Genomic DNA, 70328 nt, shown 5'->3' on the forward strand with positions numbered 1-70328 from the left:
TAAAAACTCACAGATGTCTGGCTGGGGGGGAGGAGAAGTGTACAGTGATCGCTCTGTGCAGCGAGGACGTGTTGCAGTCACACTTTTGTTGTTAATTAAACGTGGCAAGCGTACGCCGCATTCCCAAATCTCCCCTCTTCCATGGCGGATCTCAAGTGTCTTGTATGGGATGTCGATGTCTTCCCACTAATGCCGGATTCATGCTAAGTGGCCAGGCAGCCATCTAGTTTGTAAGTGTGCTCCGATGGTCTATTCATAGAAGCGTTGTCATTGGACCTTGCCGAGAGTTGCCTGCTCTTCCGGCAACTGATCGATCGTCTGCAAAGGCGATGCACATTGACGCCTTTGATTTGGATCAGTCTTCAAATTAGAAGATGATACCACGAGATTTTTAAACATCCTCCAACCACATTTTATATGTTTAAAAGCAAACAATATTAGCTCTGGTGGTCTTAACGCTTAATAAAATGGAATGAAAAAAGCTTGAAGGAGCTGGGTTGCCAAAAAAAAACTTACCAGGCCAAAAAATAAAGGCTATAAACAGAAAACCAAAAAATGTGCCACGTCTGACAGGGCGGCCTTATACCCTTCTCTCGCCCAGTATCGACCTCTCACTTGCTCCTTCAGAGCCACTGGACCGGCTGACTGCTTCTGCTGAATTTTCGGCTGTTCGTCATGTCCATCGAGTGATTTTGATGAATTGCTGTCATTAATCTATGACGTACGCAACTACCAAAGGAAATGCCATCATCATCAAAAGCAGCCCAGCCAGCAGCCGGGATCTGGAACCCAGAGCTGAAGGGGGAGCCCGCAGGGAAGCGTCGGGGTTCAGAGTCCGGATGAGGGACTACGACTGGGACTGGGAACCGGAGTCGTCAGGGCACTCGGAAAACAATGAGCAGGGCAAGGGCAATGAGCAAAAGGCAGGCGATGGAAACCCAATCCGGGATGCTCGAATTTTTTTTGGCCTGAGCTGGTCTGATTCTGAAAAAAAATGTTTCATTTGGGAATTGGCTGAATTTCGCTTTCATTTTCAAAAATTCAAATAGAATTGTAGAGACTTTAAATTTGAATATTTACGAATGGAACGAATCAATTACTGAAAGCATGCTGTGACGATTTTTAAGGAAAAGAAAAGAACAGTACTGACAATTGTTATAATACTATACTATTTGTTAATGCAGGTTTTGTGGATAAATAACCCTTCTTAAATAATCCATTTGGCCTTACGCAATGGCCCCCAATCGGAGTGGGTCTCTCAACTGAGACCGTCGTGTCAAACCATTTTTTATTCGCAGCAACTTTGCATCCCCTCTTGGAACATGAAAAAGTGCAGCGCCAGCGGCGCGCGTAACAAGGGGGATCTCTGTATTTTGCGCTGATATTTCTTACAGTTCTACATAAACGCATTTCATGTTTACATTTTTCCAGTGACAAGTGTCTGAATCACCGAACACTGCAGCGGGGATGACATATGGAGGCAGGGAGAGCCAGCGACACGCAGCCGACAATCGATTAATCAGCGAAAAATAATAAGAAACACGCTCGGCCCGCCCCCACCCCGGAATTCACGCCCCCTCGCGAGCCCCAGGCATCCACCCAGCCAGCCAGCCAGCCCCAAGATGCAACTGCAGGCGAGTCGGAATCTCTGAATGCGGAACTGATGTCGCTCGAGGCACTCAAAAAAAATGGGCGACTTCAACATTTCGGGCAGTCGAATAAATAAGGAACAAACAGCATCCGAGGCGTCCCAGAATGTGGCGTTATGACGGCGATTCTAAGTTGAATAAAACTTTGTGTTTGAATTTTTTTTTATGAAATTTTTTTATTTGGGGACTGGGATAAGAAAATCGTTGACAAAGCCGCGTCCCTCGAAATGAAGACAACAAAGCCAAATGAACGAAAATGTCAAAGCCAAATGACTGACCAAACTCATTACAACGAAACTTCAAATTACCCAAATTAATCTAATTTTGTGAGAGTTTGTTTTCCTTAGCCGTTGTTGTTTTCAATGTCAGTCAGTGAGTTGAGTGGCTTGTCAGTGGACAAAGTTTTGATTCTTTCTCAGCCGAGTCGACCGTTCGACGGCTATTTGTTTGGGGCCTTCCCGTTTGTTAGTTTATTTCTCTGTTAACACATTTCCCACATAATGGGGAATTATGTTTTGTCATTTGTTTGGCATTCGTTGGGGGGGCCCACTTTGAATATTGAAAACAAATTTCACATCCATTTGTTTCTCCTCGCCGATTTTTGCGTGCATATATTCCGAGTTAATTATATCTTAAATGGTTGCCACGGGTTCCACTTCAAAGCCTCTGCCAGAACGATCTGTCACTCAAACAAGCCAATGGCAAGAGGCTGACGTGGATTCTTTGATGTTGGGGGAGCTGCATTGGGATCCGTGCCACATGTGGCAGCGTGACACTAAAGGTATTTTTAAAAAAATATTTAAATTTAGAGGGAAAAACATTTATTAAGTTAAGAAACTAAGGGCTTTAAAAAGTTTGACAATATAGACTTGCCATTTTAACTTCCTATTTAAAAATGGCCCAAAAGATATTTTAACAAATGGAGTTCCATTGTAAGGAAGCTGAGGCATTTTGGGCAAAATCCTCTGAAAGCTTATTATGCAAATTAATTTATTTTATTAGAATATATTAGGAATGAAATAGTTTTTACTTGAATCTTATGCCCATATCACGAGCTCATCTCAATCTTAGGATCGGCTGCCCATCCAACTGCATTCAGATATATAGCTATATAGCCTCGTCGCGCCGACGACTCTGTTGGCGTCGTTATTAATTTGTGCCTCATATATGGGAGCGGGAGTGGCAACGGGGAGCATAAGTTTTCAAAATGAATTTTCATGCGCCTCGGCCTGTGCATCGCAGCAGCTTCTGCATCTCTCATTTTGTTTTATTTTTTTTTTTTATTTTAGACTTTTTTTTTTGCATCACGTGGCTGCCACTCCCGCTGTCTATGCCCCGCTCCGGTGCCGCTGTTATATTTGACATATTGCCGACATTGATAGTATGAGACGTTGCAATGAAATTTGTTGTGCTCGTCAACGGGAGTTGCGGCCATTATTCAACAGCCGACAGAGTCACGCATTCAAATGGCAAAAGATCTCGTTGGCTTCTGCCCCCCGTAACCCCAAGGTGTATTCAATTTAGACAGATGTCTGGGGCTTGGATGCGGGGGCGTGTGAGTCAATTGGAAGTTTACTTGGCTAAAAGCGATGGGTAAAGACAATGATTCTAGTAACTGCAGATCTGTATCGCATTTAATAGGACTCTAACTTTCATTCATTCCATTTAACGCAGCCATTTTGTTGCACTGCATCGAATGTCTGCAATTAGTTTTTCCCAAACGCATTTCCCTCTCCGATATAATTTCCTTGTTGAGGCACCCAGCCACGCATGAAATGCAATTTTTCACTTTCCCTTTTCCCTTTGGCCTTTTCATTCACCTGATCGAACACTAATTACGGAGCAACATCAAAATAATTATGGCCACTTTGGTTATAATAACCAAAGAACAAGCGCCGGTTGCCCATATATGTACGGCGGCTCTTTCGTTTGAGTTGGCTTGCTGGATGGGATTTGCTAAAATTGCTTTCACATTAAAAACACTCTCACCCACCACAATGTCCTGCCGGCCTACCTGGAGGCATGGATGCCTGGACGCCTGGGATGGCAATTAATACCTTTCACTCTGGCACGTTTGATGTGCCCTGTCATTCCGACTGCCGTTGCCACTGCCAGTGCCACATCCACTGCCGGTTGGCCATTTGTTTGTGTCAACGCTGGGTCAGAGCCGCCTCTGATGCTGCCACGGATTAGAAAGTAATCACAGCCGATAAGGAGCGTCCACCGGCGAGCGTCTCCAGGGAGCCTCAAGGTGGGCAGTGGTCAGAAGAGCTGCGTCTCGTCCAGCCTGGCAATTTAAATTACACTCGAAAGCACCACCCAACTGCCAACTCTTCTAAAGCACTGAGAGAAACCAGAACCAAGCTTCCAAGTGATCCAGTTTTAAATAAAAACTGCAAAATGATTAAATGTTTTAATATCTCTCTCTTTTTTTCCAATAATTGATAAATTATTAGATCATTTTTTGGAATATTTCTTTAAGTGCATCTACCGCCCACACAAGAGTCTCCATTCGGTTACAAATGTCCATTGGGACTCTGCTAATCTGTCATTCGCCATGACGATGTGCTCCCGAAGGCGGCCTTTTGGATCAGTTCGGCTTGGTTTGGTTTGGTCTGGTTTGGCTTGGAGTTTGGAAGTTCCACACATGTGCCCAGACAGAGATAGCAAAAATATCCAGAGCGGGATAGGAAGATAAAAATCGGGAGCTGGGGAGCAAAAAGGACACACCAACTGGCAATGAAAAAGGACGAGTGTTCATATAAATGACCAAAATGCCACGCACTGACCCAACGCATCGTCTACCCACACCTACCACCGCCTTTTGGCTTCCACCCACTACAGCAACCACCCACCATCTGCCATCCACCATCCACCAGCCCATCATCCCTCCTTCCGTTGGACTGCGCCCATTGGCATCGACGACATGGCAGATAAAATGTTTCAATGTCCAATCGAGCCATTTGTCAAAATACTCGCCAATGGACATGGCTATTTTGTTTTTTGTCGGTCCGGGACAGACAAAATGTTTGCTTTTTCTGCTTATATGTGGAGTGGGAATTTGTTTAATATTGTTTGGAGCATCAGGCATCCTTTAAGATTTTTCATATTAAAGGGAATATGTTAAAAAATATAAACTCCTTTTTAAAAATACTTGGGAGGTAAATATAGTAATAGAAAACGCATCGAAAGCTGACTAATTTAATGGCTTTATTCCGACTTGGGTCTGACATGAGGTAAGGTGTCAATGAAGCATATCAAATTCAATTCTAGCCAGTTACTCAACAGCCACGACTGCACACGCCGACTCATGTTGCCATTGTTGGTGGCGTTGTGGGCGCCAGGAGCTGATTAATTAGCTCCAATTAGTCAGCATAATATCCACTAGATGATTTTGCATTGGCATTTGAAGGGACTGCACATGCACCATCCGGACTATCTCCAGAGTAAACAGGAAAAAGTAACTAAGCTAAAATAGAGACGGAGTTAGTAGATATGTGCAATAAGATACTAAGAGTATACAATTAAAATAAAATTATTTCAAATAATTAAATATATCTTGAAGTTTAAAGACTTTTAGAAAGTATTTCTCCCAGTGCATTAAGGTTAGTTCCACAAAACGGCAAACGTTGCGAAACTATTAAGTGAATATTGAAATGCATGATATTGAAATGAGAATGGGAATCCGGTGCGGCAGTTGGCCAAGCTGTTTTGTTGTTTTCTGATGCTCCTGCTCGCATCCTGGACGCATTCTGGCTTCCCGCTCCAGCTCCTGCTCCTGATCCGCTCCCTGCCCCGTCCCCTCTCTTCGCATTCATTAACTTCGGTGCGCTGCGGACGCCGTTGCTGCTTTGTAACAGTCTGATTTTGACATTGACGAATTCCCTGACATTTATCATGCACTACGCCCCTGAAGGGAGGCCGGAGTCAGTGAAGGAAGCGAAAAGGATACTCTCGGACTCTCTCGGACCGTGTGAGCTGTGTGCGTGTGTCTGTGTCCGTGCCTGTGTATGTGTATGTGCCGGGCTTAAATGCCTACCATCTTGGTGGATGACTGCGATGACGACTGGCCCAAAAACGGCCAAACTCTGGCAGCATTCCGTCAGAGGTAAGGAGCCCTCAATGGCGTTGAAGTTTTCATTATACATATTTGATCCCCGGAACGTTGCGTGAAGCAAATCCATATCAGTCAGCCCGCCTGGAATCCCGCCAAGCGATGCGTGTAATTAAAATGTTTTAATCTATGAGATACATTCGGCCAACTGGAGGAATGCAATTATCTAATTGGGTTCTGTACATATATATTTCTTGACTGGCCAACTCTGGGGTGTTTAATTTCATGGAATGGAGAGCCTTACTAATTTTATTAAAATAGAAGTTTAAAGATGTAAATAATGATAATTTGAATTTAATTGAAATATGGATGAACTATTCATGTATACCTTTTAAGGCATATATCCACCAATACTGATCTCCCCGCTAGATCTTAAAGTTTCAAGAGTAATTTGAGGACAGAATTGAAATATCCACACCTAACTGATTGAAATCGATACGGTTTTGGGGTCTCTGGCAAGACAAACTCCTCTTCGGCAGCACTACGAGGACGGAGAAACCTGTAGAACCTGTAATGTGTTCCGAGTATTCTGGGGCCCGACATGCAAACGAGCCAAATATTAATTGGGATGTCAATTTTAATTTTTCCCTTTCGTTTCTCCGAGACTTACATTTAACAGCTCAATTAATTGCGGGGACTCATGTGACCAGGGCCTGGGCCTGGGCCAGTACCAGGACGAGGGCCTGGATCAGATTTGAGTTATGCGGTCCATTGGCATTATCTGAGGCCCGACTTGCGGCAACTGATTCATTCGACGATCGGAGGGATCGGAGCCGATAAAGATCTCAAAAGGATCTTGCTGACTGCTCTCTCTCTCTCTCTCCCTTTCACTCTTTCTTCGGCGTAGCCCTGTCTCTTTCCCTGTCGCTCGCTGGGGGAATTAATGGGCGCCATTATAATGCGACAACTCTTAGTTGTGGTGAAAACGACTTTAAGTCAGTTTTAAATTGAATAATATTAATTCGCGAGATAAGGCGTGTGATCGCGGCCATTAATCAATTAATTAGTTTACCTTTTGTATCTTTGTATCTCGGCAACGAAACGTTTGGGACTGCAGCACCGAGAGAAGCCCACCGAGAGAATCTCAATCTAACAGAACTATAATTGCCCAAGAAAAGCCCTGAACTTCGAACAAAACAAACCCAAACAAAACCAAGTTATAATTGCCTTTTGTCGCTTAAACAAAAACCAAAAAATAAACGAAAAAGAAACGCTGCCTTGCGGCACTTTTATTACATTTGTTCTCTCGTTCTCAGGTTGCTGTTGCTTTTAATGACCGGCGAGCAAATAAAAGAAAAATGTCGTTCTGATTGACGAATTGCGTGCGTATAATTGTATCTTCCAGATATTTTTGTTTACTTGCGCCATATTTGCTCGGCCTCTCGCTTTGTGCCTGTGTTCCGAGGGGGAACTTGAATCGAATCAAAAAGCAGGGAAAGGGGAGCCCACGTCCGCTATACAAAAGTTTAATTGAGGAACAACTGTAGAGAGGCGCCATACAAAACTTTTGCCGGTTCACGCTCACGACTCACGCAAGACGAAACAAAAATGTCGGATATCTTTGAAGTTCCGTCGAATGACACACGTTCATATATCTCGTATTTGGGGTATTTTCCCCATATGCACTGCGTATTGTTTGGGGCCGTGGAAACTCATTCGTGGTCTGCAATTAGGAGAACAAAGTAGAGAAGCAGATAACTTTTTTCGATTACCAAGAACAATAGTGCAAGGCAATTCCTGTAAATGGTTTTGTGTCTGGCCCTTAAGAAGGAAATAGGTCAAATTCGGTAAAATAAAAGCATAAATACTAAATCTGTATCTCTTATTTTTATTTTTAAAAATTATGTCAATTTAGTTCCTCTTAAGGATATTTTTTGTAGTTTTCAGCAATATTGCTTGCAGATTCTTCCGTATCCTCAAAAGTGTTGCGCAACATGAGAGCAGCAACATTCTTGGCTCAAGCAGTTCTTGCAAGCAGTATCCAGCGGTTGTGATCTTGGCTATTTGTGCGAATGTAAGATGCTAGGATACTTAAAAAAAACTACATAAAAGCCTAAATATTATTTTGTTTTATATTAAAATGTTTTTTACATAAAAAGTGTGATTCAATTTTATAAAATTTCCTTAAAAATCGATGTCAAGTGTCTCAGTTTAACTTGATTTAGGATGTAGATAACGTACCCCTTTTGACAGGCTCATGTAGATATCTCAGCATTAACATCATATTTTCGAAAATATCTAGTTGGAAAATTAAAAAAAAATTACTTCCAATGAGAAATTAATTTAAGATTTTTCCAGGGAAAACGCTAGAGGGCGTTAGCTAATAGATTCAGGATATATAAAAGTACAGTTTGGATGATGATATATTTATTTTGCCTTTTGTTTGTGTTTCCATATATTACATTTTTTTTTGTTATTTTATAAACAGTTTTGCTAGAAACTGGCGCCTTGAAATCCAGCACCTAGACAAATTTCTTCTCCAGGCCCCAAGATCTATATCCCATGCACGAATATTTCGTGGCCATGAACACCCAAGTATAATGCCAGCCACATAGTCATATAGCGCGGATGCGGAGGCGGTTGGCAGTGGCAGATCATGCTCCCTGGGACGAGAACTCAAGATGTGCTACGTCGAGCGGTGCAGCGTTTTGCGTGCCATCCGCGGATTCAGAGGATGCCTGCTCACATGTTTTTCGGCGGTCTCTTTGACTTGAAAATCCGCGGTGGATGCCAGTCGTCGGCGGTGGTGCAGTTTTCGCAGTGCATATGTTTGATTAAAAATTAAAATTATCATTTACGGCCCATTTAAACTAAACCGACCACAGATTTCTTCGCATTCGTTCTCATTTTCAGAATAACGAAACAGATTTTTCATTAGCATTTGGGCCCAGCAACAACAATAATTGAAATATATCTGCAAGATTATTTTACAAGATGCTTTCTTTGTTGCCAGATATTTGGTGGAGGTTTCGGTTTTAATTAAAAAGAAATCAGCATAAATGAGAATGATTTGGGAGAAGCTTATATTGTATTCCATGGATCGGCAATTATCATAAAAATACCCAATTTATTTATTTTTAGTGAGTTATTTTTGGGTTTGGCAAACATTAGTGAAGCAACTTTCATAGAGTCCACCCATTCCCTTTGTTTTGAATATCTAACCAAAAAATCGAGAGCCGAAAATAAAAAAAAAAGGAAAAATTGATACAAGCCCGATTCAAGCATAATCAGCTTAATCATAAATTAACAATAAAATTCGTGGCCAGCGCCGTCGCCTTTTGCAGATAAATTAGTCAAAACGACACGCCATAAAGCATTCGGTGAACCCATAAATCCCGCAGCCTCGCATGAGGATGGTCCATGGAATGGGGAATGGGTGTCTTGGCTCGAAGATTCTCAGTGGCAGTGGCTTATTACCATATTTATGTTAACCCCCGGTTGGGGCAGGGTTCAGCACTGATCTAGCCGCTGGCAGACTATCAGGTTTGGCTTAGTTTAATATGTGTTTTTTGGGTTTTGGCGCTGATTTCATCGGCGTTCGGCTGGAAGATTCCGTGGAAAGTACACGCCAGATGAACCGACTCTATGCATAGAAATGAAGCAGTCGGGGGCGACATCCATAACTCATGCAGCATACCAGGCCATTCCGATCTCGATCTCATTACCATTCCCATCACACAAGCTACATACTAAACACTACACAACATATATCCATACCGATTCCTACGTCTTGGTCCGTGGAGATCGGTGGCATTTGCCGGGCCATTAGATCGGGCTGCCGTGTTGATATTGCCAGCCATTCGGAAACTGTTGATTTGGGTCACAATTAATTGCTTTTTGAGCGCCATAAATATAAGGCCATCACAACAAAGGGTGCGCCACCACCAGAAATCATGACCTTTACAATGACTTGCCGAAGTTACGGGTCATAGGAATATCTGTGAAATGATGAGAGCCAAATTTTGACAGTCCATCGATAGATTATGATTGTTAAATAATATATTTCCAAAGGGCTACTAAATCCTAGAAAATGTGAACCAATAATAGAGCTATTATAAGAAGTCTGATTATTATAACAATAAATATTAACAGTTCGATTTTTGGCCAAAACTATGAAGTTACCCCTTGAAACAATTGCGAAAATAGGATCAGATTTTAGTCGGATCGGGGAGATAGGATCCGGGATCGTCGGGAATCTACTTGAAGAGGTAGGATCAGAAATTATCGATCCGATAAGTTGGAGACAAGTTATGTCTATTTTACTGAAAAAAAACAAGTGGAATGGCTCGCTAACCAAGTTAAGTTTTTTAACCAACTCGCTAACCAAGTTAACTTTTTAGCCACAATTTTTTCAATATTTAATCAATTTTGCTTTAGATATGGGAAAGGAATACCATTTAAGAATCAGGGGTTCAAGTAGCTTTAAACTGCATTCAAATATTGTAAAATTCAAGACATAATATTTTGGGTTCATTTTTGGCCAAAATCATGATTCATTATTGATTATCCCTATGAAAAATTGCGAAAAATGGGTCAGATTTTAGTAGTCCATGTTTTAGTTAAAAATGAATTTTCTTGAAAAGATAAGATTGGGAACGCATAATATTTGTCAATCTGACAAGTACCATATTGCAAAAGTTATGACTATCTCCCTAAGGTGGATCAAACCCTCAAAGACTCTGTTAAGATGAAAGTGGCCAAATCAAATCAATCAAAATTATGCAAAGGTTTTAATGTTAAAATGCAACAATAGAGCAAAACTTTTATTTATCGATTTTTATAAAATTATAGTTCAAATCGAAGATAAACTTAGTCCTGAGCTGTAAATGGTTTTTCTTCGCCAAATCTTAAACGACATGTCTTCGATGATAACAAAAAAGTATCTGAAAAGATTTAATTTCGGATAGACCTGGACTAACCTTGAATAACTAAAACCAGATTCAATTTTTGAAAATTTTTAAAGGCGTTATTTTGATAAAGTACTAAATATTAAAGCCCTAATACATAATAAGTAATTCATTTTATTGTATCCTTAAATTTACGGAAATACTTAAAACTTCCTTTGGTTACTTAAAACCCGGCTCAACAAAGTTAATTCGAATAGCACGCTTGATCCAATGTTTTGGCTTAGACGCTCCGTGTTTATCTTAAACATAAGGATAATGTAATGTAATCCTTTCCAGCTAAAGGCTTACCTCTCGATTCCCTGTACGCCTTTCCATTTCAGCTCTGGCCTGTGTGTCCTTCCCCTTTCGCGAGGGTCCTGCCATTTGCGAATCTTCATTACTCCCTCTAACCGTTTATATTGCTGTCCTGCTCTGGCTGCTTGTAGGTATATCGCGGATTAAGGATTCGGCAGCGGCGACAGAAAGGATAATTCGCCAACCGACAATGGTGCCCGGACAAAGGTGTTTTGTTTTTATGACTTTGTAACTCCTTCGCCGGCTTAAGGCCTTCGCCGTGTGCTCGTGTTTGCGAAAGGATAATTTTACGATCGTTATGGTTGAGGCTGAGTCCTGGGCAAAGGAAAGGATAGGGTCAAGACAGGGTTCTCGAACGAACCGTGCCCAAGGATTGCTATTCCGAACCCGATCCTGAGGAGGCAGGTACCGTGTGCGACTAAGTGGACACAATGGCCCGCCTATTCGCAAATGCGAATTCTGCGAGCGAGGTCCTTTGTTTTGACAAAGGCGGGCTTTATTTTGGCTATTTAAAGGATTACGCTAAAGGATTGACTTTGCAGCCTTGACTGCTCCGGGTCTGCAAAAGGATTCCGCCCACAACGAAGGCTCCTTCCGCGAATTACTGGGTTTTATGGTTCGCGATTGAGTTAAGAAAGTGTCTTCGAGGTCTCTCCAATAAAGAAAAACGCGAATAAAAAGAATAAAAAACGGCATGGAATGCGCTTCGGGGAAGGACTAGGCAAGAGTTAACGTAACTCTTTCGTCATTTACACGTAAATATTTTACTACTCCTTGCGTTTTTTTTTAGGAATTTTAAACAAACAGCATTGGTAAAAAAATATATAGAAAGGGATATTTGACTCTAGGAAAACCATAAAAAAGTTCTGCAAATTCGTTTGCTTAATGTTGGCTAAGAAAGAGTTGCCTTTTTGGGAACTCATAAAATGAATCCTTTTAAAGGATGTTTGCTTAATGTTGGCTAAAAAATGAAATGACCTCAGAAAACCCTAAAAATAGAATTTTATGAATCTGGAAAAAAATATACACAAATAATGAAGGAAAAATGTAAGGAAGCTTAAAGTCACCGATATAAAGTTGATAAATTGGTATGGTACAGTATCCTTTAAGATAAAAAGTTATGGATTTATTTACGAGTTCCCTGTTTGGCACCCAAATCCAAATCCACAGATGCTCATACTGAGTTCACCCACTGTCCACTTTTGTCTAATGAGTCGAATAAATGATGCCCCAGGAAAATGTGTGTGCATTTCGACTCAGGACCCAAACCCGAACCCGAACCCGGACCCGGACCCGGCTTTTTCTTTTGCATTGCGCTACCCATAACTGTCACGGGTCTGCAATGAAAAATGACCAATCAATGTCTCACTTCAATAGACGAGCCAACTCGGCGAAGGGGAGGAAGGCGGAAGGGATGTGGTGGTAGATTGGCCCGAAATGCCCGACCAAAATGGGACGTTTCTCTGCCAAAAAGAGTGCATTTTTGTAGAAAAGTCAGGAGACAGTCGAGGGTCGTGGGGCGGAGGGATCAAGGCGAGAAAATGCAGCTGCTCGAATTTGCACGATTCGTGCTCAACATTGAATCGTTTGATTTTTGGATAGAAAATTGGTTAATGCATTGGTTGATCAAAGAATGAAATTAATCAGATAAAAATCAAGAGGTTTGACTTGAAATAGTTCTGCTTTAGCATTTACAGAACATTGATCATTCAATAAAAAAGCTAATTAAATGTTAAAATTTAAAATAAATATAATTAATAATTATAATAAATAGTGGGAGTCCTAAGGTGAACGTTTTTCTTCTTCAGATGGCTTTTCAAGTTGTCAAAGCTTTTCATATTATACTTTTCTTTGTTTTGAGATATCCATAGATGGTACTACTATTCTCATTTTAATTCTTACTAAAAATAAATGGACTTAGTAAGTCCAACTATTATTGCCTTTCAGAGTCCTCTTCAAAGTCAAGAGCTTCAATAAGTTTTATTCCCCATTTTATTTTACTATTTTCCCCAAAATAAAACTTTTTACGATTTATAATAAAATATTTTGATTTTCTTTATATTTTTAAAATAAATATGTTTCTAATACAATTTTCTATCTTAGCTATGTATAACTGTACAGTGAGGCTTCTTGGCCCGAAACAAAAACGATTATGTGTGTCAGTCTCCAAGTCTTTTTGGCCATAATAGTGTTTTGGCTTGTGTTTTTCCAGTTTGTGGCCGCAGCTAATCGATCGCTGAGAACCCATCATGGCCAGCCACTGGGTTCCGCTCGCAGCAAGGAGTCCTTCTCTCTCCCTCTTGCCCTCCTACTCTCTCTATGAGTTTCTTGTGCGCGGCACTTGCGCACTCTGTCGCGCACTCGTCCTGCGGTGCCCGAGCGTCCTGGGCACCGTAGGGAGTGCGGCTCAACTGTGCGACTCAGCGCATCCTTGCAGCTTCCTCCTCGGCTTTTGGCATTTGCGTGTCACCGGCAAATGGCCGAGAGAAGTGCGTTGGCTTCTTGTGGCCGAGTTTCGATCCTTGGCTAGCGACTCAAAGGACCTAGGGCAGAGGGTACAGCTCCTGCTGGTGCTGGTGGTGCTGCTGCTGGTAGCTGCACTGCTGTTGGTGGTACTGCTGCGGGTAGGGATCGTACTGCTGGTGGGCAATCTGCTGCTGTGGGTAATCATTGAGCAGACCGTAACCATGACTGCTGTGGCTGTGGTTGTAAGCGGGATAGGCGGCTGTGGCGTTGGCGGAGGCGGAAACGGCGGTGCTGATGTTGTTGGTGTTACCGCCGTGGTGGTACGGTGCTGTGGCCTCCAGTGGTGGCAGCAACGCCGCATAGCCCGCACCGCAGTGCTCCGGGGAGCCCTCGAGGGTGCGGTCCTTCTTGGACTTCATGCGTCGGTTCTGGAACCAGATCTTGATCTGTCGCTCACTCAGGCTCAAGGCATTGGCGATGTCGATGCGACGACGCCGGGTGATGTATCGGTTGAAGTGGAACTCCTTCTCCAGCTCCAAGGTCTGGTAGCGGGTGTAGGTCTGACGGGTTCGTTTCGAGTCTTTGCCATCTGAAGAGAAAAATAAAAGAAAGTATTGGTTAGTTATTGTTCGACAGATTCTCGAGAGTTCATCAAAATTTGAGTTTCCAGTTTTGATTTGTGGAACTCATATTTTGTTGGGGGATGATCCTTACCTGATGCCAAGGTTTCCTCGATGTGCGACCAATTGAAATCGTTTGCGTTGCTCGGGCCTGTCACAATTCGATGATTGATCTCCTGGCTGACAGCTGACGAGGCAGACGAGGACTTCTCCCCCGGCGACTGGGGTGGTGTGCTCAGTCCTTCGACGGGCGGCAGGGAGGTGGGCGTGGTTGGTGGCGGGGTGGCAAAGTCGCCATTCTTCAGCTTCAGCGACTGGGACTGTGCGGACTGGGGCGAGTAGACATCCAAATAGTCGACGTCCTCTGAGGTGCTGGGCGTGGGGGCTGCCACGTACTCTTGATCGTAGCTGGGGGCGGGGCTAGCGGCGGCGGAGGCTTTGGTGGCGGGTGTGGACGTCTTCTTCACCTGCTCCACAGTTGTGTAGAAGTAGTCGGGGGTGTACTTCAGTTTCTTCACGGGATTCATGAGCAGGGCCCGCAGAGTGCTGGGGCGCTCCTCGACGGCGGCAATGATGGAGGCGGCATCTTCTTCGGCCTTGCGCTTGGCGGCCTTGGGCGGGGGGGTGGCGGGCTGCTGGGTTACCTGGGGCACCTCGGGCACTTGGGGCACCTGTTCCTGCTGGCCGTAGTAGTAGCAGTTGTCCGAGTAGTTCTCCTGGGGGTAGTAGCCCTGGTAGCTCTGGTAGCTGGAGCTGGCCTGGTAGTAGCCGTTGCCGGAGGCGTTGTCGTAGTAGGTGGGAGGCAGGCTGTGGTGGTGGTGGTACATGTTGTACATGTTCATGTTCTCGGTGGAGTAGTTGTAGTGGCTGTTGGCGGCCATGTCTGTGATGTATGAAGCACTTTTCTGCTGTGTGTGAACTGCAACCTCTGCGATGTGAACGCGTCGCTGGTGAGTTTGCGAATGAGCTGGTCCTGCGGCAGATCCTGCATATATAGCAAAGTCCTGCGAGGCACGGCACACGCTGCTCGTCATAGCGCATAAATATCCCTGCGCATGACGCTTTGCCGCCCGCTGTTCGAACCACCCCTCCCTGCGAAATGTCCTTGCAGGCAGCGAGAGGGGAAGTTATCCGGAGGACTCGCCGAGTTATCCGTTCGGAGCCTACCTGCTGTGCTGCTTATTACCTACCCATCGCGCCCATTATCATCGCGAGTTATCCGGACGAGGCTGAGAATTTCCCCTGCGTCCTTGAGACGCTGGTCCGCTGGTCCAGTAATTACGTCCATGAGATGTCTACCCATGAGGTGCTGCGAGCGGGACGGCGGAGCTTCCCTCCCACTCTAATTGCAATAATCATAAAGACATAAAAAGGAACTGTAAACTGCAAACGGTAAGCGGTAAACTGTTGCTGAAACGATCCTTCGACAAAAGGCTTTTTCCCTGCCCCGTTTATGATTCCCTAAAAATTTCTCTGGATTTTTGCCAACCGAAGATTCTGTCAGGACTGGCTGCCAGTTGTTCCCGGAATCGGGCCGGGCCCTTTCCCTACGAATTTATTTCGCGGCTCCGTCCGCCCAAAAAGGATAACATTGCGTCCGATCCCGAGGATGGCGATTGCGCGTGCGAGGGTCGCGTGTTTGCGCTTTTTGTTTGCCCTCGTGGCCAGCAAGTGCGCAACTCCTGCTCCTCAGCTCACTCCTTCCTGAATATACATACATAAGCGCATCCTTCTGTTTGCCCAACACCCGAAAGCCGCTCAGCTAAATTGACTGCTAAAAAAGCAATCCCAGCTCGCCCACTTTTTGTGTTTACACGACTTTCTGATCGGCTTACGCGGCTGGAAAACGCGACTTCTCTTCTATCAGCCACCCCCGTTCAGCCCACCCCTAGCCAACGTATCGATAGCCTGGCATATGTGTGCAGTTTGTGCATGTGCCAATTCTACCCCTGCCCCAGTCCCTGGCCTGGCAACCCATCCCCCATGTCCTGCCAGCTTCCATTGTTGCTGGAAATTTATGGCGTTTTTCAGTTTGACAGACGACAGTCCGCCAGACTGCAACACTGCTCTTCCCCCCGATGTCCTTCGGGTTTCCATTGCCGGTGGATGGATTTCAGCGGGTTTCTGGTTTTAGAGTAAATTTAACAAAATCCAACAGATATGGAGAGGGAAGTCGACTATGCCTTTGAAAAATAAATATTACAGCACTTCTATATAAAGAACGATTTTCTAAAAATATTTGGGTTACGACGGAGCTATTATTATGAATTTTTTTATTTCTTAAGAACTTCAAATAAATCCTTAATAATATTCACAGTCCTATAAGTAAAATATGGTTTCTTTATCTTCGCAAACTATTGGTATATTAATAGAAAACATTTTTATAATCAAGTGGTATAATCTTTCCTCCAAACTTGTTTAACTATTCAAGTGTATAATTATAATTTAAAAACTCCACAGTCTCTTGCATCATTTATTTTAAAGAATTAGTCTAAAAATTAAATTTTATTGTCATTTTAGTGCTATGAATCCACTTAACGTTCTCACTTACGGCCAATCGAGCTCTATCAATGCGTCAATGAAGATTAACCCTAACCGAACACATGGCCATAAAATACTCTCCCCGGATCTCCAAAGGACATCGACAGGCTCAGCGTCCAGGACCCAGGCAACTTTAATTGAGTTGTAAGGCCCACATGCGAGTGTCCGACCACAACACACCCCAAGCTCAGAACCCAAATCCAAACGAATGTGAATCCGAGTCTGAACCCAAGAATTCGTGCGTTTTTATTGTCGAATTAATAAATTACCTTGACAGTGAATCGGGAACATCCCATTGTGCCTGAGTAGCTGGATGTCCTGCTCCCTTCCCTTCCCTTCCCTGTTCAGTTCCTCCTCCTTTCCTTCCGCAGACGGCGTTGCACATTTTTGGCACTTCCATGAGGGTTAGACGGGTCCGATGGCCCGGTCGGTGGGTCGGCCGAAATATTGATAAATGCACGGGAACGTGGAACAGGCACGCGCCTGGAGGAGGCGAATGTGTTAATTCCCAGCCCTCTGCCGTGCATCATTATTGTCATCAAAAGTCCAACCATCAGCTGCCGTTGGTCAAGCAAGTCCTTGGTGACCAAAATCATTAGGATGGGCGGTTGAGCTAAATAGTTCAGATTCTTCCAAAAAAAAACTTAAATGAAACTTTTCCAAAATGCACATCTCAAACACACAAAAAGATACTTCCAAGTTCAGTACAAACTTCCAAACTGTTTACGCAATATAGGAAGTATTGTTTTCTTTAATTGGTTTATGGATTGGCGAACCTGCTGCTCCAAGATCATTAATATTTCCGACTTCAAAAGCTTTTCGACTAAAACTACAAATCTCGCCATTACATAAGATACTAGTCCACACGGATACTCCAGTTGCCGTTAGTCCCGATTTTTGTTTGTTTTCCTAGCTTGAGTGGAACTACGATGGTCACATGCTGGGACTGGATTTCCTTTGAAGTAGATGGTGATCTCCCCATTGGGGGATGGCTCATTATACGCGTATACCCATACGTGGGGAGAGATAAAAAAACAATCGAATAGATCGCAATCATTATCGGAGTGAAACAGGCGACGACCCGCTGTGTATAAAACCGTAAAGGGCTGAGAAAAATTATCAACAAACAAAACAAACAACAGCGAGTGGTGTAAGTTCCCCGTGCCCCCGGGCCCGATATCTGGCTATATATAGCATCAGCGTCAATCCGTCTAAGACGGACCCAGCGTGAGGTTTTCCTTGGAGCAATCAATGTGATTGCCTCAATCGGCGGCTAATTAGTGAGCGATGCTCGAGAATTATTTAAAATTTTGGTGTGCGTTATGCGATTTGTTTGATTTAACAATCGAATTGCACCGATCACCCTCCCTCGGGGTAAATCAATCCGCCAGATGTCCGATGCTCGATGAAGCAATCTACGGCTAGAAAACTTCATTTGGCATGCCTCATTCGAGTCCAAGAGAAAGCCAGACAGGATACTGCTTCAAGGACCCTCGATCGGTGGCCCACTCAAGGTCATCTCATCAAGTCCGACCTTGGGCAGCCAGAATCCGTACCAATCAAAGTCAAGGATGCCGGTATGCTGTGCTCCTTTTCAGAACTTCTCAATGTTTTGTACAAATATTTTCCCAATGCGTCACGCGTCGCCTGTGTCCTTGGCTTCTGTGCGATATCCTGCACGTCCTGGGCTCAATGTCAATGTCTGCCTGCCGATGTCTTCGAGCTCTGTTGTGTTGACATCGCATCAGGATCAGGCTATAATTGCTCCTGTCACACTTATTCGCATTGTTGTGCCGCTCTTCAATAGAGATGATGACCTCGTAAACTGAATGAAATGGGAATTATGCATCGCAATGGACCCATTAATGGCCTAAAAAATAAATTTCGAATTGTCCAGCTCTCAGTTAGGGCCACGTTAACACCTTCTATGTCAGCCTTCCCGACTGAGCGCACAAGATAGATGTTCTTTTTAGCAGGCAGTTTATGTTTACTCATTTTATAAAAAATTACTTTATTTTTAAGGGTCTTAAAAATTACTATGATTTTTTATTATTTTTTACTATTTTTCTACTATTTATTTTAAGGCTTACTAAACTTCTAATCTAACTAAATAAGGTAACTGAGGTATCACATTTTAATTTCCTGAATATGCCTTCTACTTATTTTGACAAAAACCGTCCCCTTATCTTGAATGTGATTACTGCTTTCTTACTTTTAAATATAAGTTTTATAATTAATAGTAAAATTTACAAATAAAATTAATAGTTTACTTGACAAATCATTTACAAACCATATTGATAATTTATTAGCAAACGGTCTGTCATTTGGAATTGCAGATTTCAGCACACGAGTAAGATGATGTCCTCGTCGCAGGGCGTGGAATTCTGCTTCGTGGGATATCAACGACTAATAAGGACGGAGTCCATTAACAATGATTGGGACATAGGTCTCCGGGGAGTTCGCCGTAAACCGTCAATGCGATTCCATCGACGAGTCGTACGCCGGGGAATCGAAGTCGCGCGCGCTCCTCGGAATTCGACGAATTCGCTGATGGCATTGGACGGAAAGGAAATTCTCGATAGCCTGGCTCTGGATCTGAACTGAGCTGGACGGAGTGGAAGGGAATGGAAAGGAGAAACGACGAGGAGGAGGGGGCCCCCTGCGGGCTGTTTTATAGTTTTATGATGTGCCAATAATATTTCCACCTTGGAAACCAATTGCGCTGCTAGTCGACGAAGGATACGCGGGCAATTAAGACGCTTAAGGACCCATGACACGGTGTATTTACTATCCATAAACAGTCGACTCGGACCAAGTCGAGTCGCGTGAGCCTTCGTCTTCGCCTTCGTCCTCGCACTCGTATTTGTATTCGTCCTGCCTCTCGGGGTTCGTCCTTGCCAGATATGTCCGTCAACAAGACATCATTTTAATGCGAGACACACGCGTCGTTTATTCTCAGGTAGACCTTGATTCGTCCGTGGAAATCAGAGGTGGAAATGTCTGGGGCGGGGGTGTTGGAAGGGATTTTCAATCTGTTTACCCAAAACATACTATCCTTCCGATAACGCCCCCGTCTCACCTGAAATTGAGCTGTAATGGCATTTCGAGTTAAGTAAAGATTTATATTTGCTTAAAATCCTTTGGTTCCGGATAATAATGAAGATATTTGAGAGGCATGATGTGAAAGATTTTCTACGACAGCTATCTTTCAAAATTTTGCACTGAAATACGTCCTTTTAAAAGGACTTACAGAATATATTTTTTAATTTTTTAATGAAAAAAAAAAAACGTTAAATATATAAAAAGCAGGCATGTTTTGAAGATGTGGTCGTTTTTTAGTTTTTGAATGTTTGTTTTTAAGGAATTAGTCCTATCAAATAAAAAACTTTGCAAAATATATCTTAAAACATTGTTGAATCTTTCTCTACCAAGAATTTAGGATGTGGTCTTTTTTTAGTTTTTGAATGTTTGTTTTTAAGGAATTAGTCCTATCAAATAAAAAACTTTGCAAAATATATCTTAAAACATTGTTGAATCTTTCTCTACCAAGAATTTAGGATTACTGGCCTAACCAACTATTTTAATCAGTCTTTTTCCTTCTCAGAAATAGTCCTGTGTTCCGATTGCAGATTCCTCAACTCCAGACATTTTCAAACCCTCTTACAAAACATTCAATCACTTCGGATTCGCAGAACTTTTAAGGAACAATTTTAAGGAGTCGTAAAAATGAAAGACTTACGTGAAAACGCGCAAAGAAAAGTGTGTGGCTGAAATTAGGTCAGTTTTTAGGAAACATTCCCCGGCTCTAAACAATGCAGTTGGCAATTTAAATTAGAGCAAGCGGCGACTCCGGTCGGCGGGCATGATGCCCGGATCGGATCCTTTACAGACCGCTGAGGACACTGCGCCTAATCCCCGGATTTAGGAGTTTGTTGTGAAATATTGTGTAAGAGGTGAAGGTGACGCTTTATTGACTCTCTCTCAGTTCGGCTCGTGGGCGGTGCCTGGGTAAAATCAGAACAATGCGGCCAGGACAATGCTAACTAGAGCAGTTCCCCGTTAAACAAATATTTGTCTTTATTATGCAAGCCCATCCGTTGCATAGACTTGCATAACCGGGCACGGCCTTGGACCGGCTTAATTCGCAGGATATGTCCTGTTCCAGAGCCTGTGCAGAGTCCTAGCCTGACCCTGCTACAGTTTTGAGGCTACCAAATGAGGTCTACTGCGGAACGGAACGGAACTCGAGCACTTCGCCAAGAAACCGTCAGCAGCCTCAATAAAGTTTTATTGGGACCGAGGGTCGTAAAGCGATAAAATCATAAATTCGACTAAAAACTTTTGTGCGACGTGCATTTTAAATGGAAAATGAGGCCAGGACCAGGGAACGAGGCCAGGACCAGGAGAAATTCAAGACCAAGACCACGAAGATACGACGGCAAAAAATTGTGTCGCGACCCAAAAAAATGCTCGAATTTTTTAACAATAGCCAAAATGCGCGAAACACAATGCGGATTCGCTCTAAAACGTTTTTACAGCACATCGTTTTTTTTATTGTCCGCATATTCTAGTTTCCATTTTTTTCCCTCGGGGCGAACAGAGAATTTCTCGAAACCAAACTAGAACTGAGGCACATTTTTTGTGTGCTTTATTTTTTTCTAGTTCACGGGAGTATTTTACGACGATTTTTAGCGGAACTGGCCAAGGAGCTGACTTTATGGCAGTCAAGGACGAGCCTCGCTCGGCCATGGCCCAGCGATCGGTGGAAATTGTCACAATTTTTTGTTGAAATTTTCGAAGAAGTCTGCCACAATGGACTCAAGCGGCGTAGATAACTCGACAACCTAAAGAACATAATAGAACTGCAGCTAAGGACAGTCAACACCCGATGGGTGTCCTTAGATTAGATGTAGAGCAGAATATGATTTTGAAGATCACCATTAAGTATGGCAACTTTATTCAAAAATTTCACAAAAAATCTAAAATATATTATGTGCTAAGATTTTGATTTGTGGAAAAACGATCTACAAATCGTTAAAGGTATTCCGCTCAAGAATCTGATGATTTTATAGTGGCTTCCAGCACTTTTGCGGTTTTTGAAGGGGATCATCCAGGAAATTTGAAAAAAAAATCGAAAAAATTATATGTTCTTAGATTTGGATGCAGATTTGTGGAAAATCTGTTTACAAATCGTTTAAGGTATTCCGCTCAAGAATCGGATGATTTTTGCCAAAGATATATATTCTTCCCCGTGAGCCTTATAGACGCTCCAAGTTTTCTTGTGGATTTTTCAAGGGGTATACATATATTTAACTCCTCACCAATGTTACCCCAAATATTTAAATCCATTTATTATATCAAAGCCATTAATCCATGAAAAAAAAAACAGTGCCTCAGACGACAAACTAAATGTGAAGACTTTTATTGTTTGTTATTAAAAATATTTCCTAAAACGCGAAAAAGAAACTTTTTCAACTTTCTGATGGCAAGATAAGTGTTGCTATCATTATTTGTTGACTGTGTGTTTCTGTTGCTGCACATTGCGGCCCAGCCAAATGTGGCTGCAATTAAAAACTGTTACGCCTCATGCTAATCAGCCCGGGAAAAGGCACCGGGGGTAACCGAGAGGGCCCAGTAATCCCTTCACCAGCAAAGCAACCAACCAAGCCCGGGCTCCAACCCAAGCTCCGATTCCGGATTCAACTCCAACCTCCACGAAAGCGACATGGCAGCGACTGGCAGGCGAAAGAAAGAATTCATTATTTCAGTTTTAATTGCTTTTTTCATACTTTCGAAAATTTGAGCGCCAGGCCGGAAGCCTCATCCTTCTCACCGGCCCCCTTGATTTGTGGGTTTTTGCATGTTCGGGCCACATCTTTCACAACCAACAACTGTTTACAAGAAATTCAATTATGACTTTTAATAACCGACAGCTCGGGTCAAGAAAAAAAGGCATTTAACTCAAAGCGATGGAGAATTGCATGTGACGCTCGGTGGCGGCAAAAGAATCCAAAAGAATAATATTTATCCAAGGGCGGTGATATGATCATGAAATGGGTTGGTTTTGGGGAGATCCACGAGTTAACATACGAACCTCTTAATTCTAATAGCCCCACACAAAGTTTAAGAAGTCTGTAGTCTTAAACAATGTAACATATTTTAAAGGTAACTTCAAGATTGATTTAAAGAAAAGGAAAACTTGAAACTGAGCCCCTTTTGACCCATTTTCCAGAGCTTTTATTGCATCAGCCAAGTCCGTGAGCCAAAGGTGTCTGGGTGCGCCTATATGAGTGCCGGGTCATTAATTTTGATCATACCCAAATATGTGTCAGTCAGTCACCGAGCGAATCACACACAGAATTTCCATTTTCAGACACTTACCCGGGCAGACGCACACACGAGTTTTCCTAATGCGTGTATTCAAATTAGGCAAGGCGCCAACCACTCCACCCAAACCCCGCCCACCGAAAAACCCTAATTCTAAGCAGAAAAGTCGATGGCCTCAGCTCACAAGGTGATGGAGATGGGAAATCTGAGGGTGGGGGCGGAAGGAAGAGACCCAGTTTCCATGGGTTCGCCCTGCACATGTGCCCGCGGGTGTGGAGGAATTTTCTAATTTATTTTTTAGCATCGGTTCAAGGCTCTTCACGTTTCAAGTTCGAATGCGAGCGGCGCCAAAACAAATTGTTAATGGAAATCCACGCGTTTGGAATTATTGATTTTCTGTCGTCGGGGAGGCTGGCTGGCAAAACTTTCTCCATCTCGCCCTCAATTGACATTTGAATTGTACAAATTTGACATGAATGCCACGATTAATGGCCAAGGTCGATGTTCAGTTTGACAGCCCGAAAGGGGGGTCTGTTTTTAAAACTGTTTGGGACTGGCGTTTTGTTTGTTTCAAAAATTTAACTTGTCTTTAATGAGTGTGCCCTAATGGGTGTTGGGAATCTCCTTAAAGCACCCTCTCTTGTCGGGGACGTGAAATAAAATTTAATTTTTACCCAATTAGATAAAAAATTAAATTATTTTTGTCCTTCTAATTAGAAAACTAAATGTTCTACATTTTACAAAATAGTTTTCGAAAAAAGAGTCCTTGCGTCCTTTGTGGCTGGGACACAAACCAAGTCTTGGTCATATAGGGTGACAAGCAGTATTGCACTGCTTGCTGCTGTCCTTGCATCAACATTGTTGCAGCGAATGCAATGTTGCAAATGCAGTGTTGCAAAAAGTCCTGCAAATAGTTTCTTTTGAATACCTCATAGATTTTGATTTAAGTTAGCAAGAAACAGATAAAATTAAATAAAAATCTGCCATTTCAAATACAATTCAATAACAAGTTTTATTGTTATTTTTAAATTGTCGCTACCCTAATTTAGGGTTTTGTAAATCGTTTCATAAAAGTAAAAAAAGCAAGGATACCTTTTTAGAATTACTGTGAATTCACAAGTGTTTTTATTTTTAAAACAGTACTAGGACTTTGTTTCACCTTCATGGAAACCGCGACGAAAGCATCCCATTTGCAAATACCTTACATTTCTGCAATCCTTCTGCGCCTTTAATGTGGCCTTGATGAGGTAAACTAATTAAAGCGGCGCTGATTAGCAGCGGCGGCAGGAGACGAAAGGACACAATAGGGACACATGAAGCCGTGTCCTGCTCACAAGTGAATACCCGCATTGTTCACACGCATAATGTGGGCGAAAAGCGGACGAAGGGCAGAGCATCGACTGGGAAGGATTCTGATGGCGGCGCGCCGCAGGACGATAATGAACACAAATGAGCCTCGCAATCGAAATTCGAATCGGGCGAAAGGAGTTTCGGGTAAGAAATTGGCAAACATTTGCCAAAAACTACAACTGGAACATGTCGAACAATGGCGAAGGACCTGTTGGAAGGACATCGGAGGCTGAGTTCGACCTTGGCGCAGCCTTTCAAGAGCAGTTCGACATTTATAGAATTTTTTGTTTTCAGTTTCTGTTTTTTTTTTCCGACTGCGTATCTTTTGTTGGAATCTGATTGATTGCTGTCAGGATTGTTGCTGGGAAAGGACTGTAGGGGCTGCCCGAGAGTGAGCAGCTGCCGTTTATCCCCGAAGCCACTTCTTCGACGGCCATTTTAAATGCTTGCTGAAAATTCTACACTTTAAAGACGTCTTAAATATTTTGAAAATCATCGTAGGTGGAGCAACTTTCGCCGATGCCACTGGAGCTGCTGTTGTCCTGGCGAATTAATCATCGCATAAGTACGCAGCTTGTGGCTAAGGACATGCGCAACAGTCCCTCCCTGCACCACTCCCCTAGGATCCCATCACGAAATCCTGAAATCATCTCTCCCGGCAGCAGCTGTGGCCAAAGCGAGAGCAATATACAGTTAAAGCTTTCCTCGCTGCGGAAAAAAAGCTTTGTTATCTGGCTGGCTGGCAAATGTGTCCTTATGGTCCTTGTGTATTGTATAGATGTGTGTGCGAATAAAAATTCAATCAAAATGGCGCCTGGGCTGCTTTTGAGAGGAGTGTTATTTTGAAAATTAGATACAAAATATTATGGTTTCTTTGGTTAAAACTTATACATTTTTCAATTGATGCTCTTAGCACCTTTAATAAAATGTTCTAACAATCAAAGTGAAGGAGTTAAGAAAATATTAAATTCTTTAACTTTCCATAACGTTTAAAGTCTGCCTCCTGGCTGCTCTTTGCATACCAAAGTCTCCTGCTCCAAGCCTGACGCTTAAGCTCAGCTGTTGTCTTCTCCTAATGACCTCCAGTGCCTCTGCTTCAGCCCGCCTCTCTGGCCAACCGAAGGAACCACTTCACCCGGTCTCAGAACCCCGTCTCGGCCCTCTCCCCTTAACAACTTTGGCAGCCATCTTGTTCAACTAAGTAGCTCATGTCTGACAGCTGAGCAACGTTTGTCATAATCAAATGTGAATGGACTGACACTGACACTGAGGACCAACGACTGACGACTGAGGAGTGAGCTCGAAGAAGTGCGTACTGAAAACTGGTAGCTGCCAAAAAGCGGAGAATGGAAATTAATTTAAATTGGCCTTTAATGTAAATGCATCTCTCAATGCATCGCCAAGTGGAGTGGCTTCGGAAGCACCCTGCTCCAAATATCGCTTATATGTACGTATATCCCAACTAACACCGACTTGTGTTTGTCTCTAAATGGAGGGAATTTATCAACTACTCGTAGCCGTCTCCCTAGAGCCCCCCATTTCCATTACGGATGCGTGAAGAACTCAAATGGCAAGGTATTAACGAATTGTCGTGAGTTTCGCTGAGGAGGGGTGCTCATTTTTCTTGGATCGTTTAATTGGAAACTGTTGCAGTTTCGGTTGCAGTTGCAGTTGGAGTTGGAGTCTTGGTTCCGTAGCCGTTCTATGCCCACATTTAATTTGAAAATTCCTATTTCACGTTAAACGCCGCTTGTGTAAACTAAAAACAAACTACAAACGCCGTTGATTGTTTCATATTAAATGCTGGACGAGTGTGTGCGAGACACCAGCAACTGCAATATCCACATCGGCGGGGTAACAACATGCAAGCGATGATGAAAAATCGCCTGCAACATGTTGGATGCTGCCGAGGGGACCCTCCATGGATCTGGGTTCTGGAATCTGGGATGGAAGGAGGAGTATGGTACGGGTTGTTCTGGCTGATGGGATGCCCAAAGTCTGGCTCTGACTGCCCGCTGGCATCGCCAACATCAACTCCAATTACAGAAGTACACGCAGGCGTCTCTCTTATGATTTCTTTTTTTAGTTTTTCATTTATTTTCCATCTTTTCTTCTTTTTTTTTTTACATATTTTTATTTGCTTTGTAGATGATGTGCGGGTTGTCGAGGGAAGTAGTAGGAAAGAGGGCATTACATTACATGTGTGCTTCGAACAGGAAAACATGTGGAAATTGGAATGGGTCCTTAGGAAAACATCAGGCCAAAGGACTAAATACTTCGAAGGTTTAAGAACTTCCGGATTCTTCAATAAGAAGGTGAATTCTCTGAATATCTTTGAATTTAAGCCCAATACTTTGTTTATTTCAAGACCCACCTTTGTAAATTGATACTTTTTCTAAAAAGGGTATTGTTTAACATATAAAAAACCACTTTCACTTAGCCCCAAATAGACAAACTTTTTGCCTGGATCCCCTATCTACCATCATTTTATTTCATAAAAATGTAAACAATCACCTCATTGTAACTCTATATTGGGTGTGTCTCCATCAGCTTCACCACTTGATAATCCAAAGATAAAAATAGCCAATCAAGCTTTAAAAATCATTCAATCGAATGAATGGAATTCAAATTTAAATATTGGCTGAAATCAAACAGCATTTGTTTAGCTCCAAAAGTGGATCTGGAATGTTGGTAGCAAATATGAAATGGATTTTTAATTAAGGCATTTAGCCAAACAAATCAAAATCGTTAAGCCCCAAAACCAAATGAATCATAAGAACTTGAACTTGACTGGCGGCCCAAATGAACCCAAAAAGAGACACAGGCACCAAACAGAAACTGAAACAGACACCGAAACCGAAACCGGGGCCAATAAATTTAAATTCAGAGACAACTGCAAACGAGCTCGTTTTAAAGGAGAAATAACTCTGGCAGGAGCCCGCTTGGCACACACAACAGATTTTTGCCAACATTTTCGAAGGCGGCCAATAAAAATGGAAATGAACGCGGAGCGAAACGTTTATAAAATAATAATGCGAAATAATAATGTGACGGTGATTTAGCGGAACAGCGCCACGATTGAATACAAATAAAGTGGGAGATGTGGCTGGGACAGGGGGAGATGCCAGAACAGGATGCAGGGCTCGGGGTCTGGGGACCATGGACCCAAGGACCCCGTAGACGCCTCGCATCCTAATCTAGGATGATTTCGGCCTAATCTGGAGCGTGAACCGGGGGAGCAGACCGAACCAGCGCACCGCTGCTCCCTGGAGTGGCGACCAACTACCTGTTTTTTCTCGCTTTTTTCCAGCAGCGGTGGGGTTTTCCCCGATTTCCCGGCTGAGCGTGGAGCTCGAGCGCCATAGGCCGGTTGCCGTGGCACCCTCGGCGCATAAATCAAGGCGCGGGGCGGAGTCAACTGCGAGTCGAAGCGAGATGGCCTGCTTTTCGAACATGCGCGCCGCACGGCATCCTGCTTCCACTCACGGCCCGGCATCCGGATGATTTACCGAGTTCGAAACGCACACAGGCAGAGCAGAGTCCCAGGGACAGACGTGGTTCGACTGTGGCTCGCTTCTTGGCTCAAACGTGAATCGAACGTGGCGCACTTCAGTCGCCAAGCTGCGCGCTCGGTCTCTTCGCAATCGCATCGCATCGCTCCTCAAAAAGATACAGATACGTGTTCGCAACCGCGAAGTTGACGCTCCATGGCAAGCTTTTTGGCGTCGGCAAGGTGCAATGGTCTCCTCATAGCGGATACAATACCCACTAGCTCCTCTGCATAGGAGAGGAATAAGTTTTCTCCACAAAAATTATATAGTGCTTACTAAACACAAAATAACTTGGAATTCAAGTGAGCTTTTTAAAGCAAATACAATCTATGGAATTACACAAATAATTTCAGAGAAGTGTTGTTATATAGAAACTGATAGATACAACTACCTTATTCGCAACCTGGCGATTGGATTTCAAAAATCATTAAATTAAAGGTAAGATTACAGAATTAATTTTTGAAAAGGGTAACAATATTATTGAGGTGTTTTTTACAAAGTAAAAATACCCATACCATAGGAAACTGGTTAAAAAAATAAAAAAGGAATATTCTAAAAATTTTCCTTAAGATGGTCAACCTCAAAAGGGGTTTAGAACAGAAATATCAATTTTAGATGGTAGATTTAGATGACGATAGTTTGGATTACCATTTTGTTTGCTACTCAATAGGATTTTTAGGTAAATAGGAAATTAATTTCATTTATGATCACATTAAGATTTTTGATTCTTAAACAATATTTTTTTTTAACAAACTATACCTCTTTGTGGGAAGTATGGGGAGTCTAAAATTTGGAGTCTAAACCTTTAAATATCCTTCTTAAATATACAAGTGTATTTTATTTATGTTAAAGCCATAAAACACAACCTTCTGATTTTTTTAAATTTCTCCTCCTGACAAGACCCAGGAATTCCGCTTTTGCGAGCTCTAGGCCAAAACAACTTTGTGATGGCCAAAAAATTCGGAGTTCGAATGTTTATGATTTTGGCTCCCATGGAATCGATCTCACACGGACACTGTCCGTGAGAGCAATAAGAATTTTGAGCTTGTCGAATTCCGAAATCGAATTTCGAACTCGCGGCAAACGATCTGACACGGACACGGGACACACGGACAGTGTGTGTGTGAGTGTCTGAGAGCAATAAGAACTTGTTCGAAATGAGAGGACCATCTTTCGAACTGGCACTCTTTCGAAGTCACACGCACACGGGCCTGGGTATCCGTGAGATACAATTTGTGGCTACGAATTTCTGGTTTGGCGGTTGATACCAAAACGTTCTTCGCGCCCACAAAGGTAGCTGAGGGGCTGGGGCAGCGGGTGCGAGTGAGATGGGGCAAACGGTGGCGCACACCCGGCTATCTCTCTCGCACACTTCGAATTTTCTCGTTTTCCTCTTTTTACGCAAACACTGCACTTGGTCTTCGATGTATAGCCCTACTTGCTCGTACTCGCAGATACAATTGGACAAGGCTAGGGAGCAGGGGTAGGCTAGGGAAGGGGGGGTAATGGGCCGAGGGGTGGGGGGTTTGGAGGGGGCTGCGCGAGTGTGTGTGAGTGAGTGAGGCAGCGTACGAGCGAGTGTGTTTTTTATTGATGCTCAGATATTTGAATTATGTCCGAGCAGTCAAAGTGAGACATTGGCGCATCGAGCACGTATCCGCGGATACACCGGATTAAAAAACAAAAAACACTGAGCAACCGAAACTCATTTCAAACAAACCGTCACACAGCTGACCGCGTAGCTACAAAGATACAAAGATACACCAGCAGATACTAGTGGGGCGATAATAGCGAACGATGGATAAACAGGCTTGCATGGCTTGCATCGATACTCGCCTTGATGGACAGTCATAAATTCGGCGTGAAATTCGCAAAGATACTCCTCAGCCATCCCGCAGATACTTATCGCGATCGCCGCTGCATCTGCCTCTGTGACAAATTGTGCTAGTTTGTGCCCCGAGTGTTTGTGTTTCTGTGTGCAACATTGAAAAGCCGTCCAAATCTGTCACTTAGCCCTTTGCGGCCAATTACCGCTAAAGTCCATCCAAAACACTAGCCTTTGGGTCATTTGGGTCAAGTGCAGGTAAAAGTTAAAGCCAAACCCATTTGCCTATTACCATTTACCAGCAGGATGCCAGCGGATTAACTCTTCAGATATCCGGCTGGTTGCATAGACTTTGCCATTGTGATTGCCCAGAGGTCATTACAATTTGGCCGCCTAACGATTTCCGCAGTCAAATGAATACCAAGCTGCCGGCACAAGTGAAATTTGTGATTGTGCTGTGACCAGTCGAATAAAAACTCAAACGCCGTCGGCTAACTAAAATTGTGAGTAACTTGTTTAGAGGAAGAAAATATAGTGGAGTCTTTTTGGGTCAGGATTTTGTATGGTTTTTAATTTTATTTTTTTTTTTTGTTTTGTGGTTTTCCAAGTGATTATTATTTAAAGTTAAAAAAGAATTGCTTAAAATCGCATACCTTTTAAAAAAATTGGAATTAGATATGTACATGAATTGGATATTATAGTGAGTTAACTTTTTAATAAAAATAATTGTGGTTTCCGGAAAGCAAAACATATTCGACGTAAAATTTTCCTTCAAAATTCTTTATCTTCTTGTGGACAACAACTGTGGTTTTAATGTTATATCATAATCGAAATCCTGACTAATATTTCCGCACTATATATTCTTTTAACCTTAAATAAATACTAAATAGCTTAGGAAAATTAAAATTACTTCTCTAAATACCATAGTTATAAAGTGTCTTCCGTGGTTTCCCAAATAAACCTAGTCTAGAAAAATATAAAAATATTCATCTTGATAAATCAATAAAAGAAGGTCGAATTGTCGAAAGCCAAACCCAAAATCCACTATGTATAGCTTCTTATATTTGGCCATTGTTCTTGGGTTCCGTTGTGTGTTTTAGTAATTTTTCATTGGATTGCGTGTGCGGTATCAACGCAAGGAATTTTCACTTCATTAAAACGAAATGCAGCCGCTTTTGAAATAATTAAGAGGCACAAAGGCGAAATGTCACAGCGAATGAAAAATGCCTAACAAGCACCGCATATAGACCAGAGCGGTTAATCCAGGCACATAACCCTATGTACTCGGCCATAGGTATGGAAAGAAAAAAATAACGTAGGGATGAAGAAACCGACCATGTAGCATAGGCTTGGCCCGGCCCGGGGAGCGAACTCACGCTGGCCAAGACGCCATGGGGCGACTGCAGGCCGAAACTGAAATTATGTAAAAATAAAAAGACGAAACCCACTCGCTCTGAGCTGAAGTAGTCAGGCGCAGTGGTCTGGAACTTCAGGGAACTTCGCCAATGACCGACTGACTGACGACGATGCTCCTTAGTCCCTTCCATGCCCGGCATGGCTTCGAATCCGCATATGTGCAGTAAGTGGAAGAAATTCCACTTGATGTAGGTCACTTTCATTTGCCTAGATCGCCGAGGGTGGGCCAAGATCAAAGAGCTGGTAGCCCCGATTGCATAATGTGGGCACAACACAGAGACAGTTCCCTCCAGAGCAGCTAGGAGTGGGGGCAAGTCCGAAGTTCGAGTGTCTTCTGCAGCGCCATAGTAATTTATGCCCGTCATCATTTCGCATTTGGCCTGCGCCTGGCGGGGACATTCATCATGTCCTCCTAGCTCCATACCGGGCACAGCCTCCTTGATATATCAACTCTATTTGTTCATATTTATAAATCAAAATCGCAAACACGCAAGCTACAAATTTGTGCTAAAGTCGTTGATCTATTGGCTTAAAAAAACGGCAGACATACAAATGCCAGAATACAATAATTGCCAGAATAACGACCACCGAAAAAAAAATACCGAATGCGGAAAAATGAAGCTTCACATGCAACATTTTTAATTTATTTATGAGAATTTTTTTCAAGCCCCTTTGATAGATTAAACAAAATTTTAAATAACAAATGCATACTCGACTAATAGGTTGCTGTATAAAATGAATTAATAATTCCATTTATTAGTTCTTAAAGAAAACCTAATTAAGACATCATTCTAAAATCCCTAATACATAAATCATGTTGCACCAGGATGATCCTTGTTGGACAGTAGCTGAAACCATGAAACATTGTACAATTAAGATGTCCTTGACCAGAAGCAGGACCTCCCCGGCCATTACATAACAGATCGTAAATTATCACTGCCATGAGATGAGATGACAAACTAAGCCGCAAATGGCTGCTGGCTGCTGGGTGTTGGCAGTGAGGATCGGGATCGATGATTGGCTTGGGCTGGGAAAACAATTGAGGACTCATAAAAATTATGAGAGCCATGACAAACAAACAAACAAACCGCAAACAACAACTGTGACGAGGGTTGCCTCTGGAGGGAAAGAGACGCCTGCCCAGAAAAAAAAGACACAAAAAGATGAAGAGGAATAATATTTATGACTATTTTTATGAGGTGCTTACAAATTTTTATGACTTTTTAATGGGTCCGCACTCAGTCTCTGGCCCTCTCTGTTCACCGCGCTAGCATCGCGGAGGAGCAACAGGGACAGCAAGCGGACTTGCCAATGAGTGTGACTGCGCGTGCGCAAATACCTTTTATTTATGTTTTTGTTACTTTGTTACCTTTCATATTTTTTTTTTGAGGGAGTTTTACCCGTCGTGCGTACCGAAGATTGAGGTTCTGGAGCGGCGTGTTTACATGCACACAGGCTACGCCCATGTTGACAACAAATATTAAAAATTATGATTTATGAGCCGGGCTCGTTTGGCTACGAAAATCCGTAATGGTGACGACAAACGGCCGGGCGACATTCGTAGGAGACGTAACTGCTTTGGGGGTTTTGTTTGTCTCATAATTAAGATGGTGGCCCGGCGACTGGTGACGCAGATGATGACGATGATGGAGTGTTTGGAAATGGAAGACAACTGAAAAGCGGCTTCCAGAAACCGGTTGGTCTAGGGCTAGGAATAGAAGAGGTTTCAGATTAAATTAAATAAATATTTTCTAAGCAGCCTCGCTAAAGAGTCAAAAAGTATATATTATATATTCCACAAATGCAAATTCTCTAATTATCGATTATGCAAAAGTTAATCATCTTAATAGCACAAAACTCCAACCCCTAACAGAAAAAAGTGAGGTCGCGGGGCCTCTGAAAAGGAACATCTTCGATAAGGTTCGAAAAAAAAGGAAACCCTTTTCAGCTGTCGCCCTGGAATATTTTCCCCAAATTGATTTATGGCACCACCAGACGCATGTGCAACTCAATTGCTGTTTATTTACTCTCACTCTGGCTCTGACCCTCCTCTTTTATTCCCAGGTTTTACCTGTGGCAACGTGAACTCCTGGAACTCCGGGGAAAGTAAATTCGTTCTGCGGTTTAAGTATCGAGACAAAAAATAAATTTCACTCCCATTTGAAGGCATATTAAAATTGTTTATATAATAGAGGGACGAACAAAAGGAAAACTCTGTTCTCAGTACCAGTCCCGGATCGTCGATCCGACGATCGAGTCCAAAATGTCGCCGGGCCCGAAAGAATTGCCATAATTTATGGCTTTCTTATGAGCTGGGCCGACGACGATCGCCAATCTAAGACGACGTCGGTTCCTCCTCTTCTCTTTCTGTTGCATATGCCCCTCTCTTTTGTTTGCCAGCGAAATTGGCTTTAAGTTTTTATTATTCATGGATTTAATTAACACCAATTGAACCGCTTGTCGCCTCAGCGCCAGCCCAAACTATTTGGAAACAATTTTCAAAATTCGTTTAATTTATGGCTCTGGCTTCCCCCGACTTTCCGGCTTATTTTGAATTTTTAATTTGCCCTTAAGTGATCGGAAAGTCAACAACAGAAGTGAGTATCTACTCTTTTGCTTCCTGAATGCAGTTGCAACGGCGATTTGTTAGACTTTTTCATTTTCGCATCCTTTGCTGGCTTGTATTACTTTTTAAATAAATTGCACTTTTTCACCCAATCAATTTCAAAAGCTTTCAATCGATTTGCCACCAAATCGATACGACCTCAGGTTTTTCAAATATCTGCCAGTCAAAGGTTCAAAGTCAGTCTCAGTCGCTGATCCTATAATTTCGCCGATTTCGGCCTTGTTTGGCTAAAACCCGGGCGCTTGCCTACAACTACCATTTAATTCTCAAATACCAGTTGGCCCGATCGAAGTGGTTCCCGCAAAAGTACCGTTAGGGGCCAAGGGGAAAGACTGAGCCAAGTTTACAATATTTCCATTAACTTGTATTTCTTTTTTGTTTTTTTTTGTGTTTTCCCCAAGAACACTGCTCATCACATAAATCTCTGTCCAAAGTTGAGCATTTGCTCCTTGGGTTCTTGGCCAGGTTGTAGTGGAGGTTCGCGTACTGCGTTTTAATTTAAGCCCGAGTTGAGAGCTCCTTTCGTTTGGCCAAAATGCTAAAGGGTTAAATTGCCCACTGAATCAAAATTATTGGTTTCAAGCCACAAAAAGGGCAAGAGCGGAGGTCCCAGAGGCGGCGGAGTTCGTTGCATTGTTTTTGGCCAGTGCTCTGGCTGTTTACGTTTTTTCGATATTTTTTTTTTTCTTTATTTTTCGGCCATGTTCATGTGCATCGGCCTCGGTTGGCCTCTTTTGCCATTTTGCCTTTTTGTAATTTTTGGGCTCTCGGGCGGTTTCGAGGCTCCTTACCTTTCCGTTTCGCCTCCTTTCCGGGGGGAGGGCCAGTCCTGGGCTGGTTGGCCCGGTCATTGCTTTTGTTTGCTATCTGCGCTGCGAAGAAAATCAAGTTTTTCCACCATTGAACAAACATGCCCAAGACTGTAATATCTGCGATGGCCCCGCGTCGGGGCGAGTTACAAGTTGCAAGTTTCGAGCAAGTGCAGCCGCAGGAGGTTTTCGCCAAGTGTGTCCAGAAGAGTGGGCGGTCCCTCGGCATTCCTTGGCTATACATATCAAGTATCCACTCCGATGGCCCGGCTGGCTTAAACTGAATGCTTAGACAGGCCCAGCTCTTTCTCCGAAAAACACCGACTCTTTACCGTTCTAAAAGTAATAATAATAATAACCAAGTAGAAGCCAATCAAGAGCCAGTGAAATTATCAACGGGTAAGGTACCACTTCGAGGGAGGAACCAATCAAGAAACCATAGTCAGGTACTGTGGTCTGGGCTGCATTTATTTGGGGCTTGTTTTCAAGTAATACTTTTCATAAAATAATTATATTTTTAAGGATTTTATTAAAGAAAGACTAGTTCTTGAAGAATTTAAACTTCAAGTTTCTAGAGACCTCAAAAGAACCACCACAAGAACGGCAGGAAAGGCATTATTCCCTTCAGAGGAACTTCTTCGATACAATGTTGCCAATCTGTGAATCAGATCTCTTCGCTAAAAGCAATATCCATTCTTTCTTGCTCTTTTCTTCTTTTGATTCTTAATTTTATGGAATCTTCATTTTCTTCGAGGTTCTTTGTAAAAAGTAATTTTAAGACTCCTGCTACCTTAGAATTTTAAGAAGTTTAAAGTTACTTAACTTTTTATACTAAAGCTTCCCCTATATCTTTGTTTTTTTAGATTAGACACTTAAAGAAATAGGACATCTGGCCCCACAATGGATCCCGACTGCTTTGCGATGTCCTCTTACCAGTTCGTCAACTCGCTGGCCTCCTGCTATCCCCAGCAGATGAATCCGCAGCAGAACCACCCGGGAGCGGGCAATTCGAGTGCCGGCTCTGGCGGTGGCGGCGGAGGTGGTGGGGGAGTGTCCGGTGGCGGGGCAAACGGTGGCCAGGGTAGCGCGGGAGCGTCCACGCCGGGAGCCAACGACTATTTCCCGGCAGCAGCTGCCTACACACCGAATCTATACCCGAACACTCCGCAGGCGCACTACGCTAACCAGGCGGCCTACGGCGGACAGGGAAACCCTGATATGGTGGACTACACACAGTTGCAGCCCCAGCGACTGCTCCTGCAGCAGCAGCAACAGCAACAGCAGCAGCACGCCCATGCAGCAGCTGCGGCAGTGCAGCAGCAACAACTCGCCCAGCAGCAACACCCGCAACAGCAGCAGCAGCAACAGCAACAATCCAACCTAAGCTGCAAGTACGCCAACGATCCCTCCACGCCGGGCGGAGGCGGTGGCGGCGGCGGAGGAGGTACTCTTCCCAGCAACAACAATAACAACAACGCCAACAGCAACAACAACAACAACAGCCAGTCGCTGGCCAGTCCGCAGGATCTGTCGACGCGGGACATATCGCCGAAGCTGTCGCCCAGTTCGGTGGTGGAGAGCGTGGCCCGATCGCTGAACAAGGGCGTCCTGGGTGGCAGCTTGGCCGCAGCCGCTGCTGCCGCCAACTTGAACAACAACCACAGCGGCGGACCCGGCGGAGGCGGTCCGGGCAACGTCAACGTTCCCATGCACAGTCCGGGCGGCGGTGACTCCGACTCGGAGAGCGACAGCGGCAACGAGGCGGGCAGCAGCCAGAACAGCGGAAACGGAAAGAAGAATCCACCGCAGATATATCCCTGGATGAAGCGAGTGCATCTCGGACAAAGTAAGTACCTAAATAATCTCTATTGCAGGCTAAGAAGACTATGTCTTCCCAACCTTGTGCACTTGTGAATTAGCTGGAAACCAACATCATAAATCAACATCCTCTGCAGATTAGCTCCACGAAACTCGCCTCAATCGATACCTCATCCAGCTCTGGGGCTGGATTCATTGCCACTTCAGTGAGACACTTGGTTCACTCATTCCGGCCACAATGTTGCAACTTGCCAGCAATACTCACTGCTGCCGGTGTGTTACTGGTGGATAGTGCCGAGTGCTTAGCACCAAATTGTCTGGCAAACTGTGCGCGCGGGGGAATCTTGTCAAAATACATAAACAATAACAAAATTTCCCTCGCACTTACGCTCTCCGATTTTTCTCCAGATTTTCCACGTCGACGGCGAGGGGGCACTGCGTGAAAAACTCGACCGCGAAAATCGTAGCGCGTGAAAATTGTAAACAAACGTGAGGCGATCCGATCCGATTCCGCAGCTAAGGCCGGCTGACTCCCACAATAACTCATAATACCGACACACTCACAGCTATAGATACACAGATACAAATTTAGCCGCCGAAGATACAGATACCGTGGCTTGATATAAATCTCAGCACCTCGCGCTCGGTTTATATTTAAATTGAACCGAACCGAACAAATTTTCATCCGAAATTTGTTGGGCTGGAAAATTGTGAACGAAAAATTGTTCAACGATTTTTCATCATGTCTCTGACGCGAACAAAGATTTTTCTTTCTGCCTCTAGGTCGGCTGACTAGTGGCCCCGCAAGTGGCTTCCCTTTTCTTTAGACCCATTGACAGGGCAACTCACGAATTGAAAGAACCGGGGTCCGTCGTAATCAAATTATTGGAGAGATACTTCATATCGGTGGCAGGTTGCCTGGAGATTAATTGGGTTGCAAGTAGCTTGACATTTGCGCGCTCCTACCTGCCTGCAACATCTAGCTGTCTGTCGTTTATTTATTATTTTAGCGAAAAAATAATTAAATATTTTTGTACATATAAATCGTTAGATTCGCTTTCTGGGAACTATTTTAGACAGTCTTCTTGGCCATCAATCAAATGCTTCGCTGCGCTCATTAGCCCATTGAAGTGCCACCCGGTGGCAGTGGCCAGGCATTCGAAGAATTCGCGAAATCAAGAACTGGTATATATGTAGGTGAGTTCGGCGCTGAAAAGGTTAATTGCCATGTGGGAAATTGCAATTTGCATTTCCATATTTGCATTGGCCTACTCGAGTGGCACTTGACAACCCGAAATCACAACATGTCAGCCAATTAAAGAGTCGCTGAAATACTGAATTTATAAATAGTCGAGCTGCCAACAAGTCAGCAGCAACCTCACGGATACATATTGATTAGCGACGGCGGTAGGGAACTCTGGTTGATTTTCCATTTCGATTTGCCGGCGTGTGTGTGTGGGGGAAACTCGTTCCCTGCCCGGCTCCAATCAATGGGGCACATTGTTATTATTTATGTATCTGTTACTCATGGCAGCCGGGCGGGCAATAACAACAAGAGCGAGTATCTGTTATGCAAATTGCAGCATGTGGAGGCCCAGAACAAATTGATTGCAGAGGGGCAGGACGGGATGTGGTGCAGTAATGAAGAACATGAACTTCGCCTGGAAGAGACATGAATGAAATGGTTCCAGATACAAAAGACACACTCGGAAATGTGTTTGCAAAACCTATGTATCTCAGAGCACAGGCATCTTGGCATCCCTGTCTGGTTTTGCCATTTTCCTCGAGTTTTCATGCATCGTCGAGATTTAATTACTTTCTTAATCATATTCGGTTGAGGGCAATGTGAGAGGCAGCCATCTATGCGACTATGTATGTATATTTTAGAGTATAATTATAGCTTTTATCTTTATTGAATAGAGCTCAAACAATAGCCCGAATAACACTCCCAAAAGTCAACAGCCCGACTAGTCATTAGGCTGCACACCTTATCGTCCCAGAACACAACTTAATTTTCGACAGAAAATGTCTTTATTAGACATTTTTTTGCCGGCTCTGGTCTCGGCATGTGTTGGACTTTTTATAATTGCACCCAAACTAAGAATCGCTATTAAAAAAACGTTGTTGCAGGTGCCAAGCAGCGCCAAATGCCAATAATAAAGGGTAATCTGGAGGGAAGCATCGGAAATAGGCGCTGATTAAAGTCCAGTCAACAGCAACAGCAACAGCAACACTGGCCAGGCAACATCAACATCATGTTAACAATTATGCAAATTTTGAGTGCATGTTGTTCATGAAGCGGGAAGCAGAAGTGTATTCGGTGGGAGGGAGTGGCAGGGAGCCCGGCTGATTGCATATAATCACGTCAAGTTGTTACTGTGGCAACCATTTTAAAATGTAAAGAAAAAACGCCAGCTCAAAACGCCATCTTCTCGACGGGCGCCAAGAACGATCTGAATTCTGCGAAACACTTTTCTCAAAGAGGGTTCTTCTGCAAAAAAGAAAATAATAATAAAGAGCTGCTGCTGTTGCTGCTGGCATCAAGTATCCGCCAATACACACACCCAAACATAATATGTAGCTGCATGTTTAGTTAATATCGCATGCAGTCTTGTGAAGTTGTTTGGCATTCAACGAAATTCATTCTCTAATTGACAAGACCAAAGCTGGCAGGGCTCCAAGAAGATCATCAAACGATGCAGCCATCAGATACAGATACGCAGATACTACCTGCTGATGATGTGGCCCGATGACTGGCAGACGGCACTTACGAAATGTCAAATGCCTATTAGACCTCTCCCACTTTCCCCTATACAAATTGACAATTTGTTGATACCCCTCGCAGCAGTACTTGTACATTTTTATATTTTATTCAAGCGCACTAGGCCGCTCCCTAATTAGGGATATTTATTTATGTATGCAGTTTGTTGAGTATTATATTTTGCATCGAAAGCTGAGCCCCTAAACTGGTCTTTATTTTGTGGATAATTGCTCTTAGTTTGCATGTTTGGCTTATTAAATTGCACATAATTCCCATAATTACCAAGTAACGTGCCAAAAATTATACCTGTCATAAGGTCTTGATACAGAAGCCCTCCTTTTGGAAAATATTAAAACAGGGCAAACATATCTTGACTAGAAAGCACTGCCAACTATGAGTCTATTTTCTAGATCTAAATTGCAAATATGTAGAGCTTTGTTTCCCTTTGCCGATCGTGGCGTTCAACCCGAAGGCTCTGGCCGGCCACTCGATGGCGCAGATGCCAGGATGTTGCACAAAATTAATAGTTCGCAAACGAGTTGAATGCCAGATACAAGATACCCCACGGTCGCTGCAAGGCAACAGAATTAAGGTGTATGCACGCAGAGAAATAGTTGGGACTAAACTAATACTGACGATTATTGATGAAAATAGATAGAAATGTTACCGATTTTAAAAACAAACTCATAAACAATTCTTTAGAATATTTTCTCAAGTGCATCTGAGTCTGGGGCTGGGCTCTTGATCTCGCGAACGGTCTTCTACGGGTTCTGGGGTGTCGCTGAATGCTGGTGGACCTGCTGTTGCAGCTTCGACTCCCGCCGCCATGCTGCTTTTGCCCCTGCCTCCTGCCTCCCTCCCCGCCTTTTGAAAAAAATATCAGCAGACAAGTCCACAGAAATGGAGGACCAGAGCCAGGAAGAAAAACACGCCCGAATGCCGGGCTGCCCAATTACATTTTTATTAACTTGGAACACGACTTTTCAAATAGCTACGTTTAATCATAATGATTGTTATTACTTTTATTTTTCGGAGCTCTTTGGTGCGGAGTTCTAAGGTCCCATCGAAAATGATTTTTATAATGCCCACCGCGCGAGGTGAATGCAAAATGCCGGGCCATAAACGCAAGGTGCTGAAAGTGCAGTAGAACATAAATTTATTTCACTGCTCCGCAAGCTCGAAGATGACGAAGATGATGGGCTTAGGCCGGGGCCTATTATTAGCCAACTCTGGGGTATTCTGGGGCTCTGCTAATGGAAGCCTGTAAAACTAAAAAAAATAAAACAAAAATGCCCGGCGAATTGTTTTGCACCAAGCGTAACTTTTTGGCACACGAAACGCATAATAACTTTTACTTGGTGATTGTTTTCTTAATGAATTCAGCGTCCCATTCAGTCCCGGGGGATGCTAAACGAACTCGTCACTTTGCTTGAATTGAAATTCATTCGGCTTCAAGAGCCCAGAAGATAGGGGCCCTGAGAAGGCCCAATAATTGGAATTAGCTGCTCATTAGCTGGCTAGACCCGGCCAGATACAGATATCGCCCCCCGAATAATCTTTCCCGGTTTGTAGCTCAACTTTAGTGCACTTTTATATATACAGTGTCTGCCTTAAAAATATCACTCATCGTATAGCCCAAATCAGCCGGTGAAGGAAACGTTTTTAAAGCGTCTTCAACTCGACACTCACAAAAAGATGAATGATGGCCCAGAGAGCTCGTTGTTTATGAAGCGCTCTGGCCCATTGATGGCTTCAAGTGGCGGTCGGTTGGGTACATTTTGGCCAAAGTTAATAAAAGCGCCCAGAAAGCATGGTAGAGAACGGACAGATACACTAACAATGGAGCGATACGGAACAAAGACAACAATATTTAAAGAGCCAACAATGGCGCCACTAATGACTGATGATGTGCCAGCGCTGATAGATGCAAGCGGCTAGCGAATCGCCCGCAGATACAGCTGCAGCTACAGATACAGATGCCGGCTACGGCTACTGATACAGATCTAGATACATATTCATATCTCCGAACAGGAGGAGGCGGAGCAGGAAGAGCCATTCGTCTCGGGTACGACATTCTAATGCACTTGCACTGCATTTCAAGATTGTTTACTCTTTCCCCATTGTTTAGAGAGCTTATGCTTGAACAGTATCTGACAGATACGCACTGGCTTTCCGGCTTTTCACTCTGCGCCAGTTTCCCGGAGCTGTTCAAGAGGGGAGGAAATTAAATTGCGAATCAAGCAAAGTAATTGCGATTTGAATGGTGAAAAAGTGCGAGCCATAAATCCAACCGAGTGTCACGGCAGCGCTGCAATGCGAATTTATCAAATTCAGTCGCAAATTGGCGCACATCTGCAGATTGCCACGGACCCCCAAGCCCCTCATCCGACTTCAGATACAGTTCCAGCTCCAATATCCAATTCTCACCCAGTTCGGGCTTCTCCTTTATTCCTTGGCCAGCTTCCCCGAGATACGCATAGAATATTAATCTCTTGGCGCATTAACTTAAATGAAATGACGCAATGGCGATAAGCGGACGGAGCACAGTGGTATGGAAAAGGCAATCAGCAGCTAATACTAAACTAATACCTGTAAAGGTGAATTAAATATTAATTAAAGTTTAGTATGAATTTCAAGTCCTTAGCTTAGCTTGTGACTAGTAAACATGTTTAGTTTTAAAGTCTGATAACCACTTTTTCTCAATTCCAAAACCACTGTCCTCCAGCAACAGGCTAAGGATAAAGCGAAAGCTGGTCGATGCCGCAGACCTTGGGAGCTGGGCGGCAAACAAAACCGAACTTAAACGAAAACCATCACAAATCGCATACAATTCCAGATGAAATTGTGAATTATTAATGCAGGCGGCAAAACTATTTGGTTGAGTAGACAAACCCACAAGACAGCCGGGGTTTCGGGCTGCCCTAGCCACAGTCTCAGCCCAAGCTCCAGTTCAACCTCCACGTGGCCCCCGCCCACTCCAGAGTATCCTCACCTCAACGTGTGCGCCGCCTCCTCCATGAAAATTGAGTTACACGCGTGGTCCGCAGAGCTAGCTTGTGTTAGTGTGAGTGTGTATCTGGCAGATACATATGTATCTGCTGTCTGCGAGTACGTGCAGCACTGGCTTACATTTTGCAGATTAAAACCAAGCTGCCCGGCATGCCACCTGAAGCCAATTCGATTTAAATGTCTGGCACTTCCACTTCGCTTTTCCTGGCCATATTTTGTATCACGCCGGGAACTGGGGCTCTCTTCCTGTTTATGGCGTGCTAAAGTCGCCTGGGTTCAAGGGTCAGCTCCAGGTCTTCCCTGTGGCCGTGTGTTTCTACCAGTGTGTGTGTGTGTATTGTCTCCCTTTGGCAGTGACAGCTCGAATGCAATGGCAACAATTGCAATTTGTTGGCAACGTTCAGCCCTTGGGGCCAGGACAAGCTCTTGAGCTCTTTGGCAAGACTGGCTTACTTTCAATTGGCTCTGAGATACAGAGAAAGAAATAATACTTACCCTTTCCTTACTTCAGATATTAATTTCGGATGGGCTATGATGATTTTTTCTTCGCGTGCAGACAGAGATACAGATACATTTGCTGCACTTCGCGCTTCATTAAAAGGCGGGCGGTGGCTTCCAGCTCCCAGGCCCGGTTCCAAGCTCCATTTTCAGTCCGGGCTCTCACAGCAAGTCGATCTCCACTGACGACAGCAAATTTGCACATTGCTCGACAGTAAAAAGTAAAAAAAAAAATAAAGAAAAAGGGGGCGGGCGGTCTGGGGTATGGGGGAAACGAGTCGAAATTAAAAGATTTTTAAAGACACCTTTGTAGCAAGTTTTGAAAACTTGTTCCGCACCCTGACTTCACCATCTCCATCTTCATCACCTCAGCCTCCGTTGTTGAGTCGCTGGGCTGGCTTGGCTTTTAATTTTGTTGCTTTTCGCTTTTTTTCGCATATGGGGCTTTATTTTTGTTCGTGTTCACATCTTCTCTGACATGTTGCCGGGGCAGCCATGTTGAATACTTTTGTTTTCTAAAAACGAAGCTTGCAAATACATCTTTTTTCATTATTTCTCCGAGGCAAATTTCAAGTTAATTTGGCCAAAACGAGTATGTAATTTAATTTCCATTTAATTAGCTATGTAGCAATGGTAGCCCGCCTGAAACCGGTAGAGGGGAGTGTGCAGCTTGGCGCCTGTTTAATGAATGGCTGAACTTTGCTGTTTAAAGACCAAAATTCTTATAATCCGAACAGCTCTATTAGCCGTAATTTGAATATTCTCGCTGCCTGATTAATGACCTTCAAGTAGAGCAGCTAATGGTTTAATGTGGAGCACTTAATCTCGGCCCCGTTGACCTGGGTTTACTAGAAGGCATCATCTGAAGCTGTTATGCAACCCACAGTCAATCGGATAACTGCATTTAAATGCATCATAAAAATCGCATCAACTAGCAAATTAAATGCCCCGACTGGGTGGGGATATTACATTCAAATGCAAATTGCTGTCAGCCGCATATCTGATGGATCGCAAATGAATTGCCCAGCCTCCGCTGCGTAAGAAATATGAAAGATAATTGAACCTAACGCCATTGACAGTAGCCCCCGCCCCCCGGGCTCCCCGCTATCTGGACTTTGCATTAATAAAGAATTCATCACAATTACAACAATTGCCACAGGATGCAATTTATAAAGGAAATTATTAATGGAAAGTCAATGAGTGCGACGAGAGTAAATCAAAATCGCGAAAAAAAACATTCTTCAACGTGCCGGTGATTGATTGCTGATTCTGATGGCTGGACCTGGGACCTGGACAAGGGACTGAACCTGGTCCAGGACCTGGTCCTGTGGTCGTCATCAGCGCCAGTCAAAGACCCCGGGCAGTTAATCATGGGGCCTGCGGAAAAAGAGCGAGAACTCCAGAAGCCAGACAACGACAATGCCGCATTTTGTAGCGCGTTCATTCAACTGCAGACGACAGGACACTCATTAAAAATGGGTGCAACGGTGCTGGGTATCACCGCGCCGGGGTGGGGTAGTCTCTTTTTAAGGTATTTACACGGCCAGGGAGGGCGAGGATGGTTGAGCAGCAGCCTGGAAACCGAAAAACTGGTTTCCACCGCAGCCCGGCTAATTTATGTGCGCATGCGCGACGCTCGCTCCCTACTCGGGAGCCCCATAATTAACTGAGGTAGTCATTTTGGATTCGAACATGAACACACACCTATCGCCGCGTATTCTACGTTGCCACGTACATGTACACACAGCATCTTCTGGCCGAGAGAGAACTCTTTAAATCAGAGATAAACGATAATTATCTGAGCGAAAATGCGCACATAAATAATTTGCAAGAAGTCACATTAAAATTGTATCTAAAAGATACGCCTGGCCAGATAACCGCATCTGACCGCTGACCGTCGGGTTCTTGTGTAAGTTGCTGTCTGTCTGTCTGTGCTGACTCTGCTGCCTGTTCGGTTTTCATTTGGGGACCCTGGGAGCCTGCGACGCGCCATTAAAAATTAAAAGCTCATTAATTATGCAGATAATTCATTTATTATATTTTCAACACAATACCAACAGCCACGGCAGCTACAAGCGGCATAATTTGTTATCCGGCTCATTATGCCAGCGGAGGATTGGAGGATAGTCTCGAAGTGAAAACAATTATGGCCAACTCCTCCGCGCGGAAAGCTCTCCAAGGGTTGATTGTCTATGGCCGGGGAAATGGAAAAGGTTCAGGGGTTGGACGGGGGCGTCACGTGTCTCCCGGGGGCGTTTGCTTAACTTAATCCCCGAAAAGCACTTAAGACCTGAGCGTCCAATCAACAGGTTGATTTCAAAAGGCGGCAGGGGCTATTTAATTGGAATGATTGGTTTGCTTTGAAAACAAGGAGTGCAATTAAATGAAAGGATTGGCTGGAAAGGAAATCACTGATTAAAGCCATAGTTGAAATTACTTATTGAGGAATGAAAGTAAAGCTAATATTATTTCTTAGATAGTTACTAACTTAGTTTACTTTGTGAAGTATCCAAAAGCCTACCGAAGAGCCTCTTCTTATGTAAATTCCTTTTCATTTGTGGCCAACCGGAAACCATATGCCACTCCATCTGGCCAGAGGTTCGCCAAAAATACTCTGGCTATACCCCCCGCAACACCTTCGGGACTCGGATCGTTCAATTTGCCAGCGGACCGCATCAGCTGTTGCCCCAAGTCGAGAATTAGAGCTTTGTGCCACATGATGTCATTTCACTCGAGTGGAGAAAACTGGGAAAAAATGCCATCGAGCTTGAAGACCGGAGCCCAGTGTTTCAGAGCATTGTGTTGGCTGTCGGACTGACGAAACTGAATGTGTTCGTGTTGACAAGAAACACGGAATATAAATTGAAAAATGCTTTAAAGCGAAATAATCAATTTACTTCTTGACATAATTTCCATTTTTCACGAAACCAAGCCAAAGGCAACCACGCGAATGCCCAAAAAACGACCTGAGTGGGGGGTGGGGACTGGGGACTGGGTGGGACAAGGCCACGCACAATTCGCACCACAAAACAAAATAACTCGCAAAGTTCGACCCCTGTGAGGTCCCAGGAATTGGCTGCATCCCGTTTCTAGAAGTGTTTTTAATATTCCTGCCATTTGACCACCATCCTGCGACTGCAACGCTTCCTTTATTTGAATCGTGATTAATGATCAAGCTCGATTCGAGGACTTCCCAGTCCTTCTCGGGGGATGCGAGCGACAAATAATCCCGGGCAGTGGCAGACAGTAGTTGGGACTACGATTTAATAGCGCTTTAATGGTCTGCTGACATCGATGGACCCCAAAACACCTGTTGTCCAGCGCGTGTTATGCTTCTGAGGAGGGGGTGGAGGCCATGGTAACACTTTCATTATCACAAATGTCACATCATTTGTCGCCGGCCCCCTAAAATAATACACATGGACATGGACGGGCACTCGGGCACACCGGGAAAGACTTTGGAAAAGAACCCCCGACAGCATCATTTATCACCTAAGGAATGCAGCGCACACCGCGAAAGAGACAGCACTGCCGGGATGGATAGAGAGGGAGATACACGTTCAGATAGCACTGTGGCCGCATATTTGATTAATTTTCTTTTTCCGAAAGAAATTAACCCGCGCGGCACATGTCCCCAAGCGACCCCTGCGGCGGCCCTTTTGACTCCTCCAGTCCAAAATCCGAGTCCCATACCATCCTATATCCCGATCCGATCGTTTCTCAAGGCCCAAGATTTATTTCATCCAGCAGACCTCAAGCGTGGCACCTCTCGCTCTCAGTCTGATTTATTTCTGGAAATGTGTTCACATTGGAAACTTATTTGAGGGAATTTTAGTTTCCAGGCAGCCGCATCACTATACCCCAATCGTTTTATATGAATTTAATTAGTTCAGTTTGCGACAAAACATTTTTCGCTACGCATGAATAATGATCTGCGTTGGGAATTCTGACATTGATAATGATTTTTGGTTAAACGACTCATTAGCCAAGTCCAGAGCCAGCAAGTAGCCATCGGAAGTGCGTTGATTTATGGACTTTTCGTTCCACATCACCTGACTCATGCTTGAGCTGCAAGTTCCCTGTAAAAGTGCAACAAGTTCAAAGTTGTTTTTGCCCGATAAGATCAAAACTCGTACCGCCAGATGATCGCGCGCCCATTCCAGGGATCTTGGCATGGAATCGAGTGAAGTGGAGTCTCTGGTGCCGCACACGTTGCTGATTACGATGACGATGTTCCCTCGTTTCTACTCTTTTTTTTTTGTGTTTCGACTGACCAGACGCCGGACCGTTGACAAATGACCACTACAAGTGTTTGTGACAAGCCGCAAGTATCTTTTTGTCGCGTTTTTTCTATTTGCGCCGAGGCAGCAAACAGAAAACAATTAAACTCCGGCACAAGATACTGGTGTCTGACCTACGCCAAAGGTTTTCAGCTTAACTTTGAACCTGCCAGCCGCCAGCCGCGATCGAGACGGCCTCTCGGAGAGTATGCCCCTGAGTATGCTAATCTCGTGTCAATCACAAGAGGAAACATCCAAGCGAACATCCCGGCCAGACAATGGGCCGGCCGATTTGAATTGCAGAATCGATTCCGCTGACACGGAGACCGAAGCGGCGAGCTGCACTTAATAAATTCTGAAACAGATTTTTGCATGCAGTCGTCCAAAATGGGATGCACCGAAAAATTTCAAATTTCAACTGATATGTTAAGCGGCTGTCAGCCAGTGCTCTTTTAGCCCAACACACTTGACGTCATCTTGAGTGAAATGCAAATGAAATGGCCAGCACTGTGGCTATCCCAAAGTTTGGATACTCTTTCTAAGTCATGTGTTCCTAATTTTGAGGCGATTTAAAAGGGTAGATCACTAGCCCAACAAGCAGTTACTCACTGTGCAAATTCTTCATTCTTGGGGCGTTCTGTCCTGAAAATATGTGTACAGACGTATACGTTTGTACATGCAAAATCCAATATGTCTATATAGTATTTCACAAATGCCCAGACACAGACAAAGATACAGACCGATCCGAGCACTGGCATCCCCCATCCCATTGAAGTGGCAGGGAAATGGGAACAAACTTGTAAAACGCTTCGAATGTTCGCTCATTGGCGCTGTCAAGAGGCATGCCCCTGTTGCCCCTGCCCCCTCTTGCTTCACCCCCCTGGCAAGTGATATAAGCACAAGTGATATGACATGCCAGGTGCCGTGGGATGAGGAGGCTGCTGTTGAGATGCTTATGCTGATTCTCTGCCCTGTCAACTCATTGGGGCTTTTGCTCTGCTTCTTGTGCGCTACTTACTCGCATGTAGTTAACCAAAATATAAAAAAAAAAATCCAAAAAAAAAGACTCAAAAGTCTTAAAGAGAAGGGCTAACAGAGACCGCAGTGTTGACACTTGGCTGAGGCCCCAACGGGCTGCGGATGTGTGCTGATCTTTAGTCGGAAATCAAACCAAAACTGAGTGGGAATTAGCTGATGATCATGAGATGATCTCCCTTGGTGGCTCTTGATTTAGACATAATAAGCAATTATTAAGCAAATAAATAAAGGAGAAGGGAATCCGGAATATTCTTAGAAGTCATTTAAGAGGGCCACTTTTCTTGCTTTCATGATTTCGTGAAACAAGATCAACCCTAATTTCTCGCAGATAGCCAAACGCATCCCAGAGATACATTTCGCAATGCTGTTGCTCTGCCAGCCACTTCCCTTCGCACCTCCCTTGAGTGGTGTAAACAAATTGCAACATATGACAGCGGCATTTGACAATTGTAAATGGTCGCTGGGACTGCAAGTGCTCGGCTCGTCTTTTGTTGTCTCCTCGCCAGCAGGAGAAGGCACTCACTTGATTTGCCAAGAAAAAAAGATACTTTTGAGGATGGAGACACCACGAGATGTGTCTGTGACCCCGGAGGGAGAAACTTAGCCACGGGAAATATTGATTTGGTCGGGGCCTGGACAAGGTCATGATCCGAGCTTATCAAATAGTAAAGGCACTCAGAAATGTCTGCACATCATACATCAGCCGGAAGTGGAGTCTGACCCTTTGCTGTCTGCCAAGTTTTGAGGAAAAGTTTTTGGCCAAAAAAAATAGAAAACCCCGCTCTAATGGCCAGCTAGAAATATTAGTTGCAATATCAGATTTGATGGCCCAACTGCAGTGGGGCAGAACGAAATGGGTCAAGAGCCCGAGTCCGAGTCCGGATTAGTGCAATTCAATTTGTTGCCACAACAGTTGTCCATCCACCCGTCTCTCTTGGGCGCTGCACCTCCATCTCACTCCGATCCGCATGACTGATGAAGCCGATGGCCGTTGTCTGGTTACTGTCTGCCCCGCTGTTTACTTGGTCATTAGTCTGAGCCCATTCAGGATGGCAGCCAGCCAGCCAGGGAAGTGCAGGAGCTTTTGATGTTGGCGCTTTGCCGCTCAACTATGTGTATGTGTGCCACTAAATTCGCCTTAATTAAATGAGCGGTAATTAATTTCAACTTTAATCAGAAATTCCATTTAGATTTTCGCCGCTGATTGATGTGGCCTGACATCTTCCGCCAACGTCACATCGAAGACATTTTAAAACTAAACCACGAGGGCAACCCAAACAGCGGAAAACTTTCGGAAATGTGTGTGGGCGGAAAGGGAGGAGAGATAGAGCTATTTCGAGTGGAGCAGATAGCTTTTGTTTAAATATTTAAAGTCAAATACTTGGATAGTCAAGGCTAAAAAAATAATAGTAACATCTATTGGCTTAAATAAGCTTGGAATCAGTCACTCCCGCCAGTTTAGGCCATGACCCATATAGAGTCAGTGGAACTTGGAACCGGGTGGCCCAACATTTCCCCCAAAAATAAAGTCAGCGGTTGCCGTCTATCACATTGACTGACTGCCACACATTTCGCCAGATATAAATATTGCCAACTCTTTGGCTTGTATCGTATGGCTACGGTATTCGATTGGAAAGCCAAAAACAAAGCGGGCGGGCCAATTGAGTTGGCCGTAATAACACGCCACGGTAAATGGCTTTTAAAAGTCTACTTTGCCATAGCACGCCCCCTCATTACGAACGACGCGCTTTGAACGCCCTCGTGAAAAAAGCGACGAAGAAAAGTATAAGAAGAAAAGTTTTCGGGGGCGAGCTGGGACGGCATGGGAACGGGAAATTGTCATTATCTACCGCGAAGTCAGATACAAAGATACAACCGGGGTGCGAGTGCCGTAAGTCGGGGCGAAGATAGTTTTGGCAAGCGACAAACATCTGTCTGGGCGACTCCCTTGCCAGGAGCTCCCATTCCGTCCTCTATTTTTTTTTTTTTGACAAAGCCCAATGCAAAGTTTTCGACTTTTTCGGGTACTTCCAAATGGCGGTTTGGCACGTCATATATATGAAATGCGCAACGTTGCAGAAAATCACAAAATAAATGAGAAAATTAACTGCCTTGGAGCGGTGGCAGTGCCGATCCGTGGATGGAGTTATGGAGTGCCAAGTTTTGTCCACTTGAACGCTCGAGAATTGCTTAGAAACGCCTTTTAGAATGCAATAATATTTCTGCATTAGAATAATGGGGTGATGCCAGGCACTAACCTGATGGTGAGATGATAAGGGCTAGACATCAATTTTTATTGTAATTTTTCGATTTATTAAAAAATTCTCTCAAAGGAAGACCTTTACTTATCAGTATTCCTGTTTTCTTCTTCCAGGTACTGTGAACGCCAATGGCGAGACGAAACGACAACGGACCTCATACACCCGCTACCAGACGCTGGAGCTGGAGAAGGAGTTCCACTTCAACCGCTACCTGACCCGCCGCCGCAGGATCGAGATCGCCCACGCGCTCTGCCTCACGGAGCGGCAGATCAAGATCTGGTTCCAGAACCGGCGTATGAAGTGGAAGAAGGAGCACAAGATGGCCTCGATGAACATCGTGCCGTACCACATGGGTCCCTACGGACATCCCTACCACCAGTTCGATATCCATCCGTCACAGTTCGCGCACCTGAGCGCATAGGACGCGTGGCACTTTTCGGGTACTGGTTAGAGACTCAATCAGTTGTATCAGGAACCATATCAGACGGCGGCGGCGGCCTCGGCGGCCAGCGGCTACCAGTCGCAGGACAGCAGTGCGGGGGCAGTGGCAGTGGCCGGAGGAGGGCCCGGGCTGGGAGTGCCCAATGGGGGCAGCAGCAACGGCACCGGCAGCGGACCGAACTCCCTGTTCGCCTCCACAGCCAGCAGCTCACAAGCTCCTCCCGACTGCATCAAGTATCCGCAGGAGTTCTGATCTCAGGTTATCATCAGGCAGCAGCAGCAGCATCTGCCGCAGCAGCCGGAGCATGGTAATCCCGCCCAGGATCAACGGCTAGAGCAGTTGCTGGAGTCGGACTGTGAGCCCGATCCGGAGCTGCAGATGGAGTTCAAGGCTGACATTGTCGGCTGCAACTTGTTCTGCTGCTGAGGTTCTCCCTCTGCCCATGCCACGCCTCCTGCCTGCGCCTACCACCCATCGCTTCCCGCCTGCCGCCGCCCGTCGATCAACCAACATCCAGTGATGTTTCTTGTTTGCAACTGATTCGTGTTAAGCTAAGAAACGAGCTGTATGCCTACGGCCCGTTTGGGTTTATGATACTGGAGGTGGATCCGCGGGCAATCGCAATCGTTCCCCGACCCGGCTTGAGCTTGGCTCTCAACCTACGGGGGTCAATGGGGGGAACTGAAGCCACCCAGAAGAGAAACATCGCATTTCGGGACTTTTCACATCGAAATAGTATGAATCAAGTGATGTTTAGGCATATCAAAACACACTCATATCAATATTCAATGTTGATATGATTTTAATCAGATTCATAGTACTTGGATGTGGGGGGATTCTAGAATGTCAATTAACGTGTGGTCTTTGCGAGTGCCCGGGAACCCCTTCAGTATGATGAACCTCTTTCTCTAAGCAGTATTCGAAAAGCTGGTAGTTAGTAAGCCTAGCATAATTTTAGTCCTAAGCTGCACAGATGAACAGACAAAGTTGTCGAGTTGAACAAAACTAATATCTGCAATAATTTCAAAGTGATTTCTAATTAACATTAGTTCTTCGTTTAATCCACTGTCCCTGATCCCCAATCCTAGACCCTTGATCTAAGCACCCACCAGGGAGTCCTAAAGAGTGTACTTAATTCCTTGCTATTAGAGATCCTAACTCTAGTTAACCACATAAGGCTTTGTTTAGTTTGTAAATAGCAGAGCGCCCCGTTTCGGGGATCGCGTTTTTATGTTTGTGTTTCGTTTTGGAGAGAAATTTTTCGAAAATTATCGGTAGCTGTTCAATTATATTTGTGTGTTTGAGTTTGTGTTGTTGAAAGTGCTCTAGCAGCTTGAAAAATGCTTTACTAATTTTTATTAAAGATCAATCGTTTTTAATTATCCTTATGATGAACAAATTCGGAAGCTAAACAGGAAGTAAAATATTGTATGTCAAATTTAGCATAAAACTTGCTACAATTAATCAGGACAGGATTTTCTTTAAAGCAGCATACGTCCCTCCCACTTAAGTTATTCAATGGCCTCTCAACAATGTCTGTAAATTGAAATCGGAAGTTAATCGATACTAAACTAAGCCAACGAAATTTGATTAAAGCGAGAATTGTTAAAGCCTAAAGCTAAAGGAAGCCCATAACCGTAATGTAAAGTAATTATTTATGCTGTACTTTTCGCTAAGCTAAGGTTAGTGCATTCTAGAACTATCGGTAGTCTATGTGAACCTAGCTCGTAAGCTTAAATTATGTATATCGAATTAGCAAGACAAATTTTAGTGAAAAACAAATCAGATTAAGAAATGGCAAAGCGAAACGAACAAACCTATTGAAATGAGAGAATCAAACAAGAAATTAAACCTAGCACAAATTAATTAATAGTATTCTGTTTCCCATTTTGTATATTTGTTCAACGTTTCTTTAAAACTTCAAATGTTTGTTCAATGCTATTTGTCGGAAACCCATGAAATGATTTTAACGCTCGATCGTAATGCAATACACCATTTGTAGTTTTTGGGTTAAGGGGGCCCCCACCTGTCAGCCAGGGCGCAGTGGGGGCAAAAAGTTTAACTGCATTCCATGTAAAAATAAACTTACGCAACTAATTTTTAATGAAATTCGCATGTATGTATTACCTTAATCTGGGTTCAATTGCAAAGGCAATGTTAATGCAACAAAAATGGAATCAAAAAATCGAAAAACAAATGAAACTTCAACTATGAAACCACAAAAATCATAAAAATATAAACAAAACAAAAACAAAACAAGTATGTAAACATGTATGAATATGGCATAAAAAAATAAAAACTATTTTAAAATGTAATAGATCTTTGTTTGGATTTTGGAAGGGGGAAGGTTGATTGTTTTGAGAACAGTTCCTGGATCGGTGACGTCTATATGCCCGGGTAGCTCAGTCGGTAGAGCATTGGACTTTTAATCCAAGGGTCCAGGGTTCAAGTCCCTGCTCGGGCGGAAATTTCTTTTTTGGCCTGAATATGAATGAAATATGTTTTTGCTTAAATAAAAATTAATATAAATTATTTCCAGAACCTATTGAATTTGTTATTTTCAAAGGAGGTCTAGTTTTGTTAGCACTTTGGCAGGAGCTAACCAAATGCCCGGGTAGCTCAGTCGGTAGAGCATTGGACTTTTAATCCAAGGGTCCAGGGTTCAAGTCCCTGCTCGGGCGATCAATATTTTTTATTTTTTTTTATTAAATTTGTATAGGTATATTTCTTGTTTTATTTTTTTCAAACTGTTTTTAACTAAGGGAAATTTTTTTAAATAAAAAAAATGTTTTATGACGCATGAGAAATAATATATATAAATCGAAAACCGACCAATCGTCGATAAAGCAGTTGTCGGTAACATAGTGTGTGTTGTTCAAGAATTAACTACCAGCAGAAGTGGATACAAGTAAAAATTATCTGTTTCCAACTGAAAATCTGTTTTATTCTTTTATTAACTATTGTTTTTAATTGTTTTTTTTTAATAAGCGTCTTCATAAAGTCTTAAATTGTATAGATACATTGACATAAAACAACAAAACTTCAAGTTTGGGTTTGTCGGTAACATAGTGCACGTTGTTCAACCACAACACGTCATCCAAAATGGGTTTGGGTTATAAACCCTAGACTTTCGACTGGAAGGTTGGCAGCTTCTGTAATCACGCTTCTGTGAGGTCTGATTGTGGGATGGCCTGAGGCTGGGATCCACTGTGTAGCGGACCAGCTCATGTTGACGGAACGTCCGCACTAAGCTTGCCATCAATATGGGTGCCATGGAGGAGTCCAAGGCATTCAGGTTGGCTAAGGAGGGATGAACCGGGCCAGGGGTGAAAACCAGCAGCCAAGAGTTCCCGTGGTAGGCAGTAGTGGGATAGCGTACCGGAGTGAACTGCCGTTATCAGCTCAACCAACATGGTTGGACCACAATCTTTTTGCTTCCTCGAATTTTATTTTATATTTTATGGAGAATTTTTTTTTCGAAGATTTTTTTTTCGATGAGAACCTTAGGGAGCTGGGCCAATCTCCCCATTTTTGCTCCTTCCGATAGCCATATCTCTTCCATTTTGTATCTGATTTGGAAATAAAGTACCATTTAGTAACCAGAGAACACAAGAGCAACTTTTCTCATTCAAAACATTGCTTGAATGTCGTTTTTGAATTTTTCGGATTTTTTCCAAGGGGTACCCCTACAAAATTGTGGGTTTTCCCAATTTCCATACTTTTGCTCCTTCCGATGGCCATATCTCTTCCATTTTGTATCCGATCTGGAAATAAAGTACCATTTAGTAACCAGAGAACACAAAAGCAACTTTTCTTATTCAAAACATTGCTTGAATGTCGTTTTTGAATTTTTCGAATTTTTACCTAGGGGTACCCTCACAAATTTGTGGGTTTTCCCAATTTCCCCACTTTTGTTCCTTCCGATGGCCATATCTCTTTCATTTTGTATCCGATTTGGAAATAAAGTACCATTTAGTAATCAGCAAGCCCAAAAGCAACTTTTCTCATTCAAAACATTGCTTGAATGTCGTTTTTGAATTTTTCGAATTTTTTCCAAGGCGTACCCCTACAAAATTGTGGGTTTTCCCAATTTCCCCACTTTTGTTCCTTCCGATGGCCATATCTCTTTCATTTTGTATCCGATTTGGAAATAAAGTACCATTTAGTAATCAGCAAGCCCAAAAGCAACTTTTCTCATTCAAAACATTGCTTGAATGTCGTTTTTGAATTTTTCGAATTTTTTCCAAGGGGTCCCCCCACAAAATTGTGGGTTTTCCCAATTTCCATACTTTTGCTCCTTCCGATGGCCATATCTCTTCCATTTTGTATCCGATCTGAAAATAAAGTACCATTTAGTAACCAGAGAAAACAAAAGCAACTTTTCTCATTCAAAACATTGCTTGAATGTCGATTTTAAATTTTTCGAATTTTTTCCAAGGGGTACCCTCACAAAATTGTGGGTTTTCCCAATTTCCCCACTTTTGTTTCTTTCGATAGCCATATCCTCTCATTTTGTATCCGATTTGAAAATAAGGTACCATTTAGTAATCAGCAAACCCAAAAGCAACTTTTCTTATTCAAAACATTGTGCAATTGTCGTTTTTGAATTTTGAATTTTTTCCAAGGGGTACCCCTACAAAATTTTGGGTTTTCCCAATTTCCCCACTTTTGCTCCTTCCGATGGCCATATCTCTTCCATTTTATATCCGATCTTTAAATATAGTACCATTAAGTAACCAGTGAACCCCAAAGCAACTTTTCTTATTCAAAACATTGTGCAATTGTCGTTTTTGAATTTTTGAATTTTTTTCAAGGGGTACCCCTACAAAATTGTGGGTTTTCCCAATTTCTCCACATTTTCTCCTTCCGATGGCCATATCTCTTCCAATTTGTATCCGACCTGGAAATAAAGTACCATTTAGTAACCAGCGAACCCAAAAGAAACTTTTCTCATCCCAAACATTGCTTAAATGTGGTTTTTGAATTTTTCGAATTTTTTCCAAAGGTACCCCTAAATATTTGTGGGTTTTCCCAATTTCCCCACTTTTGTTCCTTCCGATGGTTCCTTGAATGGGAAAAGTTGCTTTTGGGTTCGCTGATTACTAAATGGTACTTTATTTTCAGATCGGATACAAAATGGAAGAGATATGGCCATCGGAAAGAGCAAAACTGGGGAAATTGGGAAAACCCATAATTTTGTGGGGGTACCCCTTGGAAAAAATTCAAAAACGACATTCAAGCATGTTTTGGATGAGAAAAGTTGCTTTTGGGTTCGCTGGTTACTAAATGGTACTCTATTTTCAGATCAGAGATCTGGCTATCAGAAGGATCAAAAGTGGATTAATTTTCTTTGGATTCCAATTCATTTTGACCAATTGATCCGACCTACCAAATATCCAAAGGATCGGCCAACTAATTTATATCCCTTAGCTGGCATAAGTATAATAAAACTCTACTTCCTGTTTTTGAAGATAGACGGTTGGGACTTCCTACAGGAAGATCCTTCTGGAAAGGATACACAGCTATTAAAACCCGTTTCTAATATGATCAGGCTTAGGTCTTTTGAGCCGCTAGTTTTTTATAAGCCCGGGTAGCTCAGTCGGTAGAGCATTGGACTTTTAATCCAAGGGTCCAGGGTTCAAGTCCCTGCTCGGGCGATCAATTTATTTTTTAAAGATTTGTTTATACATTTTTTCTATCTATAATTTTTCTTTTATTAGATGAACTCTATTTAAACTTCTTAAACTTTACATTATTCCAAGACGGAACAAATTTTATGGGGTAAATATTAATTATTAAGTAATGTGGTAAGAATCCTCTTAAGAAAAGTTCCTCTTTAAATTTCGTGTGGGTGGCTAAGATATAGTATCAAATTTTGCTTGAATATTAAACTTCTAAATTCGAACTAAATTTATTTAAATCTAATCAAAAATGGAATATTCTTGTAATGATTTTTTTAAGTTTTATGACATATAAATATTAACCAAAGCTGGCCGAGAGATTATTACAAAGGTCCTTTGCTTTTCTATGGCCATAACTAGGATAAATAATATTATTAATAATAATGTATAACCTAAAAGCGTAAAAAAATATTGGTAACTGACGAAAGTTGGCAACACAATCGGTGTTTAAGTAGGTTTCATAATGATAAGGCAGTGTACATAATGCTTCTCAAACTGTAGGCAAGAGTTTATTATACGAAAGTCGATATAGCAGTGCATGCCGTCGATAACACAGTTCATCGGAATGTATCTCAACACATTGGCATGTATCTGAGCTATTAACCGGATTGCTTTGACTGGAAGGTTGGCAGCTTCTGTAATCACGCTTCTGTGAGGTCTGATTGTGGGATGGCCTGAGGCTGGGATCCACTGTGTAGCGGACCAGCTCATGTTGACGGAACGTCCGCACTAAGCTTGCCATCAATATGGGTGCCATGGAGGAGTCCAAGGCATTCAGGTTGGCTAAGGAGGGATGAACCGGGCCAGGGGTGAAAACCAGCAGCCAAGAGTTCCCGTGGTAGGCAGTAGTGGGATAGCGTACCGGAGTGAACTGCCGTTATCAGCTCAACCAACATGGTTGGACCACAATCTTTTGCTTCCTCGAATTTTATTTTATATTTTATGGAGAATTTTTTTTTCGAAGATTTATATGAGAACCTTAGGGAGCTGGGCCAATCTCCCCATTTTTGCTCCTTCCGATGGCCATATCTCTTTCATTTTCTAACCGATCTGGAAATAAAGTACCACAATCTTTTGCTTCCCAAAATTCTATTTTCCTTTTTTAAAAAAAACACAAGATATTATTTTGTACATTGTTTGAATTGTTTATTAGTTTTTAAAATTTTCTTGCGCTCTTTAAAAGTATGTACAAGCTTTTTTTTTGGCCGCATTTAGAATTAGAGCTTTAAGAAGCTTTCTGGGGCAGAATCGGGTCCGAAACGTAATGGCATTGTGACACGGGGTAGGTACATGCCCGGGTAGCTCAGTCGGTAGAGCATTGGACTTTTAATCCAAGGGTCCAGGGTTCAAGTCCCTGCTCGGGCGAGCCAACTTTTTTCTTTTTTTTCATTTTTTTAAATCATTATTTTTAATGCATGTTTCATTTTTACTCGTTAGACTCGTAGAATCAAAGTTTAGAAACTGAAAAAGAAAGCGTACCTAGTCGAGCGAACGTCTAATTGAACCCTCATGAAATTAGCACCTTTTATTTGCACTTCCATTTACTGCCGGAGTCGTGGATATACCCAAACTGTGTGTTGTACAACAGACACAAATGGCTATCTGTATCTGGTCCCTGGCGTCTGTATCTGTATCTACCAGATACACCAGTTCGTGTGCTTGTGTGTGCTGCGATGTTTGCTAGATTCCGGCCTTTTGGGTTTTGTTGCTGGCCGTTTTAGTGGCTGGCTGGATACGCCTAAGAATTTTTGACACACTTTCCTACCCCCCTAAACCCTAAGATTGTTTAACACACACACAGAGCACTCAGAAAACCCAGAGCACTGAGGAGCACACAGTATGTACCGAGACGAAATCGAGCGGCTCTGGTCGATTTAGCAACGGACTTGGGATGCTGGCCGTTTGTTGCCGCCTGCCAAGTGGACTAGAAAACGAATGCGTTTAATTAGCATTCATTACGACGGATCATCAAATTGCCCCACCAGCAGAGACTCACGATGCAACAATAAAAGCGGGGACGAGCAGGAGAAAACGTTTGGTGTACATGCTAATCGCCAGAATAAACGAAAAATGTTTAGATGATATACCAAAGTCAAGAGACGTTTTCCAAACTGTTCCATGACGTTGGACGAGTTGCCGGGTTAGAAATTCCATTTGGCACAGACCAAGGCTGCGACCAAGGCAGGCTCTTACCTGTTGTTCGACCGAAACTCCATTTCAGGTAGCCGTTGCATAAAAAAAAAATAGAAGAAAAAACCAAGAGGAAATATGGGCCATAAATTAAAAAATGGCAAACACAAGCGGAACAATAGGTTTTCCTCGCTAGAGTCGCCCGAACAGCTTGCATCTAGAATTTCGAACCTAGGATGTTTATGACAGATCCAAATGGCGGATGTCAAAAATATTCTATAGTTTTCTTGAAATGCATCTGCCTCTGAAGTCAATAGGGCTACAGTTTCTTTAAAATTCTTAATAAAAATTTAAAACCTTAATAATATTCTTAAGTTTTGAAAACCACATTCATAAAAGTTCAGCCGCATAAACTAAAAATTTTTTTAAACCGATTTGATCTGCTAGAAACTGATTTTTTCGCTAATATTTTTGGATAACACAATTTGCCCTCATTTAAAAGGAGCTAATTAAAATGTTTGCCTCGTATTGACATTCATAATGCGGTTAGCAAACTACTGGATCTAATGGTGTCCCCCTTCGATGGCTAAATGTGTAATTATCAATGCAACAAATTTGAATTTAACGAGCGCATCAACACCAGACTCCGCCCCCAGGACCCGACAAATGGGAGCCCTCAACGGTGCTCAAGGACCCAGCATTCTCCCAGGGCGACCAGGACGACCAGGGCGAGCATTTTCCCTGCTCCTGCGACGACTGATTAATGAGGCTTTAAATATCCCACTTTGATTTCATTCTGAAAACACGCGGAGCGTTCTCGTCTCCGCTTCTCCAACAAAGAAGTTTCATTGACTCTGAGCTCCTGGATTGCGCAAGGGGGATCGGGGGGTAAGGAGGACTATCGAAGGGAGTTATAGCCATGTCGAGGAAGAGCGATATAGTGAGAGATATAGGGAGAGCGAGCTATGTTTGGTTCTCGTAAATTTCCCAGAGAACCGAGGTCCTTTACTGCCAGGACACGCACACACCACTCTGATGGAACGGTTGGAAACAGAGTCCACAAAAGTCTACAAATGAGCTGGATGCGCTTGAGTTCTCCCTTTTTGGTGGATATATGAGCCGCGATGTCGTGCCCTGGAAAAATAAGGAACAGGACTTTATACACTAGGGGAAATAAGGCAGAAGTCAGTAGAGATATGCTGGAAAAGGTCGAAAGGTAGAGCCTTTAAGGAACCATAGTTTACTGACAGTTCTTTTCATACTTTTAAGATTAAATATGAAAATCATTTCAGATTCATTTAAATATTTTTAAATATATTTTTTTTAAGACATGGGTAGATAAAACCCTTTATTTTATTTCAAATATAAGATACTTCATTTATTTAAAATATAAAATTCTTAACACTTCATTTAAGTATTAAATTTCTTTCCATATCTAAAGTTTTTCTATAGATTGCATTGATTAATATGTAGTACTGGTTCATCCAAGTTCTAAAGAAACCCTACAAACTCATTTCTCTTTCTTTAATTAAAAAGAGTAGTATTTTTACGTTTTTGAAACAAAGATTCTACTTTAAAAAATATATTTTAAACAAAAAATTGTTAAAAATACTTTATATCCCCTGTATAAAGTATTGTATTTTTTCCAGTGCTATGGATTGTTCGCAGCTCAGTTCTCTTCGCAGACCGAGAGAGAGACCTCCGAGTCTCTACGATTCTCCAACTTTCCCCGGTATTAGGTGCAAACCAGATCCAAGCCCAGGGCCCAGGTGCGAAAGGGAGAGGGCGAGGGCGAGGGCGCGGAACAGAGACAGAGAGCGGCCGAGCGATATGGCTGTTATCAACTCAACATTGGCAATAAGCACCGGCTTGGTGGGTCGCCGTAGCCGTCGACTGAGCTCACTTCGATTCAGAAACTGAGTTTCAGTTTGTAATTTGACGCCGACCGCGGCGGAACATGAGCGCCCTGCTCTGCGAAAGCGGCCATCGCCCGCCCGCCGCTGACTGCTGCTGCCTCTCCTGCTGCTGACGTCGCTGCAGCAAAGATGGGCAGAGCAGCCATCATCCTGCAGAAAGGAGGCTGCGACCTTATCCTGGCTGCAAAAATACCCGCAAAAATATGCAACAAAAAAGAAGATATTGTGCCAAAGTGGTGGAATAGTTTACCAAAATTTAACTCAAATCCGGGCCCATCTACAGCCGAAATAAGGATTTAAAGCCGAACCCTGAAAAGGTCGGGCCAGGTATGTCAAAATTGAAAAAAACTTAATTGAAATGTGCATGCTTTTAAGAAACTGGCGAGCAAAAGTCCAAGTGAGTCCAAGTACGCATGTGCACCAAAAGGGGCGTGTGGGCGGGAAAGGAGGCGGCTATGGGGGCCTTTGCCAGAGTCAATTGCCATTTCCAAAGCCTGCGCCTGTCCTCGTTTTGACTCGTCGACGCCTCTGTATAAGTGTATCTGTGTGTGCCGCAGCAGCGCCTTTCATCCACTTTTCATTTGCGCAGAAACCCAAAAGTCGAGCCAGCCGCACGGCCTCACCCCTACAAGCCCAAAAGTCGGGCGAAAAAAAAAAATACAAAAACGAACTTCAACCTCGTTGTCGCGCTATCAGTGGAACAACAACAACACTCCAGCCATACCACCCTCCTCCAGCCAGGCCCAAAGCAACCAACCCCCTTTCCAAACACTTGTCCCGCCATTTAGTGCATGGGTTAAGCAGTATACCGAAATAAGTGTTAGTATAGACGGTGGCCCAAGACGGCGGCGACAGCTGCTCCGGGCTGCACCACCCACCGACTCATAATCCCGTAATGGAATCGGTGGCGGCGGTGGTGGTGGGGAAGTCGACGATTATCGGGCCCAGATACGCCAAGTGGCAAAGTGTTAAGCCCCGGGCTGAGATGGTGATTCTAGGCGGGAGGATGACCCAGCCCCAGGGCGGCTGCAGCAGCGGCTGCATTTAATGTATTTTATGCGTATATAGCACCCAACCCGGACTAGCACTGAGAGAAATGTTTAGCTTTTACTCCTTTTTAGTTACTCCTAAAAAAGAGAGCTATGAATATCTTAGAGACATTTAGGTACATTATTCTTCTTCATCGGCAGCTGAAAGGATCTTAACTTTTTAATAATTTTAATCTTACTAAGTAGTCCCCTGATTCTTTACTGTGTATTGGACACATAGTGCATCCTGCACATATTGCGTGGGGATGCGCGTAAGGTGCGTATCAGAATCAGGGATGCGCAGCAACATGGCGCTGCTTTCGATTCGAGGGGGAACCCCCTTTCGAAAAAAGTCCCCATGCCACTTTTCTCTTTTTTATTGTTTTTTTGGGAAAGGTCAAACCCGTTAGGAGAGTTAATGTTCAAAAAATTTAAATAGTTTTTCAAGACCGCTTTCGATTTTGTTATGAATTGTTTGGTTCCTCATTCCGTATGCAAATGGTTCGATCCAAAACCGGCATCTGACTAATATCCAAATGAGCCAACCGATGATGGCGAAAAAAAAAACTTGCTGGGTCACAGGCTTTATATGAAAAACAAAGTTAATAAAACTTTATGGCTATTTTATGCATTTGCTGACGTTGCCCGACTTGCCGCTTTTTGTGGCTTTGACAAATTCGGAGGAGACCTGTTCGTCTCCGATTTAAAAACTGACGTCTTCATGGAGGGGCTGCGCCAACGAGTTCGAGTTCGTTTGTTTTTCGGTTCAGTTTTGACCTGATTATGAATCATAAATTTGCCCGGGCCATTGTGTAATTATTCAGATTGTCCACATGACCCACTAAATGCAGCCAGTGTTGGGCCAAATTCCTCGGGGCAATTAAAGCCATTTACGAGGCGGCTTAGACTGTGAAATGTTTTGGGGAGAGCGAGAGTCTCTCGCTTTGATTAGATATGAATTTTTCAAAAGTTTGCATTTTCAATGTGTTGGGTTCATAAATATGAATGAGATTAGGAAAGTGTTGGGAGCTCTTCAGATTTAAATCTGTCAACAGCTAACCAGATGCTTGAGCCAAGGGGCAAAGTCCCTTCTGTGTCAATAGGTCATCAAATAAATGAGGTTACGTTGCATAATTCACAAGGATATAGAAAAGATAGCCTAAGGAAAAAGGTTGTGAGACTTTAGTTAAAGTGACTAAACAATTTCCTAGAAAAAAGGGTCCTGGAAATCCCTAAGGAAACCACAATCACCTCAGAATTGACCTTGCCACATGCTGCATTTTTCTATGCAACGGAATACCCTTATCGAGTTTCGTGTATCACCCTTAGCACCCCATACATAGTGGGAATCGAAACTCCATCTTCCATCCTATGTACCTATCAACCCCATGTGTAGAACCAAACTTAGAACTTCTTTCACTTCGTTTGGGGTAACTGCAGTATGACTTATTTATTGGAATTTCATGCAAATTTTCAAAGCCAATGCAGCTGCCTGGGAACTGGCTATTGCACTTTGGTCATTGCAGAGAGAGAAAAGCAAATAGGGTTTATTACAGAGTCTACTAAAATAGATGTAATCTTGTTTGAGGAACCTTATATGAAAGATATCTAATTTTAGATATAACTATTATTTGCGTTTAGTTTTTAGTCATTTCTCTCACTGTTTTGTGATTATCCGACTAAAAATTTAATTTGCCCGCGCATTTTCATTAAGCCCGGCGAAATGATAAATTAAGACACTAAATGAAAATAAAATGCAAAAAGCCAAGGAAGCCTGAAAGGAAGGCGCGTATTTTTGTAAACAACAAACGGACACCGACAACAATCAACAGTGAGAGAGAGAGAAGAAGAATAAAGTGGAGCCGGTAACCTGGAACAGGGACCGGTATCCCAGCCAGCCATAGGTGGGGATATCTGTGGGATATAGGTAACGCGGCCCGAGATACAGATACAGATGGGCGAGATACAAAATGCCGCAATCTTGGGCAGGTTCAAAATAAATACCGCGCTCCGTTTTCGGAATTTCTCTTTCATTTCTATACCGGCCCTATCCCGGTCTACCTGCACCTCAATATTCGCGCCGAATGGCAAGAAGGTGAAGTAGCAATAATAATATTATTCAGTAAACTGAAACAACCTTGGCCCCCGAGCTCTGACGGCGATGCAAACAAAAGTACAAAAAAACATGGCAGAGAGCCGTCCGGCACAGTGGGGCAAATGGTGATTGAATGGTGACGCACTGCACCCTGGACGGTGACATTTGGCACTGACCAAGGTAAATGATCTGGCCAGCCCTCCTCCTCCTCCTCCACCTTTAGGGGGCAGAGACTTTGATTTATGTGCGAAGTTGTCTTCGTGTGCCACAGCAACATTGCAAAAATTTCAGCCAGTCATTGCCCCTTTTGTTGCTGCTGCCGCTTCCCCGACGTCCGATGGTTTATGGGTCTGGTCAGGGAATAGGTTAGCTGCTGGCAAAGGGGAGAATATACAGGGGAAAAATAATCAAGAGAATTCCCACCTAACCTTACATCTAAGATTTTCCAGAAAGTTCTATTATAAAATTTGGAATATAATATTTTCCCAATCATATATATTTTTATAGACTTTCAGATTATTTCTCCCAGTGTAGTACGCATTCCCCACTCTTTTATACAATTTCGCATTGCTTCCGGCGGGTATCGCCTTGGAGTTTCTCTTTGTATCTCATTACTATTGTTGCATTCGTAGACTTATCCGCAGAATTATTGAAATGCCTCAATATACAGACTGAAAGCAAAATAATCCAACTTTGTGGCTCAGAGCTGACAAAATAAAGTTATTACTTAGTTGGCTTAGAGATAATTAATGGAGTGGCCAAACTCGGGGTTCCGATTGAAAGACTTTTTTCGTGACTATCAGCAAACAAAACAAAAATAGACCGAAAATGTATCTGACTTGCTCGTACATCAAAATTTATCAATTCAAAGATAACGACGAACTTCTTTGTAAATTAATTAATCAATGTTTCTTTGGAATAACAAAGGGAAACCCATTGAATAAGTTTGACAAACTAATGATTAAAGTGAAATAAATGCTGGCCGAACTGAATAAATATTTAACATAAAAACTATCTACAAATATTTTACGATGTTTTCGCATTAAAAAAGAGCTATTCAGTTTTCAGAGCTATTTCTGTTTTTTAGGACTATTTAAAAGCAATAAATGGAAGACATTAAAGTTAATTTCATTTTATGAGAGATCAACTTTCACACAATTTAAAATGACTGTTCATAAAAAGTTGTATGGGGAATTTTAGTTAAAAATAAACGTTTCATTTTATTAAAAATTTAACCAATAATCGAGCTTGACACATGCTTCTAAAAATATATCTCGACAATATACGTCCTCTGTAATTATTATTAGCGGCATGACTGTACGAATCGGAAATGCCACCATCCGCGAAATCCTTAGTGCAACAAATTAACGACAAATCTAGCCCCCACTAACATATCTAATGTTGTCTCAAATATTTGCGATGAATTAGCATTGGCGAACCTCTGGCCAGCTTTGGGCGGCCTTTGGGATTGTTGATTTCCTGACGATTTAGCGCGAGGTGCTAACATCTCTGACCACGTGAAATCAATTAGCATTTTTTTTAGTTTCGGGGGTGTTGTTGGGGTGATGTAATATATTTTCGCAAATTTTGATTTGGCACGACGGCGATAATTTAGCCCACCAATTGATAATTGGGGCAGTTTGACTTGCGAGCTGGTCTATCAAGGAAGAGAGAGGGGGCATTTCCAGCCAGCTGCCTGCCTGGTCCTTCACCCTGATTATCCTTCCCTTTTCCGCAGTAGCGCCCTCCCTTTCACCACCACCCTCCTCGAGTGTGTCCTTGTGGATTGTGTGTACACATTTGGAGAGAGCTGAGAGACACTCGGGCTCGGGCTCGGGCAGGGTAAAATCCAGAGCAGCCATGTTGAGGCTGCAAAAAGGACAACCACCAGAGCAGCAGACAAAGAGGCACTGCCAACAGCTAGAAAGAGAAGGGAACATATAGCTAGAGAGAGAAGGGAGTCCTTTAAAGAGTCCTAGAGGGTGTGCAAAGTCAAACGGCTTGTCCTCTTTCCTTTGTTTACGCAAGATTTGTTGCCATTACGGGCCTAATCCGAGGGATTTCTAGGGTAACCCGCCAGCCCCGAAAAGGTTTTTGACTTTGCCAGCTTAGTCCTGCCGTTTAGTGCTAATGAATACTGCTAAAAAGTCATTAATTAATTGAAATTTCATTACAGGATACGGACTCTATAAAGGCATCTGCACTCTGCACCAACACGGACACCTCCGCATCCACTTCCACCAGTCATTACTCAGCAGTCTTAGAACGGCTTAATGCTGAATCATCACCACCATCGTTAGCGAACTGGAGCAGGGACAAGAAGGCTTAAGGTGGCGCCCATGGCAAACAAATTAGCCGGAGTGCGGGACACGGGGAACCCACTGGCGACAGCCATCCAGGTCGGGAGCTTAGCGAGGCGACTCCCTGATTGATTTCAGGGCAAACAGAGAGAGCCATGTCAGATCTATCATTCCTTAAATGGGTTTCATGTCTATCCCACTTCCAGGCCGCGCGCACCTCTTTTATCGACGTGAAGAAAGTGCCGTAATCCGCGCGCAATCAATTAGATACAAGCGCTCTAAGCACTCCCATAGACATCGCAGCCGTATCTTATCTTATCGCCGGCACCGCTTCTTCGATAACGCAGGCATTACTTTCCGTATTCTTTCGTTTTTTTTTTTGGACTGCTTCCTAATCTCGGAGCACCCGGTGAGGTCTTGGCTTCAGTTGGTTTTCCGCGGCTGCAGCGAAGACAACACGGAGCACGGAGCACAGGAAACTTCACTACCTTGGGCCTTCGTGACTCTCCAATTTCTGGTCAGGAATACGGACACGGGCACGGACACGGCTGCGGAACATGCCTCCACTTAATTGGCAGGCAACAGCGAGCTTTGTAATCACATTTATGGGTCATTTCATAGTTTCCAGGGGGAAACGACAATGGTGGCAGCCATCAACGCATCACGTGTGGCACGATAAATATAATTTTACCGGGGCTCATGTAATTGCCGCGTTGGCTAAATTACTCCTTCGTATACCCAATCCCACAAGCACACAGCATTGTATATGTTTATTAATATTTTAACCTTTTTTTTGCAGCCCATCGTGATTGCCTGCCTCGCCCGACACCGTCACACCTTGCAACTGTTCCTATCCAGTTTGCTCCACGTCTACCCTGTAGATCCGAATTTGTTTTATACTAGTTTTAAGGACAAATTCGGTTCTAGAGAGGTTTGTGTGGTTCAATATCCATCGTAAAAGAAGAGTGTTTTGTTAAAGTGTTTGGATAAGATAGTATAAGAAGTAAATCTTTAAAGATCTTTGTTTAATAGTAAATTATCTATACATTTGTTAACCTAAAGTTAAGAACCTCTTTAACTTAAAATACCTGAAAATCCCATATCATAAAGTGTGAATCAGTATTAACTAATCCCACCTGCGACCGTTGCCAAGTAATAGATTTCCAGTGCTTGCAATTAAATCCCTGATAATGAATTGTGTGACACTATTTTCTTTGACTTACATTCATAGATAAGCGAGCAGTGTCTTAAAGTTTCACTTTTCAATGGCAATGATTCAGATATGATGAAGAGGACAACGTTTTTTGAAAGATTAGATGTGTTAGATTAAAAAAATAACTATAAATATAATAAATATTAAATTACTATAATATAAAAATTCAGTATAATAAGAATATTGTAATTTGTCAAATATTATTATTACTCCTATTTGGTATTTATATTTGAACCAATAAAGTCAGTGAATAGTAATATAAATATACTAATAATAGATATGAATTATACAAAATAATTTTTAAAATTGAATTGTATTAACAATTACTGTACAAAATCATCCAACAACTGTTGAATAAATTCCTAGACATTACTAAAATGATTCTAAAAATAACTCCCAACCATCATCAGTTTATTTTTTTTTCGTTCTACAATTGAAATAAGTTATACATTTGAAATTTTCTCGCAACCGGACAATGGACACTTTGTCGTTCTTGCCGAGTTCCTTCGCTTTCATTTATATTCCTGCCGACTTCAATTTATTCGATGTGTTGCATGAAATTTACATTCTTGAAATTTTGCATACAAATTGCCATTACAGTCTCGCTGGAGGGGAGGGCGGTTCCTCCATTTGTGTGTACGTGGGTATGTTCTGGGGGGTGTGTATGTGTGGGGCCCCTATTTGGGTCAAGTCGATTGTTAGACGCCGATTTCTGTACAAGCTCGTGTGAGAAGAAATTGGCAAAGTTTGCAGTTTTGTGCCAACGTCCATGCACTTTGTCCAAATTTGCATAAGGCGTCACTTGAGCCACATCCGTCGCCCATTTTGGGCCGGATGGCTAACTTTTTGTTTCCAGTATGCATTGACAGCTCCTCCAAAAATTTTCCTCGCCAAATCTGGTCATGTGTAAATTTTACCATTTTGTTTTTATCTTCTGGGAAGGCCATTGAGTCTAATTTAGATATTGAAATTGTCATTATTTACCTATAAATTACCTTTTCGGCTTTGCGTAAAGGTGAGTTGTGTAGCATACATATTTATCAGCCTTAACTGATAACAGGAATTTGTAACTGATTTCGATATGTAATTCGATTTAAATTGAACATTTGTGGGAAAATTATGGAGGTCAAGAGGCTAGGTGCCTACACATCAAGTCGATTTACTTTGTCACTTTTCGATATGGAGGGTAATGAGCTTTAAGTTTGAAAAATAATACATAAAAAGAACAAACAAAATCTCAATCAATCAATCTTTTATTTTATGTCGCACAAGCTTTGGAAATATAACATTTAATTAGATAATAGAAATATGAAAGTAAAATAGCATAGTGGAATTATCGAAAAAAATTGAAAACTGTATGAATATTAAAATAAATTATACTTTAGTTCATATGAACTTAATGTAAAAATTGTACAAAATTAATTCTTCGTTTAAGGTTGTAGGTCACCGGTGGAATTGGATCCTATTCTTGTGACTGGTACGGAATCCAAAATTTGTTAAAATCTAACTTTAAACAGTTCAAAGAAAAAATATAGCTAATAATTAACTAATATAGTAACTAATCAAATATTAATGTGTGAAGGCTATTCGGCCGGTGAGGTCCTGCGGGGATCCACAGTACAGTCGCAGCCGCTGATTTGATTCTGGGCTTAGTGTTGAAAAGCAGCCTAAACTGCTTGTTGCGTGGCACAGCGTTTAAAGTGTTCCGGTGAAAACCCGCCAGAGGGCAGTGCAACAAGTCAGATTATTTTTTTTCTTTTAGATTTTAAGTCAGACTCGTTTATTTTCTCCGAAAATTAAACTTTATTTGCAATTTTTCTTTCAGATTTTTCTTGAATTTAAAAGTATTTTTCTTTTTCCATATTCATAGATACAAAAATACTGCAACAATTTTACATACCACCATCACCGACTATGGTTTGTGTACTGGCTAACACATTTTAATTTCTTGTGGATTCCGTTTCTACCAGCTGGTAGATGGCTTAAAGAACTTCAAGTAATCTGAAGAATTGAAAGATTATTTTCTTAAACTAAATATTACTTTATAAAAGCTTTTAGGAAATTTTTTTTGTTATAAAATACTATACTTTCACAGCCATTATGGCTGCCATTTTCTCATCACATTTTTTTTCCACAAAAACAAAGTTGGGAGCGGAAACATTGGGGTAGTGCGAACGTCTTGAAAACCTGTCAGTCAAAGTTGATGAAGGTTGCTACGCATTCCGCCTTTTAAATGTTTCTTTTCCTAGTTTCAGACCTATTTACTTTCCCGTTTTGCGCCACTCTCCTACACTTTACCAAATCGAAATATATAATTTTAAAATTATCCTAGGTAGCGAGTCTGAGTCATTGTTCTGGTCTGGTCCTAAGACTCTAATCTCGACACTTTAAACACCGAGTTCCGCCCCCGAAATGAAGGAATATGGCTGGCCCGAAACCGGGTCTGAGAATGGGAATTTCTGCCTTTCCACTCGAAGCAATGGCCACTGTCCGAAAATGCTGTTTGTGGAATGCCAAACTGATTTTCTTGTGTGTGATTCCTGGCCATGGAGGACATGTGTCACGTCCGAAGTCCTCCCCATCGGAAAGCCTCCCCTTTTGGCCGCTCTCAACAGCTGCCTAAGCTGCTATTAATGAATAGCGACTGGCCAGGACATTGGGGGGTCCAGGAATTAGCCAGAGCTGGTGTCCTTTCCCCAAGTCACTTTTAATTACTCTGAATATCAACACTTTGTCAAAGTGTCTTATTCATTAAGGTGGGTTTTCATATGGGGTGTCCATCCGTCTGCACCCTCCCACTAGACTTAGACCAGTTCCCTTATTCTCCTTTTTTAATTGTCACTCTCCTGTGGGGCTGTGCTCGTGTGAAATGGCCGATGATAATTACTTTCTTTCTTTTGTTTTATTCATGAGCAGCACCCAGCCCTCAAGCATTTGTTTTCCTTTAATGGCTTTCCCTTTGGAGGAGTCGCAAAGTTAAAGTAGCCCGAGTAGCCAAGGAATGACCCACATTTGTTTTGCTAATGTGCGCGGGAATAAATTAATCACCGACTTATTCCGGGAGCATGTTGTTCCCATTTGGCGACTAAATATCGCAGCAGGTGGGTAATAGTTTATTAACCTAAAACTATAAATTATATTATAGTACAGATCGTATTAAAATACTACATCAAGTTCCCACAATGACTTTTAGTTTTTTAAAATAGTGCTCTTCATCCTGGTCAGTTTGGTGTCCATTTCCCCTCGTGGAAATCAGGGATGCATCGTTTCTTATTAAAAACTCACTTTACGCAAAATTGGACTAGTTGTTGCCCCTCGAACCTCCTGCTGCTGCTCCTGCCGCCTGCCGCAAAAATAGAATGG

General features: G+C 42.9%; 2 protein-coding genes, 1 long non-coding RNA gene and 4 other non-coding genes across 7 annotated transcripts; 6 read left to right on the forward strand and 1 right to left on the reverse strand.

Moving 5' to 3' along the window:
• Nucleotides 1-13104: 13104 nt before the first annotated feature.
• Nucleotides 13105-14995, reverse strand: ftz (fushi tarazu). The gene is made up of 2 exons (XM_017247467.3): nt 14145-14995; nt 13105-14019 (listed from the first exon to the last, which is right to left on the reverse strand). The coding sequence occupies exons 1-2, from the start codon at nt 14929-14931 to the stop codon at nt 13508-13510; spliced, it is 1299 nt and encodes a 432-aa protein (XP_017102956.2). The 5' UTR covers nt 14932-14995; the 3' UTR covers nt 13105-13507.
• Nucleotides 14996-27842: 12847 nt separating this feature from the next.
• Nucleotides 27843-51267, forward strand: Scr (Sex combs reduced). Its single transcript, XM_017247466.3, is given in 3 exon segments — nt 27843-28257; nt 35359-36341; nt 50274-51267. Coding segments are annotated over 2 exon segments (1701 nt in total). The 5' UTR covers nt 27843-28257; nt 35359-35395; the 3' UTR covers nt 51029-51267.
• Nucleotides 51268-52993: 1726 nt separating this feature from the next.
• Nucleotides 52994-53066, forward strand: TRNAK-UUU (transfer RNA lysine (anticodon UUU)). The gene has a single exon. It is a non-coding gene; the product is annotated as a tRNA-Lys (tRNA).
• Nucleotides 53067-53210: 144 nt separating this feature from the next.
• On the forward strand, nt 53211-53283 carry TRNAK-UUU (transfer RNA lysine (anticodon UUU)). Its single transcript has one exon. It is a non-coding gene; the product is annotated as a tRNA-Lys (tRNA).
• Nucleotides 53284-56186: 2903 nt separating this feature from the next.
• TRNAK-UUU (transfer RNA lysine (anticodon UUU)) lies at nt 56187-56259 on the forward strand. The gene has a single exon. It is a non-coding gene; the product is annotated as a tRNA-Lys (tRNA).
• A 1316-nt stretch (nt 56260-57575) lies between these two features.
• TRNAK-UUU (transfer RNA lysine (anticodon UUU)) lies at nt 57576-57648 on the forward strand. The gene has a single exon. It is a non-coding gene; the product is annotated as a tRNA-Lys (tRNA).
• A 1268-nt stretch (nt 57649-58916) lies between these two features.
• Nucleotides 58917-59822, forward strand: LOC138926603 (uncharacterized). Its single transcript, XR_011443180.1, has 2 exons — nt 58917-59007; nt 59070-59822. It is a non-coding gene; the product is annotated as an uncharacterized lncRNA (long non-coding RNA).
• The last annotated feature ends 10506 nt before the right edge of the window (nt 59823-70328 follow it).

This window comes from Drosophila bipectinata, chromosome 3R (genome assembly GCF_030179905.1).
Source record: "Drosophila bipectinata strain 14024-0381.07 chromosome 3R, DbipHiC1v2, whole genome shotgun sequence".
NCBI classification, from domain to species: domain Eukaryota; kingdom Metazoa; phylum Arthropoda; class Insecta; order Diptera; family Drosophilidae; genus Drosophila; species Drosophila bipectinata.

Excerpts from the sequence above, each read along its gene's own strand:
- ftz (XM_017247467.3), bottom strand. The coding sequence starts at position 14,931 with ATGGCCGCCAACAGCCACTACAACTACTCCACCGAGAACATGAACATG. Across the intron at positions 14,020-14,144 it reads CGAGGAAACCTTGGCATCAG|ATGGCAAAGACTCGAAACGA; the intron begins GTAAGGATCATC and ends TTTTCTCTTCAG.